This window comes from Felis catus, chromosome X (assembly GCF_018350175.1).
Source record: "Felis catus isolate Fca126 chromosome X, F.catus_Fca126_mat1.0, whole genome shotgun sequence".
Classification (NCBI taxonomy): domain Eukaryota; kingdom Metazoa; phylum Chordata; class Mammalia; order Carnivora; family Felidae; genus Felis; species Felis catus.
This window is the reverse complement of record NC_058386.1, coordinates 122,052,647-122,121,311: the sequence shown is the minus strand read 5'-3', so window position 1 is coordinate 122,121,311 and position 68,665 is coordinate 122,052,647. Positions and strand designations below refer to the sequence as shown.

Here is a 68,665-nt window from a genome sequence, read left to right as displayed (position 1 = left end):
AGCAGGAGTAATAGGGGGGCTGCCAACTGAGTCCCTACTCTGAGGACAACTTGTGTTGGGGACAAGGCAACAGGACTCTTTGCTGGGACATATCTGAGCATGACCAACACACCAGTGATTACAGTTGGAAGAGACCAAAGCAAGAAATGTGTGTGTGGGGGGTGGGGGTGCGGCAGGAATAAATGGGGGGGGCGCTACCAACTGCAACAGTACTCTGAGGACAACTTGACATGGGGTCAAGAAAATAGAACACTTTGATGGGGCCCTGTCGGAGCAGAACCAACCAACCAGCAAGAACAGCTAGAAGAGACCAAAGCAAGAAGAGAGGGGGGAGGAATAGAAGGGGGGCTACCAACTGAGACCCTCCTCTGAGGACAACTTGTCCTAGGAGCAAGAAAACAGGAGGCTTTGTTCAGGCCTATCTGAGCAGGACCAAGTAACCAGCAGGAACAGTTGGAAGAGAGAAAAGTCGGAAGTGTGTGTGGCGGGGCGGCAGGAATAATAGGGGGGACGGGCCCAGGCTCCTCTGCAGCAGGTGTCGGGACTTCATGGAGATCCGCAGGGCCCATCCCGCCCCGGGGAGAGGAGATCAGCCTGGGCCTCGGTGCCGGGGTACGTGTAGAGGGTGGCCGCAGGCCCCGTCCACTCAACTGTGCCTCGGGGATCTGAGGAAGCTGAGGACCTTGGGGTGAGGGACAGGATCCTAGGTCAGGAAAGGGCAGGGACACAGGACGGGGCCACGGTGTCCAGGTGGGGGTCAGAGGGAGGACTGAGGGACTCGGGTCCCCAGGACAGAGGGGACGTCCCAAAGTTCAAGACCTCAGGCCTTCTGAGAAGGGCCCTTGGGAGGCATGGGGACTCGCGGAGGAGAGTCGGGCCAGACTTCCGCAGCCGGGTCTCAGAGACACCGGAGGAGGCGCAGGGGGCGGGGGGTGGCTGGGATACCTCAGGTGGGCAGAGGGCAGGGCCCGTGTCCCGGGGCGATTCCTAATGAGGAACAGAGGGACCTGCAGGCAAAGGAGCCTGGACCCCACAACAGAGTCAGTCCGCGCAGGCCCCCGGGAGGGATGGGGACACTGGGCGAGGCTGGACTTGGGCATCCAGGTCTCGGATCACCTGGACGGGGGAGTGGGGGTCGGATGGGTGAGCTGGGGAGAACCGAGGACCCGCTGTCTGTCGGGAGCAGCCGCTCCGGTGGGCAGACGGGAGGAGGGCCCAGGTGCTGTCAGGAGACCAGGTCCACCCCAGCCCAGAGCTACGAAGTCAGTCCGTGCCGCAGGCCCAGGGAGCCCCTGCATCGGGTGGCAGGAGGTGGCGGGCGCCCCGTCACTGAGCCTGGGCGGTGCGTCCCAGAGACCTTCGGACCCCGGTCTGAGGGGCACGAGTTCCCATCGTCAGCGGCCACGCGCACAGGCCATCCCCGGGGTGCAGGAGGCCACGGAGGGAACACCGAGGGAGGGACTCTGGCCCCCCAGAACCCAGGCCCCGGCCCCGGCCCGGAAGGCGACCCCTAGCGGCAGCCTAGGGAAGCGCCTAGTGGGAATGAGGCCCCGCGGGGTGTCTGGACTTCCGCATCCGGGTCTCAAGAGACTGGCGGGGCGGGGCGTGGCGAGGGGGCCTCGGCGTCGGCGTGGGCGTCGGCGTGGGCGTCGGCGTCTTCCGGCCGCGCCTCGAATCCCGTCAGGCGCGGGAAGGGCGCAGAGCCTCGTGGGCTTCGAGGTGAGGCCCAGAGGGAGGAGCGAGGGAGCCGGGACCCAGAGGGGAATGAGTGCGGCGGTGGGGGCGGCGGTGGAGGCCGCAGGGTGGCGCGACCACGACGACTGTGACCAGGGCGTGCGGCGTGGGCGGACTCGGGCTCTGGGTCCCAGCCCGACTGAGAGCTGGTTGCGCGCGAGGAGCCGGCGTCAGGCGGCAGAGCCCGAGGCCCAGGCCGCCCAGGGAGTCCGGATGGGGACGAGAGGATAGGGCTGAGGGACCCCAAGGAAGCCACGTGAGCCCCCCGCCATCGGCCCCGGGCCTCCCCGGACTTGGTCGCCTCGTGCGACGCCAGCCGCCTTGGCCCGGACCTCGCCGGGCCGTGAGGGCTCTGGTGGGAGGCAGCGGGCCCGGGGCTCCCCGGGAGAGCCCTGCGGGAGGACGGCCGGAGGCCCCTTGGACCCCAGCCCCGGGGTCCGCCCTCGGAAAGCCGCCCCCGCGGTGGGTCTGGGCGAGGGGAGGGCCTTGGTGTGCGGGGCTGGACCCCGGTCAGCCGAGGCAGGATCCAGGGCCCTGGCCGGGGTGCAGGGGAGAGAGGAGGCGCTGCCTCCCAGCCCAGGACACCTGCGTAGGGCCCAGGCCTGCCCTGCCGCTCGGGTCCGCTCTGGCTGTCAGGGGAGGCCCGGAAGGGGCAGGCCCAGGCTGGATGGGGGGTGGGGGGTGGGGGCTCCCGGGGCGGGGCCGCCCAGAGTCCTGGCCAGAATCTCCTGGCCGCAGTGGGGGGTGGGGGCCCGGGGCGGTGCTCGCGGTCTGCACCCACCCTGAGACCCTGAGGCGCCCCCTCCTTCCCCCCCTCCCTCCCTCCATCCCTCCCTCTTCCAGGGGCTCTGCGAGCTCTGCAGTTGAGGCCTTGGTCTGAGGCAGGAGTCCTGAGGTCACAGAGCAGAGGAGGCGAGGCCGCGTGCCAGTCGGTTGTCCAGGCGAGGTGCGTGCTCCGCGCGTGGGGCCGGGGGCTCGCCCATCCCACCCCAGAGGGGACCCCTCGGCCCCCAACCCCCACGCGGCCCCGCTCTCAGGCCTGGGAGCTCGGGGTCTGGGTGGGCTGGGCCTCCCCCTGAGGAGCCACCCCTCTTCTGTCTTCAGGGTTTGGCGACCATCATGCCCCTGCGTCAGAGGAGTGAGCTCTGCAAGCTTAAGGAGGAGCCAAGAGAGGTCCCGCTGCCATGGGATGCACCGCTGCCAGAGCCTGAGGACACGGAGGTGGAGGAGGTGGAGTTGAAGAAGGAGGAGGTGGAGTTGAAGAAGGAGGAGGTGGAGTTGGAGGAGGTGGAGGAGGTGGATTTGGAGGAGGAGGAGGTGGAGGAGGTGGAGTTGAAGGAGGAGAAGGTGGAGGAGGAGGAGGAGGTGGAAGAAGTGGATTTGGAGGTGGAGGTTGAGGTGGAGGAGGTGGAGGTGGAGGTGGGGAGGTGGAGGTGGAGGAGGTGGAGTCCGAGGAAAAGGAGTTGGAAGAGGAGGAGTTGGAGGTGGAGTTGGAGGTGGAGTTGGAGGTGGAGGAGGTGGAGTCGGAGGAAGAGGAGGAGTTGGAAGAGGAGGTGGAGTTGGAGGAGGAGAAAGCAGAGGAGGAGGAGGGGGGGTACCCATCTCCCTCCTCCTCCTCCTCCTCCTCTTCCTCCCTGTCCTCCTCCTGCTCTGTCCTCATTCTGGTCCCCCTGGAGGAGGGGTCTGCTGCTGCCGGGTCCCCGAGTCCTCCCCAGAGCCCTCGGAGCTCCTGCCCCTCCCCCAGGGCCATGGCAGGCGCTTCGGGGAGCCAGTCCCACCAGGGCTCCAGCAGCCCCGATGAGGAGGGGTCGAGCACCTGGGGGGCCCCGGCAGGGGCCCAGGCCTCGCTCCCAGATGCTCTCCGCGTGAAGGTGGCCAGCCTGGTGCTGCTTCTGCTCCTCAAGTATCGCACCAAGCAGCCGACCACACGGGCGGAGATGCTGGCGGCGGTTAGCCAAGATGACCAGGACCGCTTCCCCGTGATCTTCCGCCGAGCCTGCGAGTATCTGCAGCTGGTCTTTGGAGTCGACGTGAAGGAAGTGGACCCCCGCGAGGGCTCCTACGTCCTGGTCAGCATCCTGGGCCTCAGCTGCGATGGGACGCCGAGTGGTAGGAACGGCATGCCCAAGACCAGCCTCCTGGTGCTGGTCCTGTGGGTGATCCTCCTGGAGGAGGACCGTGCCCCTGAGGAGGCGGTGTGGGAAGCGCTGGGGGTCATGGGGGTGTATGCCGGCAGGGAGCACGTATTCTATGGGGAGCCCAGGGAGCTGCTGACCGACGTCTGGGTGCAGGAAGGGTACCTGGAGTACCGGCAGGTGCCCGGCAGCGAGCCCGCACGCTACGAGTTCCTGTGGGGTCCCAGGGCCCACGCAGAAACCAGTGGCGTGCAAGTGCTGCAGCACTTCCTCGCGGTCAACAGCAGGCAGCCCGGGTCTCCGTGTCTGTCCGAAGAGGCTGTGAGCCATGAGGAAGAGCGGGCCTGAGCCCGAGGGGCAGCCGGGCCCGTTCCCACCTGGGGTCGAGCAGCTTCTCCTGCGGGGCACGAAGCCAGGCCACTTCTCCCCTGCGAGTGCGAGCAGAGCGGGCGCTGGGCGTTGTGAGTAGTGGAGGGCCAGGGCGGCTTGGGGGAAAGCGGGGCCAAGCGCGCGTTTGGGTGGGTTCTTGTTCTCTGTCTACGTGGCCTCGGAAATCGATCTTTGTTTCCTCGAGGAAGTTTTCCGATGTTGTTCCTTGTCATAGAAGGTTTCGTGAGCTTCGGGCTCAGTGTGGGAGTGGCACCCACGCCACAGGTGTTCAAGAGTCAGAGTTGTGCCGTTTGGTGCAACGAGCTGGGAACCCTTCCGTCCTCGTTCGGGATCCAGAAGGGAAACGCGGTGCCTGGGCTGGGCACAGACAGGGATGTCTTGCAAACGTGAAGACCTTGGCAGTAAACGGATGGTTTCAGGGCATGGAGCAATAAAAGATGTTCGTTCTTGCTTCTCGTCCCTTGTCGTCTGTCATTCTGGACGAGGGACATAGAGATGTGTGCCTGCCTTTGCTTGGGTCTCCAAGAAAGGAGGAGACACTCGATCTGAGCAGAGGTCCCCAGCTCACTGGGACATTTGTGGCCGGACATTCGCTGAGCTCTGCTCACTCTCGGAAGGGCCCTGTGTTGGCAGTGAGGACACTAGGAGAGGCGGGACACGTCCCACCCCTAGGTGACTGTCTAGCAGCGACAGTCCCAGTGGGAAGGCAGGGAAGGGTCCCCTAAGAGGAGCAGAACAAATCAAAGGAGGGTGAGGCAGTGTGGCTCCAGGGGGAGCCCTACAGTGGAGACATCCTGAGCCAGGCTGGCTTGGTGTCTCTGGTCAGTGTGATGCCTTCTGGGTAGCTGATCACAATGTAGCGGGGTGGGGACAGTGGCTGCGGTGTGCTCCCTGCCTCCGTCTCCAGGAAGTCAGGGAGTGAGAGCCTGGATCTGAGGCGCACAGACTCAGCTGTGTAGAGGGCGGGGGCACGGCCCGAGCCGGTCAGAGTCAAGGTGAGGATCCCGGAAAGGATGGTGACAGAGGTGGGAGCCTCAGTCTGGGATGCCTGGTTCGGGCCGGCAGAGAGAAGGGGCCCGGCCGGGCAGCAAGGCGTGCACGTCGACATGTGAGGGAGCACGGCCGGCCCCCCCATCCCGGAATCCAGGTCAGTCCAGCCGGCAGCCCGAGAGACCCCGGCAGGGTGGTCAGGCGGAGCCCTTCTCCCAGCGGGGCTAAGGGTGGTAGACTCGGGGCCCCAGAGGGACGGGCCCAGGCTCTTCCTGGAGCTGGTGTCTGGACCTGAGGGAGAGCGGTAGGGCCTACTACACCCACCCACCCTGGGTAGAGGCGCTCAGGCCCCGCTGAGGCCGGGGTTTCTGGAGAGGGCGGCCGCAGGCTGTGTCCACTCAACTGTACCTCGGGGGTTTGAGGGAGCCGAGGACCTTGGGGTGAGGGACAGGATCCCAGGTCAGAAAGGGCAGGGGCACGGGCCGGGCTAGGGAGTCCAGGTGGGGACATGGGGGGCGGACCGAAGGACTCAGGTCCCTAGGACACACAGAAGGAACCTGCCAGAGTTCGGGCACCCGCGTCCTTCTGTGAAGGGCCATGGGCAGGATGGGCATTTGGGTGGATGAGTCGGGCCAGACTTCCACAGTGGAGTCTCACAGACACGGGGTGTGTGTGTGTGTGTGTGGGCGGGGGGAGGCGGCTGGGACACCTCAAGTGGGCAGAGGGCAGGGCCTGGGCCCTGTGGCCATTCTTGGCGAGGATGCAGAAGGAGGACAGAGGGAGCCTGGGCCCCTCAACAGAGTCAGTCTGAGCCTTCCGAATGCCTGCCCCTCCCCCGCTGACATGGCAGGTGCTCCGTGGAGCCAGTCCGATGAGGACCCCAGCAGCCCCGATGAGGAGGGGTCCAGCACCAGAGGGGCCCCACAAGGAGCCCAGCCCTCGCTCCCAGATGCATTCGGCATGAGGCTGGCTGACCTGGTGGCATTCCTGCTCTCAAGTATCGCACTCAGCAGCCGACCGACCACACAGGCGGAGATGCTGGCGGCGGTCAGCCAAGATGACCAGGACCACGTCTCCGTGATCTTCCGCCAAGCCTGCGAGTATCTGCAGCTGGCCGTTGGAGTTGACGTGAAGGAAGCGGACGCCAGAGACCACTCCTTCTTCCTGGTCACCATCCTTGGCCTGATATGTGATGGGATGCTAAGCAGTAGGCAGGGCATGCCCACGGCCAGCTTCCTGGTGCTGGTCTTGGGGGTGGTCCTCCTGGAGAACAACTGTGCCCCTGAGGAGGAGGTGTGGAATGTGCGGGCTACGAACTGAGACCTACTCTGATGACAACGTGACCTAGGGGCAAGAAATCAGGACGTGTTATCAGGGCATTACGTGAGCAGCACCAACTAACCAGCAGGATCAGTTGGAAGAGACCAAAGTGGGAAGTGTGTGGCCACCATGAATAAAAGGGGAGCTAACAACGGAAAACCAACTCTGAGGACAACGTGACTTGGGGGCAAGAAAACAGGACTTTCTTTTGGGGCTTATCTGAGCAGGCCCAACTCACCAGATGGAACAGTTGGAAAAGACCAAAGCAGAAAGTGGGGGGGAGGGGCTACCAACTGGGATCCTACTCTGAGGACCACTTGATCTAGAGGACAAGAAAACAGGACTCTTTGCTCGGGCCTAAATGCGCAGGACCAACTAACCAGCAGGAATATTTGGTGGAGACCAAAGATGGGAGTGTGTGCTGGGGAGGGGTGGCTGGAATAAAATGGGGCTACCAACTGGAACCCTACTCTGAGGACAACTTGACCTGGGGGAAAGATAAAAGGACTCATTGTCGTGGCCTATTTGAAGAGGACCAACTAACCGGCAGGAGCACGTGGAGGAGACCGAGGCGGAACTTTGTTGGCGGTAGGAATAAACGGGGGGCTACCAACTGAGAAACTACTCTGAGGGCAACTTGAACTGGGGGCAAGAGAACAGGACTCTTTTTGGGGCCTATCTGAGCAGGAACACCTAATCAGCAGGACCAGTAGGAAGAGACCAAAGCAGAAACTGTGAGGGGGGCAGCAGGAATAAAAGGGGGGCAACCACCTGAAACCATTCTCTGAGTAGAACTTTACCTGGGGGCAAGAAAAAAGGACTCTTTGTTGGGGCCTATCTGTGCCGGAGCAACTAACGAGCATTAACATTTTGAAGAGACCAATGCAGGAAGTGGGGGAAACGAATAAAAGGGAAGGCAACCATCTGAGACCCTATCCTGAACACAATTTGACCCGGTGGCAAGAAACCAGGACTACCGGTGCGTGTCTATCTGAGCAGGACCAACTAAGAAGCAGGAACAGTTGGAGGAGACCACAGCGGGAAGAGTGGGGAAGGGAACAAAGGGGGACTAAAAACTGAAACCCTACTTTGAAGACACCTTGACCTGGGGCATCGAAATAGGACTCTTTCCTGGGGCCTATCTGAGCCGGACCATCCAACCAAAAGGAACAGTTGGAAGAGACCAAAGCAGCAAGTGGAAGCAATAAAGGGGGCCTACCAACTGAGACCCTACTCTGAGGACAACTTGACCTGGGGGCAAGTCAACAGGACTCTTTGCTGGGGCCTATCTGAGTAGGACCAACTAACCAGCAGGAACAGTTGCAAGAGACCAAAGCGGGAAGTGGGGAGGGGCAGGAATAAAAGGGGTGCTACCAAGTGAGACACTACTCTGAGGACAATTCGACATAGGGGGCAGGAAAACAGGACTCTTGGTGGTGCCTATCTGAGCAGAACCAACTCATCAGGAACATTTGGAGGAGACCAAACCAGGAATGTGTGTGTGTGTGTGTGTGTGTGTGTCTGTGTGTGTGTGCGCGTGCGTGCGTGTGTTGGGGGGTGGCAGGAATGAAAGTGGGGCTACAAACTGAAAACCAACTCTGAGGACAAATTGACCTGGGGGAAGAAAATCAGTCTTTGTCGGGGCCTATCAGAGCAGGACCAATTAACCAGAAGGAACTGTTGGAAGAGATCAAAGTGGGAATTGGGGGAGGACAAGAATAAAAGGAGGGTACAAACTCAGACACTACTCTGAGGATAACTTGACCTAGGGGGCATGAAAACATAACTCTTTGTTCGCCCTATCTGAGCAGGAACAATTAACCGGCAGGGACATTTGGAAGAGACCAAAGTGGGAAGTGAGGAGGCAGGAATAAAAGACGGGTACCCCGTGAAACCCTACTCTGAGGACTCCTTGACCAGAGAGCAAGAATATAGGACTTTTTGTTGGGGCCTATCTGAGCAGAACCAACTAACAAGCAGGAATACTTGGAAAAGACCAAAGCAAAATGTGTGGGGTGAGGCTGCGAGTATAAAGGGGGACTACCAACTGAGACCCTACCTTGGGGACAGCTTCATCTAGGCGGCAAGAAAATAGGACTTTTCGTTGGGGCCTAAGCAGAGCAAGGAACCAGCAGGGACATTTGGAGCAGACATAAGCAGGAAGTTGGGATGTGCAGGAATAAAGGCAGGGCTACTGCGTGCAATTCTATTCTGAGGACAACTTGACTTGGGGGCAAAAAAACCAGGACTCTGTGTTGGGGCCTATCTGAGCAGGATGTACTCATCAGCAGGAACAATTGGACGAGACCAAAGCAGGAAGTGCGGGGGGGGGGCAAGAGTGAGGAGGGGGGCTACCAACTGAGACCCTACTCTGAGGGCAACTGAACCTAGGGGGCAAGAAAACAGGAGTCTGTGTTGGGACATAGGTGAGCAGGACCAAGTAACTAGAAGGAACAGTTAGAAGAGACCAAATAGGGAAGTGTGTGGGGGGTGGGAATAAAAGGGGAGCAACCAACTGAGACCCGACTCTGAGGACAACTTGACTTATGGGACAAGAAATCAGGACTCTAAGTTGGGGCCTATGTGAGCAGGACCACCTAAGCAGCAGGAACATTTGGAAGAGACCAATGCAGGAAAAGTGGGGGGGGGGGTGCGGGAATAAAAGCAGGGCTACCAACTGAGACCTACTCTGATGACAACGTGACCTAGGGAGCAAGAAATCAGGACGTGTTATCAGGGCATTACGTGAGCAGCACCAACTAACCAGCAGGATCAGTTGGAAGAGACCAAAGTGGGAAGTGTGTGGCCACCATGAATAAAAGGGGAGCTAACAACGGAAAACCAACTCTGAGGACAACATGACTTGGGGGCAAGAAAACAGGACTTTCTTTTGGGGCTTATCTGAGCAAGCCCAACTCACCAGATGGAACAGTTGGAAAAGACCAAAGCAGAAAGTGGGGGGGAGGGGCTACCAACTGGATCCTACTCTGAGGACCACTTGATCTAGAGGACAAGAAAACAGGACTCTTTGCTCGGGCCTAAATGCGCAGGACCAACTAACCAGCAGGAATATTTGGTGGAGACCAAAGATGGGAGTGTGTGCTGGGAGGGGTGGCTGGAATAAAATGGGGGCTACCAACTGGAACCCTACTCTGAGGACAACTTGACCTGGGGGAAAGATAAAAGGACTCATTGTTGTGGCCTATTTGAAGAGGACCAACTAACCGGCAGGAGCACGTGGAGGAGACCGAGGCGGAACTTTGTTGGCGGTAGGAATAAAGGTGGGGCTACCAACTGAGAAACTACTCTGAGGGCAACTTGAACTGGGGGCAAGAGAACAGGACTCTTTTTGGGGCCTATCTGAGCAGGAACACTAATCAGCAGGACCAGTAGGAAGAGACCAAAGCAGAAACTGTGAGGGGGGCAGCAGGAATAAAAGGGGGGCAACCACCTGAAACCATTCTCTGAGTAGAACTTTACCTGGGGGCAAGAAAAAAGGACTCTTTGTTGGGGCCTATCTGTGCCGGAGCAACTAACGAGCATTAACATTTTGAAGAGACCAATGCAGGAAGTGGGGGAAACAAATAAAAGGGAAGGCAACCATCTGAGACCCTATCCTGAACACAATTTGACCCGGTGGCAAGAAACCAGGACTACCGGTGCGTGTCTACCTGAGCAGGACCAACTAACCAGCAGGACCAGCTGGAAGAGACCAAAGCGGGAAGCATGGGGGGAGAAAATAATAGGGGGGGCCACAAACTGAAACCCTACTCGGAGGAGAACTTGACCTGGGGCAAGAAGAAAACAGGACTCTTCTGGGGGCCTATCTGAGCAGGAGTAACCAACCAGCAGGAAATATTGGATTAAACCAAAGGAGGAAGCGGGGGGGGGGGGCAGGAATAAATGGGGAAGCTACAAACTGAGACCCTACTCTGCAGAAAACTTGACCTAGAGGGCAAGAAAATAGGACATTTTCTTGGGGCCTATCGGAAGACAACCAACTAACCAGCAGATACAGTTGGAACATACCAAAGCAGGCAGAGGGGGGTGGCATGAATAGAAGGGGTACAACCAACAGAGACCATACTCTGAGGATAACTTCATCTAGGGGTCATGAGAAATGGACTCTTTGTTGCGGCCCATCTGAGAAGAACCAACTAACCAGCAGATACAGTTGGAACAGACCAATGCGGCAGGTGTTTGGTGGAGGCAATCAAAGGGGGTCTACGAACTGAGGACCTACTGTGAGATCAACTTGACCTAGTGGGAAAAAAAAACAGGACTCTTTTTTTGGGCCCATCTGAGCAGGACCAACTAACCAGCAGGAACAGTTGGAAGAGACCAAAGCTGGAAGTGTGTGAGGGGGTGCAGGGATAAAAAGGGGCTCCCAGTTGAAACCCTACTCTGAGGACAAACTGACATGGGGGCAAGAAAACAAGACTCTTTGTTGGAGTCTATCTGAACAGGACCAACTAACCAGCAGGAACCTTTGGAGCAGATCAAAGCTGGAAGTGAGGGGAGGCATCAATAAAAGTGGGGCGACCAACTGAGACCCTACTCTGAGGACCATTTGACCTGGAGCAAGAAAACAGAACTCTTTGTTGGGGCTTACCTGACCAGGAACAACTAACCGGCAGGAGCAGTTGGAAGAGACCAGGAAGTGGGGAGGGCAGGTATACAAGAGGGCCTACCAACTGAGACCCTGCTCTGAGGATAACTTGATCTGGGGGCGTGAAAACAGGACTCTTTGTTGGGGCCTATCTTAGCAGGACCAATGAACCAATAGCAGCAGTTGTGAGAGACCAAAGCAGGATGTGGGGAGGCAGGAGAAAAAGGGAGGCAACCAACTGAGACCCTACTCTGAGGACAAATTGACCTAGGGGGCAAGAAAACAGGACTCTTGTTTCGGGCCTACATGAGCAGGACCAACTCACCAGCAGGAACCATTACGAGAGAAGAAATGAGGAAGTGTGTGTAAGGGGTTGGCAGGAACAAAAAGGGGGCTACCGACAGAAACCCTACTTTGAGGACAACATGACATAAGGACATGAAAATAGGACTGATTGTTGCGGCCTACCTGAGTTGGACCAACCTAGCAAGAACTGTTGGCCCAGGAAGAAAGGGGGGGGGGGCTAACAACTAAGACCTTACTCTGGGGACAACTTGACCTAGGGGGCAAGTAAAGAGGACTCTTTGTTGGGCCTTATCTGAGCAAGACCAACTAACCAGCAGGAATAGGTGGAAGAGACCAAAGCAGGAAGTGGGGGAGAGAGAATAAAAGGGGGGCTACAAACTGAAACGCTACTCTGAAGACAACTTGACATGGGGGTAAGAAAACGGGACTCTTTGTTGGGACTATCTGAGGAGGACCAGCTCACCAGTAGGAACAGTTGTTAGACAGCTAAGCAGAAAGTGTGCAGAGGAGGTAGGAATAAAAGGGGGCCTACAAACTGAGACCCTACTCTGAGGACAACTTGGCCTAGGGGGCAAGGAAACCGGACTCTTTGCTGCAGCCTATCTAACAAGGCCCAACTAATCAGCAGGAACAGTTGGAGAAGACAAGAGCTTGAAGCGGGGTGGCAGCATTAAAGTGGGGCTACCAACTAAGGCCCTACTCTGAGGACCATGTAACCTGGGGCCAAGAAAACAGGACTCTTTGTTGGGGCCTATCTGAGCAGGACCAAGTTACCAAAGTAGTTGGAAGAGACCAAAGGGGGAAGTGTGTGGGGGCAGGAATAAAAGGGGGACTACCAACGGAAACACACCTCTGAGGAAAACATGCCCTGGGGGCAAGGAAACAGGAATTTGGGGGGGGTGGGGGTTCTGAGTAGGACCAACTACCTAGAGGGAACAGTTGGAAGCGACCAAAGCAGGCATTGTGTGGGTGAGGCAGCAGGAATAAAAGTGGGGCTGCCAACTGAAACCCTACTTTGAGGACAAATTGACCAGGGGGCAAGAAAATAGGAGTCTTTATTGGGGTCTACCTGAGCAGGACCTAGTAAGCAGCATGAACTGTTGGAAGAGACCAAAGCAGGAAGTAGGGGGTGCAGGAATAAAAGGGGACGCCAACAACTAAGACCTTGCTCTGGGGACAATTTGACCTAGGGGGCAAGTAATTAGGACTCTCTGTTGGGCGTATCTGCGCAGGACCAACTAAGCAGCAGGAATAGTTGGAAGGGAGGGAAGCGGGAAGTGTGGGAGAGGGAATAAAAGAGGGCCTACCAACTGAAACCCTACTCCGAGGACAACTTGACTTGGGGGCAAGAAAATAGGACACTTTGTAGGGACCATCTGAGGAGGACCAACTCACCAGTAGGAACAGGTGTTAGACAGCTAAGCAGAAAGTGTGCGGAGGGGGTAGGAATAAAAAGGGGGCTACTTACTGATATGCTTCTCTGAAGACAGTGTGACCTAGGGGGCAAAAAACAGGGCTCCTTCCTGGGGCCTATCTTAGAAGGATCAACTAACTAGCTTGAGCAGTTGAAGAGACCACCTAGGGAAGTGTTGGGTGGAACAGGAATAAAACTGGGGCACCCAAAGGAAACCCTTCTCTGAGGGAAACTGGGCCTCAGGGGCAAGAAAAGAGGACTCTTTCTTGGGGCCCATCTGAGTAGGACCAACTAACCATCAGGAATAGTTGTAAGAGACCAAAGCAGAAAGTGGGAGAAGGCAGAAATAAAAGGGGGGCTATCATCTGAGACTCTACTCTGAGGACAACTTGACCTAGGGGGCAAAAAAAAGAGGAATCTTTGTTTGGGCCTACATGAGCAGGACCAACTAACCAAGAGGAACAGTTGGAAGAGACCAAAGCAGGAAGTGTGTGCTGGGCAGGAATGCAAAGGGGGCTTCCAACTGAAAATCCACTCTGAGAACAACTAGCCCTGGGGGCACAGAAACAGGACTTTTTCTTGGGGCCTATCTGATCAGGACTAACTAACAAGCAGGAACACTTGGAAAAGAACAAAGCATGAAGTGTGGGGGGGGCGGTAGGAACAAAAGGGGTACTTCCAACTGAAACCCTACTCTGAGGAGAGATTGATCTGGGACAAGAAAATAGGACTGCTTGTTGGGGCCTTTCTGAGCAGGACCAACTACCCATCAGGAACAGTTGTTAGAGACCAAAGCAGAATGTGGGGAGGCAGGAATAAAAGGGGGGGCTACCAACTGAGACCATACTCTGGGGAATACATGACCTAGGCGGGGGGGGGGGGGGAAGAAACAGGACTCTCTCTTTGGGGCTATCTGTGAAGGACCAACTAAATAGCAGGAACAGTTGGAAGAGACCAAAGCAGGAAGTGGGGAGGCAGGAACAAAAGTGGACACCAACTGAGATCCTACTCTATGGACAAGGTGATCTACGGGGCAAGAAACCAGGGCTCTTCCTTCTGGCCTGAGCGGTACTATCTAATAAGCAGGAAGAGTTGGAAAACAGCAAAGCAGGAAGTGTGGGGCAAAGGCAGCAGGAATAAAAGGGGGCTACCAACTGAAACCCTACTCTGAGGGCCACTTTACCTGTGGGCAAGAAAATAGGAGTCATTGTTGGGGACTATCTGAGCAGGACCAACTAACCAGCAGGAACAGTTGGAATAGACCAAACCAGGAAGTGTGTGTGTGTGTGTGTGTGTGTGTGTGTGTGTGTGTGTGGTGGGGGGGAGTGGTAGGAATAGAAAGGAGGCTACCATCTGAAATCCTACTCTGAGATCAGGTTGACCTAGGGGAATGAAAATAGGACTCACAGTTGGAGACTTTCTGAGCAGGACCAACCAACCAGCAGGAACAGTTCGAAAACACCAAAGCAGGAAGCGTGGGGTGGGTGGTAGGAACAAAAGGGGGTCCACCAACTGACTCCCAACTCTGATGACAACTTGACCTGGGAGAAAGAAAAGAGGACTCTTTGTTGGGCCCTATCTGAGCAGGACCAACTAACCAGCAGGAATAGTTGGAAGACACAAATTGGGAAGTGCGGGAGAGGGAATGAAAGGGGGGGGCTACAAACTGAAACCCTATTCTGAGGACAACTTGACCTGGGTGCACGGAAACAGGAGTCTTTCTTGGGGACTATCTGAGGAGGAACAACTCACCAGCAGGACCAGGTGTTAGCTAAGCAGAAAGTGTGGGGAGGGGTAGGAATAAAAGCGGAGGCTACCAACTGAGACCGTATTCTGAGGACAACTTGACTTAGGGGGAAGAAAATTGGACTATTTGTTGGGGCCTACCTAAGCAGGAGCAACTCACCAGCAGGAACAGTGGAGCAGACCAAAGCGGGAAGTGGGGGAGGGGCAGAAATAGAAGTGGGGCGACCAACTAGGAATGTACTCTGAGGACAATTTGACCTGGGGCAAGAAAACAGGACCCTTTGTTGGGGCCTATCTGAGCAGCACCAACTAACCAGTGGGACAGTTGGAAGAGACCAAAGCAGGAAGTTAGTTAATGGGTCCGGAATAAAAGGGTGGGCTAGCAACTGAGGCCCTACTCTGGGGACAATTTGACCTAGGGGACAAGACAAGAAAATGGGACCCTTTCTTGGGGCTTAGGTGAGCAGGAGCAACTAACCTGCAGGAGCAATTGGGGGAGACCAACGTGGGAAGTGTGGGGGTGCAGCAATAAAAGGGGGGCTACCAACTGAGACTCTACTCTGAGGACAACTTGACTTAGAGGGCAATTAAACAGGACTCTTTGTTGGGGCCTATCTGAGCAGGACCAACTAACCAGCAGGAACAGTGGAAGAGATCAAACCAAGAAGTGGTGGGGGGGCCAGGAATAAAATGGGGCTACCAACTGAGACCCTACTCTGAGGACAACTTATTGTAGGGGGCAAGAAAACAGGACTCTTTGTTGGGACCTGTCTGAGCAGTAACAACTAACCAGCAGGAATCTTTCGAGGAGACAAAAGCAGTAAGTTGTGGGAAGGGCGACAGGGATAAATGGGGGGCTACCGATTGAAACCCTATTCTGAGGACAACTTGACCTAGGGGCACGAAAACAGGACTCTTTGTTGGGGCCTATCTGAGCAGGAGCAACTAACAAGCCCGAACAATGGAAGAGATCAAACCATGAAGTGGGGGGGGGGGGTGACAGGAATAAAAGGGGAGGCTACCAACTGAGACCCTACTCTGGGGACAACCTGACCTAGGGGGCAAGAAAATCGGAGTCTCTTTTGGGGTCTATGCGCAGGAGCAACTAACCAGCAGGAACAGTTGGAAGAGACCAAAGCGGTGAGTGTGGGGGGGCATCAGGAATAAATGGGGGGCTACCAACTGAAACCCTGCCCTGAGGACAACTTGACCTGGAGGAAGAAAATAGGACTCTTTGCTGGGGCCTATATGCGTAGGAGCAACTAACCAGCAGGAATACGTGGAAGAGGCCAAAGCAGGAAGTGGGGGGGGGCAGGAATAAAAGGGGGGCTCATCAACTGAGACCCTACTCTGGGGACAACTTGAACCAGGGGACAAGAAAATAGGACCCTTTGTTGGGGCCTATCTGAGCAGGACCAACTAACTAGCAGGAACAGTTGGAAGAGACCAAAAAGGGAATTGTGTGGGGGCAGCATAAAAGGGGGCCTGAGACCCTACCCTGAGGACAACTTGACACAGGGGGCATGAAAACAGGACTTTTTGTTGGGGCCTTTCTGAGCAGTACCAAGTAACCAGCAGGAAATTTTGGAAGAGACCAAAGCAGTAAGTATGGGGGGGGGAGGGCAGGTAGGAATAAACGGGGGCTACCAAGTAAGACTAGGACAAGTCCTCTAGGGATTGCCATCTTCTGAGAGGTACCGACCCCAAGGGTCCATCTGACCCAGGCAGTCTTGGGGGCAGCCCAAGCCAGGACTAACCAGGGCCTGGCTCTTGACCAAATCTGAGAGACCAGCAACTTGTCTCCCCCATCCCTGGAGTGGGAGTGGACCTTGGATCATGGTTTCTCTTCCCATCCAGGGCCTGGTCCCATGAAACAATGTTCCTTCCTGGCTGCAGACAGGAGCCCTTCCTGGGAACTCAAACCAGATGTTTGCATATACTTTTGGAAAAGAGAGAAGCTGGGGGCCCTGTGCCCATCCCCTCCCCCACACTTGGCCAGTGCTGCCTTGCCAGATCAGCTGTGAGCCACCTTTGTGACATCACATGACAAATAAAGAGGCGATGACTTAGGTAGCTGGTTGCCTCACTACGAGATTCTAGAATTTTGTGGACGGGATATATTGGGCATCCCCATACTGACCGAAGGCATTTGCGACTTGAGAGGTCAGTGAGACATTCTCATGGCAAAAGTGCTCTTGGTCTAGACTAGCTCCATGGCTAGTCAGAGTGCTAAGGAGATACCCAAAGGGAAGCTGGCCCCATCTGATGATGGAGAGCCAGCACCAGAATTACCATCTAGTTCATCCCAGGATCCAAATTTGGATTCCGGGGAGATTTTGGTGATGAATAGGGACCAAGCAGTGATCCAAGATCCAGGCCCCCAAGACAACCCACAACCACAGGCCCCAAACCAAGGCGCCGCCAACGTGGGAGAAAACAACAGTATTCTTGGGCTCTCCTTCCCAAGAAAGCTTTGGATGATCCTGGAGGACAACACCTTCACGTCCGTGCGCTGGAACGATGCCGGGGACACCGTGATCATCGACGAAGACCTTTTCCAGAGGGAGGTTCTTCACCGCAGAGGCGCGGAGAGAATCTTTGAAACTGACAGCTTGAAGACTTTCATCCGCCTGCTGAACCTGTACGGCTTCAGCAAAATACGCGCAACCAACCCTCGGGGGACTCAGTCCCCAGGGAATAAGAGAATGCTGGTAAGTAGAAAGTCCTTGGTTTCCCATGTTTTCTGTCTTTTCAGCACCTTCCTAGTAGACCCGAGATGAATGATCTACTGAAAGGGTTTAATTTCCGAGGACAACTTTCTTTCTCGAGAGACATTATGGAGAGATGAGAAAGTCTAGGCTTTCCTATTAACCTACAACCCCCTTAGATGGAGTGTGCAGGTATGACTAAACATTCAGAGGCCAGGTAACGTCAAATAGGTATGTGAATCCCTTCAACTGGGCTTTATGTGTCTTTATTCAGTGAGTTTAGTTAGGTCCCAGGGCATAGTGAGCCTTGTAGACAACTTAAAAGGAACTTTTCTCCATAGTGGAACCAGACCATTATGACTGCTGTGGGAGGGGCCGGGGGCAGGGAGTGGTGGTGGGGGGATCCAGGGGCAGGGAGTGGGGGGGGGGGTAAGGGGGGAGGGGGAATGGGAGGAGGAGGGGGAGGGGGGAGAAGAAGAGGAAGGAGAGAGGTGGAAGGGGATTGTGGGGGGAAGAGGAGGGAGAGGGAGGCAAGGGGGAGGATGGGGGAGAAGGGGAGGAAGAAGGGGGAGGGGGAGGGGAGGGGGAGGGGAGGGAGAAGAGGGAAAGGAGGTGGCAGTCTCGGCGGCAGCAGACACAAATCTTCCCTCCCAGAATGACTAAAATGATGAATCTCGCATCTCGTTTCAGATTTACCGCAACGCCAACTTTCAGAGAGACAAGCCTTTCCTGCTCAGGAACATTCAGAGGAAAAGTGACCTGAGAGTCACCACCACCTGGCTAGGCACCAGTGCACCAACTCCAAAGAGAAAGAAGCCGGTGGCAGCAACAAGACAGTCCCCACGAATCCATCACGAGGAACCCGCCAACGACGACAAGACGGTCCTCGGCGCAGCCCCAAATGCTCAGGGTCCCAGCAGCAGCCAGCCCTTCGCCTTCTCTGGCATTTGGTCTCTGAGCAGCGCAGCCGGGTATGCCATGGCAACTCATGGCCCGAGTGAGCCAGGTGGCCTGAGTGGGGAGGGCACCTCCAGGAACATGATGTTTGTGCCCCTGGCTACTGCCAGAAGGGATGACACAGGGGAACTGCCCGTCAGCCCCCCAGTTTACCCCGACTATGGTACAGTGATGTCTCTGTATAACACCTGTTATTCCATCCTGCTGGCAGCCCTGTCAGTCATGTCCCCAAATGAGGCCCCCAGTGAGAACGAGGAGCAGGAGGGCTCCTCAGATTACAAGTGTGCCCTCTGTGAACATTTCAAGGAAAATCCAGGTCCCTAGGCTCACAGGCCACTGATGACAGCTAAAAAGTCACCACTGTAACCATCAATCTATTTTCGGCTTTAATGGAAACAAACACAACTCCGCGGGAGTAAATAAACAGTCTGACTAGAATGGCGAATCTGTGTTCTTTCTCACGTATGATGCTACACACACCTTATGCGATAAGCCCGGGGAGGCTGGGAATCCTGGCCTGAGACAGGTTCTGGCCCCCTACTGTCCTCTGTCCTTCGAAGCGGCAGCGTTTTTGCAGCCTCAGCCAAGGACCTGGCTAGGGAGCATGGAGGAGGCAAGCCCAGGAAGATCTGGTCCCCTGAGCCTCGCCCGCGGGTCAGGAGACAGAACCGCCTCACTCCTGACCTTGGGGGTGTCACCTCGTATCATTCGTGTGTTTGAAACAGGAGGGCTTTTCCTCACGGGTGCCCCTGTGATGCCGGGAAGTTTCTGATCAGCAGAAACTTCTGATCAGCGCTTCTGAGCGCCTCTAGCCCAAGAGCCAGGGGCCTGCCAAAGAGGCCCACCTAAAAGCAGGGCCACCCCATCTGCCAAGGGACGTGGGGCTACTTTCTTGTTGCTCAGAAGAGACGGGCCATTCTAGTCAATGCCTGGGGGTTGGGGGGAGGGACAGCCCATCTTCCCCATCGGTAAGGACCACCAGAAACTTTGCTAAGAAAGCACACAACGACAACAAAAGATTTCCCACAGAATACACAACACGACTTAATCATTTTCCCATCGGTGCTGTATTTAGGATCCTTCCTTTGGCCATGAAGTAGCTAGCTGTGGGATGTGTCAAACACGCATACTTCATGGGCCAAGGGACGCTTCGACAACAGAGCAAGAGTCATTTGTAAGAACAGACGGATGCTGTGTCTCAGTCTGATGCTGTCGCCATGGTGAACGGGGGCACCCGTGGCTGGCCACCCCTGCACACCCCTTTAGCGCCCGCTCCCAGCCTTCCCACAAGGTCCCCTGGATGCTGTTCAAACGTCCTATGAGTTCTGAGCAAAACAACGAGAGGAGGAAACACGAACCGGTCGTCTTCAGACCTATGTCTCTGTACGACCCGGAAGTCAGAAGGACTCAAGTAGTGGCGGCACCAAGACATTTACTGGCCGCTTCCCCTTTATCCCGAACGTCGAAGTCCTGGAGACTGCCGGCGAGCCCAGACAGGCATCTCAGGAGGAAAGTCCCGCTGCCCTGTCCCCTGCATCTGAGTGGAGAGACCTGTCTCCACGAACAGCACACAGTGGCAGGGCTGATTCAGACTGAACCTGGCTTGTAGGTCTGCGGCATGACGGTCAGTCGATGGGTCATGATTTAGCCGGTTTCTCGGTAACCTTCCGCACTCGCCAGGCGTCCTGCCCCAAGGGCATCAGGTGCTCTGGGATGTCTACCTGGAAGATATCCTTTCCGCCTTTCCTGGGTATGGGCTCCAGTAACCACCTGGGGTTTGAAAGCACGGTGAGGTACTTCTGCTTCAGGCTGGTCAGTACAGCTTGATTCTCCAGCGCCACAACCTCATCAGGAGCTAAGTCCTCTGGGCACTGCACGGTTTCCCCAATGTCAACAAGCCCTGAGCACAAAGAGAAGCACACGATGGTTTTTCCTTCCAGAAACCAAGGCCCGCCTGTGGGAGAACATGATTATTCAAAGTTACAACCACCAGAGACCAGGGGACACCGGGTACACTGGGCCCCTCGGACTGAGCATGCCCGACACGCCAAAGTCTGCTTAGGGAGTTCTGGGTGAGGCCGAGGGAGGGAGCGAAACGGAGTGGAGGGCCTCGTCCTCAACGACCACCCCCAAATAATGGGCTGGCCCCAGCCAGAGAGCTTAGGGCAACAGGCAGAGGTCAGACCAGAAGGGCCCCAGATGCTGGGCGGAACAGGCAGTCAGGTCCCCGAGCACTTCAGCAGGTGGCAGGTGCTCGTGTGGGACCTCCCCCACCGAGGGCTTAGGGGACTCACCCAGGATGCAGGGACAGTGGGGGTGGGGCATCGCACAGGAAGCCCGGCAACAGCCCGGGGTCTGGAGTCTGCCCCGACCCACTGTGTGCACCGTGCCGCCTCCACGGTCTCTGTCGCACGCACGCACGCGGGCACACGCGCAACCGTGAGCGAAGGTCACATGCACACTTGGAACCTGTCCCTGTCTCTCAGGTCAGAACCGGGCACTGAGGCCCAGAGCGGAAGCAGGGTTCACCTGAAGTCGTGGGACCTCAGCAACTCCCCCCATCCCCAGTCCCAGGGCCCCCTGCTGCCCCGCCGAAGGTGTGCTGCTTAAAGAAACCACGGCCCCCACACCAAGCAGCTCACACAAGGGAACAAGGCACAAAACTCCTGAGCAAGGTCCTGGGGAGTAGCCCTTGGGGGTGTCTCAGCAGCATGCGGCTTCTCATCACTTGCCAGCGATCACGCCACGGCCATACTTTTCCCCTTCCAGAAGCAAGGCCTGAATCTGAGCAGGGGTCATTCCAAGCCTCTCCGCCAGCAGCTCCCTCCATGCGGTGTCTTCCCAGTCCCTGTGAGCAATGTGGATGGCGATGGTACGGTTCCGGTGGCTGCTCAGCAGAGGACGCCAACGCGTCTCCAGGGTCTTGACCCCGTTTAAGACAAAACCTGCATAAGGCTGCCGGAAGGAGAGGCAGCCGAACTTCATCTCCCCAGAGCGCCTTGGGCCTCACCAGGCCTGCGGAGACACAGAACCACGAAGGTCAACAGGCATCGTGCCCAGCACTCCAAGCTCATGACCTGGGGGCAAGACCTCTCCCCAGGGTCCTCCGGGGGTGCCCTGACAGCCCACTGACCTGGACAGTGGGGGAACGGAGAGCCTTGGCTCCTCCCCCTCTGTCACTACACGGTCAGCTGACGGGCACAAAGGAAGGGGCCGGCGGTCAGGATGACGTGTCCATCACATGGAGTCGTTGGGGACCTCAGAGAGGAGGGCGGGGATAGCTAGAGAAAGGCATGGCCAGGACAGCCTGTGGTCAGTTCTACATCGGAGGTCACTGAGCCCCAGGAGAGCACAGATGGCGGGGGGCCCCTCGGCTGGACGGCTCAGTGAGCTGGCTCTACCCCTCTCCCAGCACAGACAGGGACATCCTGGGCTTCGCCACCCTGGGGCTGCTGAGCGCAAACCCTTGGTATCCGACCTCAGCTCAGCACTGGGGCGCCCTGTGATCGCACATGGTCCTGGCAGCTGTCTCCTCCCGACCCCTTTGGGCGCCACTCTCCTCTGACCCCTTCCTGCCCCACTGCTCTCCACCATCAACAGATACCCCCCGACCCTGACCCGGGCCTAGAGAAACCAGGAACCAGAGCAGGAACAACTGGTACCAGGGTGCACGCACCGTCTCCATGCCAGGCACTGGGGTGGGCACAATCAACACATCACAGGATTCGATCCTCACATAACCCAGTAAGGCAGCGCTTCGTCACCCCGCTCTATAGCTGAGAAGGAGGCGCCGAGGGATAGAGAGACAGCCCATGATTGCAGGGGACCTGAGTGCACCTACCCCTTGTCCTTGCACCTGGACGAGGGGGTCCCTCCTCCTCGCGCACGGCAGAGCTGTGCAGTGGGAGGAGCACGACCCCGGCGCGAGCCTCAGCTGGGTCCTGGCACCTCAAGGAGCCCCAGTCTCCATCGGGGCCGCGAGGACCGGGGACAAGGTGCAGGGGCACCTAGCCCGGCATGTGGCACCTAACAGGACAGCCACAAACAGTGGCCGCCCCTCATCATTATCATCATCCTCATCACAGGGCCTGGGGCACTGCGCTGCACTCAGGAGCACCCCGAATCTGGATCATCTCTCCTCCCAGTTCTCGAAGGACATAAACCTGGCCTCAACCCCTCCTCTCGTTTAAGAGAACACATCTACTCTCAAAGATAAGGCCCTGGGATCACCCCTTTCCCGACCCACCGTTCTGCCGCCCTGGCACCACACCCCCTGCGTTCCCTCTGTCTGGGGCTGAGCTGCGTGGCCACCTGCCCTCAGCTGTGCTCTCGGCCAAGCACAGTCCTTCACTGGAGGACCTCACCCCGTCTGCTCTTGCTCAGGCAGCCCTACTCCCCTCCCCTGTGAGTAGATGGTCTCCCTTTCAGAAAGCCACACCTGTACACCCCTCACTGCAGGAACAAAGACCCCCCCCCCCCGCCAGCCCCTGAGCCCGCACGTGTCTCCAGCACCTGCCAACTTGTCTAAACCTCTGCATAGCAGAGGTCCCAGGAGCAGCGGTCTACACTCACAGTCTCTACTTCTTCGCCTCGCACTGCCCGCCCCCCTCCATGAACACACCGGTTGCCGCAGGCACCAGCGACCTGCCCCCTGCCTGTTCCATCTTCATGGAACTCACGGCCGGACAGCCCTGACACGACTGACACCCCTCCTTCACTTCTCAGCCTTCCACGTTGCACCTCACTCACGGGTTGGTTCTGCTAACCACATAAGGCCCCAGCCGGCAGCAGAGAAAACCATTTCATGTAAGTGGCTCGTGTTCTCACAGCCTAGCAGACCCGTATCCAACAGGAGAAAGAGGACACCAGGCCCTCACACTGTCACACGGGAAGGATTTGGGGGCCCTACAGTCCAGTTCCCCTCAATCAAATCCTGGAAGCCTCCCCCCCTCCCCCCCCCCGGGAGGAGTGCCAGGGGCAACCGGCTGAATCCCGCACAGCCGGTGGCCTCGGTGAGGTCGCGGCCCTAAGGGCCCAGCGGGAGGCGGGGAGGGCCGGAATGACTGCGTGCGGACCGGTGCCCGTGCAAAGGTATGGTCGCGTTTCTCCGCGCACACGTACGTCGCGGGCATGTGACGGTGGAGGGAGAAGGGGACAGGGAAGGGTGTCCGCGGCCGCTCTGCGCTTGCTTCCAGACCTCTGGTCCGGGAACCCCCAGCCCAGAGGCACCGTCTGGCCGAGGGTCGAGCAGGCCGTAGCCGCACGGGCTTCCTGGCTCCCTTCACGCGTGGCGGGTCTCCCCGCCCCGGCCCCGCCCCCGCCCACCGCAGGCGCGCTCGGCCGATTCGGCTGCGGCCACCGGGCGGGACCGTCCGCTTCCCGTGACCCTGCGAGGCCACCAGCGCCGGGACGACCGCCTCCCACGCCCAGGCGAGGAGACGACGCGGCCCACCGAGAGAGGACAGAGCGCCCGGTCCGCGTCGTGGCTGTCCCGCCATCGCCGCGCCCGACACCAGGAACCGCTGACAGGTGCCGGGCGCCGGCGGCCCCTCACCTGACGCACCCGCACAGACGCTGCCGCTCCTTTTTTGCGGGGCATACGCCGGCTCGTACCCACGTAGTTACGTACGCACACGGAGGTACGCAGCACGCCAGGGCGAAAGCCCGTAGGCACGCAGACAAGCAGTTACGTGGACACGCACTTACGTACACACGCACATAGGCCCGCAGGCCCCGGTCGCTAGGAGACGTCGTTGGACTCAAGGGGCCGGGAGGCGCGCGGGACCATCAGGCTTGATAGGGAGCTGGCGCTGGCGGCTGGAGCGGAACCGGAAGGAGGATAGAAATGGGGGTGGGGCGTTGGGGGGAAAGGGGCGGGGCGAGTCGAGTCTGGGGGTGGGGCTGTGGGCGGGGCGGCGGGAGGCGGAGCTGGGGGAGGAGTAGGTGGGGGCGGACCTGTGGGTTAGGAGCTGGGGTAGGAGGAGCTGTGAGACAGGGCTGTGGAAGAAGCTGGCGCCAGTTGCGGGAAAGAGTTGGGGCAGGACCTAGGGCAATGAGCGGGAAGGAGCAGGACGGAGATGGGAAAGCTGCGGAGGAGTAGCTGTGGGAAGAGCAGGGTGGGCCTGGGGAGGTGTAACTGGGGGAGTTGCAGGGGGGAGCTTGGGGTGGAGCCAAAGGGGAAGCTGGGGGACCACTGGGGAGGAGGGCAGAGCTGACAGGAGGAGCTGGAGCAGGGGCAGGGTGGAGCTGGGGCAGTGGAGGCGGAGCTGGGAGAAACTGTGGGGGATAGAGTCAGAGGAGCTGGGGACCCCTGGGGGGAGGGCCCTGGGAGGAGCTGAGCGGAGTTGAGAAGCGGAGCTGGAGAGGGGCGGGGTGGAACTGAGGAGGTTGGGTAGGCGGAGCTGGGGCAGGAGGGGGCGGAGCTGAGAGAAAGCTGTGGGTGGGGGGGGTTCAGGGGAGGAGCCAGGGAACCCATGGGTGTGGGGGTGGGGAGGAGCAGAGCGGAGCTGAGAAGGGGAGCTGGAGAGGGGCGGGGTGGAACTGGGGAGGTTGGGAAGGTGGAGGTGGGGGTGGAGATGGGCGGAGCTGGAAGAAAGCTTTGGCGGGTGGTGGAATCACAGGAGGAGTGGGGGAACCACCGGGTAGAAGGAGGTAGGGTGGAGCAGGATGGAACTAAGGGGAGCAGGCGGGGAGGAGCGGGGCGGAGCTGGCGGACGAGTGGGATGAAATTTAGGAGACGGAGGTGGAGCCATGGGAAGAGCTGGGGAAGCACAATGGATGAGCACCTGGGGAGTAGCAGGGCCGGGCTGGGGGACCCTCCAAAGGCAGAAGTGGGGGACTAGGAGGGCGTGGCTGGTGGCAAGTTAGGAGAGAGAGGTGAGGATGAGCCGGGCCGGTCTGGGGGAAAGGTCGGAGAAGTAGTAGCTAGCGCCGGGGGTGGGGAGGGTGGCACGGGGATGGGCAAAAGCTGGGAGAAGGTGGGGAGGTGACAAGCGGGGCTGGGGTTGAGTAGAACGACGTGGGCGGGGGAAGCTCGGAGCAGAAAATGGGGAGGAGTGGGGCGGGGCTTTCGAGGCTCGAAGTGGACTGGTGAGATAGCTGGGAGGGGGGAACAGGGCGGGGCTGTAGAGAGGCTGGGCGGGACTGCTAGGATAGTTCGGAGGAGGAGCTGCGGAGGGGCTGGTGTGGAGAGTAGCAAGGTTGGACTGGTAGGGTATCTGGAAGGTGAAGCTGGGGTGGAGCAGGGTGGGACTGGTGGAATAACTCGGGGGAGGAGCTGGGGTGGAGCAGGGTGTGGTAGGGGAGGAGCGGAGCGGGACTAGTGGAAGAGCTGGCGGGGAGGGGCTGGGGTTGAGCAAGGCTGTGCTGGTGTAGTGGCTGGGAGGAGGAGCTGGGGTGTCGCGGGGCGTGGCTGGGGTGGAGCTACGGTGGAGGAGGGCGGAGCTGGCAAGGCCGGAATGTTGGACTTTGGGAACCGCGCGGGGCTTAGCAAAGGTGTGCCAGTGGCGCAGACCAGGCAGTGCCCTTTATAAGCGTCCAGTCCGCGCCGCACTCGTAGGCAACAAAGTGGCAGCCCCAGGGTCCTCAGCGACCTGAGGTGACCCTTAAAATGGACCCCGGAGAGCACGGAGGCGGGAAGAGGGTGGTACCCGCAGGTTGAATCCCGCACCTCCGGGCTGAACGCCCGGGCACCCTGGGATGGCCAGTGGGGTCCTGAGGGACGGACTTTATATGAACGTATTTTGCAGGTGAGAAGAAAAATTCCTACTCTGTTTCCTGCTGCCCCTCAGACCTGACATGTGCCAGACAGAGTCAACCGCCCTGTCAGAGCTGTTTCCTGCCCTCTACCTCTCAGTCAGGGACCCAACACACTCCCTGTCGCCCTGCTTTGTTCCTGGGGTTCCCTTACCCTCACCCTCCTTCCGCATTTGCTTGGTGACCAAATCCGGTGTCCCTGCCTCCCAAATGCCTGATCAGAATAGATGCTCCTCTTCTTGTCCCCACTGCTACTTCCTGAGTTCAGGTCTGAGGTCTGGGGCTTTTTACCTGAGCCTCCACACCGGCCTGGATGCCTCCTGTCTTTCCTCCTCCAGTGGGTCCTACACAAGCCATCAGTTCACTTCGGTTTCTTAGCTGCACATCTGTCGTCATCAACCCCATACTGAAAACACCGGTGAGCTCTATCCTCTTTACGCCCCACCACCTGGGAGCTCTGGGAGGGCCATCCAGTGGCACCAGCTCTCTCCCTCCTTACAGCCCAACCCTGTCGGTCACTGTGCTGTGGAGTCCCTGTGCCCTGAGCGCACATACCCTACCAAGACAACCTGAAGCGTGGAATGTTCACCTCTTCTGGCCAGGTCCTGTCCTCCTTCCAGGCACAAATTCATCATCCCGTATACTTCTTCATGCCCAAGCATCAGTCACTCTTCTCTGCTAGTTCAGGTAGCACTCTATACCTCCCTCCCTCCCTTCTTTCACTGGGCTCTTATTTCCCAGTGTTGTAACTGCTCTCCCAGAGTCTGTGGTCCTCTCAGGGGCACTGAGTTCCTTGAAGGCCAGGACTGTGTCTTACTCATTTCTGTAGCCCAGGTACTTGGGATACAGTAGTTGCTTAGTAAATATTAAATCAACAGAGAGGGCTGCTGTGGTGCTTGGGTGGCTCAGTCGGTTGCGTATGACTCTTGATCTCTGTTCAGGTCTTGATCTCACGGTTCGTGAGATTGAGCCCTGTGTAGGGCTCTGTGCTGAGAGCACAGAATCCACTTGGGTTTTTTTTTCTCTCCCTCTCTCTCTGCTCCTCCCCCACTTGTGCTCAGGCTCTCTCTCTCTCTCTCTCTCTCTCTCTCTCTCTCTCTCAAAATAAATGAAAAAACATTTACAAGAAACAGGAGGACTGCTTTCTCTTCCGGTAGCAGCACCATGTCTTTTCCTGGCAGAAGCGGGAGGAAACAGGAATGCTGGTCATGAGGTGAGGGACAGAGGGTACCTTCCCGGGATTTTGGCCTCAGGGCTGTGGAGACTATTTTTCAGACCACGGTTCTGTCCCCATAATACACCCCATCTTCCTTTTATTTTATTTTATTTTATTTTATTTTTTATTTTTTATTTATTTCCTCCCATCTTCCTTTTAGGAAGTCCTTGCCGTTTTCACCATTGCCCTTTGCAGGGCCTGCAACCCCAGGACATCACCCCTTTGGAGCCCATGGCACCTGCTCAGTGTAGAACTCCCTGTCCCCCATGGCCAGTCTGAGCACTTGTCTTTGCTGTTTCTCATCCTTTTCTCCAGTGACCTCTGTCCACCCAGCTCCCTGGCTTCAGCTGTCCCTTAGGAACTGGCCACCACTGTTACTCTTGGTGCTAATCACTCTGGCTCTGCCATCCTCTTTGGCCCAAACGTTCCCCTGCCTAGCTGATCCTTTGTGCTCAGTGTGATCCCTATACACCTCCTCCCTTCCTCTCCTTCTCTGACCCTGTCACCCATTCTTTCACTTGCCAAGAGGTGCAAACTGCACTGTGGAGAATGTTGCCTCCTCCCCACCCCATGTGCTTCTTTGCCTTTGAGGCCCAGAGAGGCTTCCAGTTTGCTCCTGCTGTGTGTTTTGTGGCACCACTGGTCTGGGACCAGCTTTAGCCAAACCCCTGGCTCCCCTCACATACTTCTTGTCAGGTCTGGTTCCTCCTCTCTGAAGTGCCTTTTGCCCATCTTTATATTGAGTTGCTTGTGTTTTTTGTAGTGAGTTAGGGGAGCTCTTTTTTCGTGAAAAATTTTTAAGTTTATTTGAAAGAGTGAGAGAAAGTGAGAAAGCATGAGCCCGGGAGGGGCAGAGAGAGAGAGAGAATCCCAAGCAGGCTCTGTGCTGTCAGCACTGAGCCTGAGGCGGGCCTTGATGTCACGAACCGTGAGATGACCTGAGCCAAAATCATAAGAGTCAGACGCTTAACTGACTGAGCCACGCAGGTGCCCCCGGGAGCTTCTTTTTATTTTTATTTATTTTTTTTTTAAATATTTAACATTTATTTATTATTCAGAGACAGACACAGAGCATGAACATGGGAGGGGCAGAGAGAGGAGGAGACACAGAATCCGAAGCAGGCTCCAGGCTCTGAGCTGTCAGCACAGAGCCCAACGCGGGTCTCGAACTCACAAACTGCAAGATCATGACCTGAGCCGAAGTCGGACGCTTAACCGACTGAACCACCCAGGTGCCCCTGGGAGCTTCTTTTTAAATAAAATCTTTTTAAGTAGGCTCCACACCCAACCTGGGGCTTGAATTCCCAACCCTGAGATCAAGAGTCACATTGGGAGCCCTTTTTGAAGTCTGGATACTAAATTGGGCCTTGGTTGTTTGTGTTTCAGATTCTTCCTGCTACCCCTCGGGCTTTTTTCCTCCTCTCTTTGCGGACCTGCTTTGGGCTCAGTATTCGCATGGACACTTTGTAAGTGACCCCAAAGTTCAGGGAGCGCCCAGGGTGCTTCCTGCTGGGGGCTGCCATCCACCCCCAGCCCTGCCACCTGAGATAAGCAGCCCCCAAGAGGAGGCGCCAGTGTGCCCAGCACTCTGCCCATGAGAAAAGGCTCCTTCTATTCTTGCCTCTGTAGTTCTCTTGGTTACTGCTTGGCTTTAGTTCCGTGCCCTGGACTCACACATGACGAGCGCTAGGGCAGCTGTGTGGCTGTGGAAAGATAGCGAGCCTTGTTTCTTCTGCTCCAGCACTCCCTTTTTATCTCCAGATCTTCATCTGTCCTGTTTCCAAGATGCACACTCCCCTAGCCCCCCTTCCCCTCTGCCCCTGGGCAACTCTTGTTGGTGGTGTCCCTCTCAACGTGGCCCAGGTCAAGTGGTCCAGCCTGAGAACCACTTACTTCTGGTTTTGTTTAAATGGCCCTCTAAGTCCATGGGAAGAAGCTGCACCGTGGGGTACCTGCGGACACGGGTGGGCTACTTTGACGTCGCTGGTTAGGTCTCGGGCCTGCACACAGAATGTGGCACAGCCCAGTTGGAACCTTGGGAGTTGCTGTGAACTTCTGGAATTCTACACCCTTGTATTTATGTTACAGCTTATTATATCAACTTTAATGGGGGGTGGGGAGATGCTCATTTCCATGTTTCCATCACTCCTGAGCTCTTCGACATTACCCGGAGGCAAGAAGGCTCATAATTTGGGCATACTTCCCTAGACCTTTCTCTGTGTTTTTTCTTTACTCCTTTGAGTTCATTCTGTATTACCATCTTGTCTTGTATTTTTTCACTTAACATTAAGTATTCTTCCATGTTCGGAAAGGTTCCTCAGAAGACATTTCACTAAGCTCTGCACCTCATCCTGGAGTATATCGGATTCCAGACTTGCCCCACTCAAGGCCAACTGACAGATGCTCAGGGATAGCCCAGCATACCTTGGACCCAATGACATTCTCTTTTCAGAAGGTCCGGCATAGGGGGTCCTCCTGAAGCAGATTTGGAGACACAGTTTATTGAGTCTCTCATATCAGTGTCAACTTGGACACTGTGCCCAACAGCCTTGAACTGTGGTTATCCTGTTTCCTAGTGTTCATTCACCCAGAGGTCCCTTTGGGAAGGGCTGGGGGATCATTCCAGTATCTATTTGCCATGGTGCTGTGGTGTCCTTCTACCTGGGGACCTGGCTACTTCCCTAGTCCATGGTTTTGATGCCAGCAGGCTAATTCTGAGGACCCAGAGGGTTCCTGCAGGACTAGCCAGGAGTGTCTCTGGCTGCACGCAGAATAGAAATCAAACGTGAGCTAGCAGGAGGTGAATGCAGAGTGTATTGAAGATATAGGGAAAGTGCAAGGACAGAGTATTCAGGTGACTCTGGAAGGAAAGAAAGGAGGGAGTCTCGTCTTTGTCTGGGGTCTGGGGTTTTTATTGAGGCCTGGTGTATGTGTCCCCTCAGGAATCCAGGAACCCTTAGAACAAAGGCGGGGGCCCAGGTGTCATTCCTTAGAGCCAGGGGCCTTGGCATCAAGATGTCTAGCACCAGTGGTCTGGAATAGGCATATGGCAGCTTCGTCTGGTCATTGTCACCTGGTACTTCCTTGGATGTCATCTACTCTAGAGAAATCATTATTTGCATTATGAGATGTGTAAAGTAGGGGTGCAGGTCCTACCAAGAATAAAAGCAGGAAAAGGAGCAAAAAACCCGATTTTTATGGAGTCCTTCAGTTTCCCTGTCTCAGCTGTAGGTCTCAGAACTGGCTCAGGGGCAGAAGTGGGGCAAGGGATCATGACTTGTTTATTGGGGTGGCTGCACTCAGCTTCTTACTGTGTGTTCTTGCTCTTTTGAATATCCACTTGAGGCTGTACCTTGGCTGGTTGCCTGTCCATTACATCGCTAGGAAGGCCTCCACTTCCACCACGCTGTGGGTCAGACCTCCTGGTCAGTGATGTCTGTGATCATGAGCCCCTGGCTTCTGGCCATTCGGTGCTACCCCAGGGCCTCTACTGCAGTCGTGGTGGGGGAGGGGTGGGAGAATTACCTCTCCCGCCTTTCTTCCCTGACCAGGCCTGGTATGCCCTGCCTGTGCTGGGCATGGTGACTTCACTCTGGTTGAGGACCTGGCAGTAGGCTGCCCATCTCTTCCTGCTTTCCCTGGAACTCTTCTGGCTGGAGCAGGGTGAGTTCTGTAGCAAATCAAGATGGTTGGCCACCCTGCCTCCTGGGACGGAGGGCACCTCTGGGGAAAGACTTGGGTAATGTGTTGCTCCCTCGGAGCTATGGTGGACGTACTAGCACTTTACTATGGGAAGGGGTGGGCTGCTGCCACAGACTCAAGTTTCAGAGACCTCTGGGGAGTCCAGCTCTTCCCCTACACGTCCCTCCCTGTTCCTTGTGTCAGGGATGCAGGTGTTCCCAAGTGGGCTTCTGATGTTGGCATGACAGGCCTGCCTTAGCTGAGCGTTCAGCCATTTTTGAAGTTCAGCCATTCCTATCAAATCCTGAGCTTGACCTTTGGCCACTGCCTGAAGTGGGGCTACTTTGTAAGCTACCAAGGAAACTCTGGGGCTCCCCCTTCATTTTCAGCTTGTTAATCACCCGCAGCTTCTCATCCCCTTGTAAGCCACTAGTGCAGAGAAGTCACCTCCATCCATTCCCTTCGTCCTTAGAGTTGTCATTCTCATACATTCCACATACCTGGATCTTCTCACCTGCCAGGAAATTACTCTCCACCTGCCAGCTCAGCAAAAAGTTCTAGTGTGAAAGTTTTAGTGGCTCGACTGTCTCCTTGTGCCTGGGGTTATCTGCACACCACCCGTCCTCCAGGATGGGTCGTCATTGCCAGTAGGGTAGGAGAAGAGTAATCCCATACTAGACCCCATCTTGCCACCTGCTTTTTGGACCACTCTGGAACCAACGATGTCAGATTAAGTCCTTCAGGGAGCTGACCCCAAGAGGGAGTTAGGAATGCCAAAGACTGATTGGGGTCTAACCCCCACTGAAGGAGAGGGAGGAAGCAGAGTTGGGCAGGGTGTTCCTTCAAACCGGATGCCCACCTGACAGTCTACCAGTCCACCAGGGAGCTGCAGAGCAAGAATTATCATTCTAGGGTCAGCATCCCGCTGGTGTGGTCAGGCTCTCGCAGTGCCTGAGGCTATGCAACCCACACTGACTGAATGGATAAATCTACACCTAGTATTCCTGAGGAGTGGGTGTAAGCTAAGCAATGTAGGGCACCAGCTGCCTTTGCTCAGGCGCAGCCACGCTCTACCCTGCGGCTGGCTTGGTCGGAGGTGCTTTGGCCTCTTGTACATCAGATACCTGCTGAGGAGGAAGGGCCTTTGATAACCACGTGTCTGTTAGCACTGGTGTAAACATAGGCTGATGGGAGAAGGCAGATCTGGGGACAGAACATCGGGAGGCAAAGCACATTTAAGCCAGTAGACACCCACCTTGCGAGAGGTTCCTTGAAGGCGTGCACTGTGTGTTCCTCAGAGCTGAGAGGAGGCAACTTCCAGGCAGACCTGTATGCTGTTGAGCCTGAAACGAGGCAGAATGAGAGGCAGTCAATGTGAATAGGAAGGAACTACCGACTTAGGATGAGGGGCTGGGGCTTGAAGGCAGATAGGGGCTTCTTAGGTTGGAAGTGGGGGAAGGGCTGCTGGGAAGGGCCAGATACCTGCAGGGAACTGAAGGAAGGTTCTTGGCTGGAGCAGATGCATTTGTGGAGCACCTCCAACCTGGCACCATCAATTCAGGTCTACTGTACAATTTTTGGCTTAGGAGTTTGAGAGATTTTGATATGCTGTGAAGTGGCATTCATTGCCTGTAGAGGGAAGTGTGTGTTTGTGTGTGTGTGTGTGTGTGTGCGCGCGTGCCCGTGCGTGTGTAAAGCAACCTAGATGTAGCTGCTCAGGCTCCTGTCCTCCATAGGGGGATCATAGCAGGAAGTCCAATGTCTATTCTATGGTTATGAACCTGGGATTGATCTGTGGCACCCCCACTACTACAGTGTGAGCCCAAGCAAATCACTTTACCTCTCTGAACCTCAATTTCCTCATCTGAAAGACAGGTCTAATATAAAAATCTACCCGAAGGAGTGATAATATTTTCCAGGTTAACTCCTGAGGGTGAGGATCACACGAGGTAATTCATGTGAGCGCAATCTGTAAACCATAAAGCATTCTACTACTAATAGTGGTTGAAGAGGCGTCTCTTCCCAAGTAGGCTTTGCTAAGTAAGAAAGGATGTGGGGGGTACTGCTGGCCTGTATCTTGAAGCCTACTGATGGGAGATGGGCAGATACTGAAAAGTCTGTAACAGGATGTGGCCTGGTTGGGGTCTTGGGTGCCGTGCATGCATTTTGACCAAAGATGTATGGCGGCCCCTGGGACCAATGGAGAGGCTTTGTGAACCTACGCGAACTGACAGGGTTTGAGAATTGAGGGCTATGTCAGTGCTGGCAATGCATAAATCTGGGAGCTTCTTCCCAGCTGTGTGGGAGTCGATGTCAGCCTGCCGCCTCAGGTAATACAGGTCCAAGATCTGCCACCCACGATTCTGTCATCCATAAAGCTTTGGTAACCAGAAGTGTTTCTGTAAGCTTGACCTAAACGCTTCTGGTGGTAAAACCAAAAATGGATGGCATGAAGCTATTTAGAGAATCCTGAATTTTCTTTATTTTTTTTTCTTTATGTGCCTTATTATTAACACTTGGGGTTAATAGTCACTTTTTTTTAATTCTTTATTTGCCTCATTATTAACACTTGGTGTTAATAGTCACATGTTTCCGTGAAGTGATGTCCATGTGTTTGCTAGACCCTGCAAGGGTGTCACTGATACGTGGCCCTTGGCTCTGTCACCTTTCTGAATTCTGAAATTCATCTGGCCCAAGGTTTTGGATGAGGCATGGTGCACATGTGATACTAACACCAGTAAGAGGCAACATTTGTTGGATTTATAGAGGCCTAGAGTTCCTGGATGTTTGTCCTTCCTCCAGCCTTCGGCCGCCAGGGACGCCCTTCCCAGGACTGAGGCCCTCCCTGCGTCAACCTGGATGGGTGGATACCTCACCTCCTGCCATACCGCACCATGATGGGAAATCTCATTTGATACCCAGCACAGTTTTCCGTGGTGGAAATGGGATGGACGCAGAGCTCAACATAGGAAGGCCCCTTGGCAAAAGCATGTACGTACACTAGTCGTTTATGTTACACATGGTCTGCCCGCAGTCTTGCTTCAGGTGAGTCTCACGGTGCAGCCACCTGGAGCCTGGGCCCACTCACATGACTCAGGTAGTGTGATCTGGGGTCTGATTTTGAGAGAAAGGTGATGACGAAAGCAGCTTGGCAGCCTCAGACGCCCAAGTGCTGCTTCTACAGCTCTTTGCCAGCATCGATAGGGAAGCATGGCTGGAGGAGAGGGGTAGAGAGGACGCCACACAGCCTGTGCTGGTTACTCTTGCACAGGCCTCTGCCTGGGGAGCCTGTCAGTTCTCTCTGGACAGGATGAAAAGATGCCAGAGAGCAGCTTGTTGAGGCTGGTCTGCAGTGGTCTTGTTTTCGTTCATCGTCTCCATTTTTTTCTCGAAGGATTTTGGATATTTTCCCCTCACCCGGGGGTGTCTTGACTAGTGATCTCATGTCTTGCAGCTGACACAGGTGAACATTAAGGAGGCAAGGAGGTTAGGTGAGGCCAGGCAGCCTGGAGGCTGAGGCAGGCAGCACGGGGCCTGGCGCGCTGTGAGTGCTTCCTGCAGGGGAGTGCCTTGCGGTCACACATTTGTTCATTGTCTTCCTCTTCACCAAAGCAGTAAGTGAGAGAGCGGGTCTGGAGTCCTGTCTTTGTCAGTCTTTGTCACTGACAAACTGTGTGACCTTTCCTCACCTCCATTTCCTCCTCATGTAAAATGAGGGTACTAGAACCCACACCCTGGTTGGGATATAAACTTCAGGTAGTGCCACATAGTTCTCACTCACTGCATACTCGGCGACTAATGATATTATCATTAGAATTCATTTGGGCCCCGAATTCCCAAGTGAATGTTTTCCTTGAGCAAAATTAGGGTTTTCTACCAGCCCAAGATCTAGAAGCTCTCTCTTACCTGCCCATCCAGCTTCTGTGCCTCAGTGACCCTCCATGTACCCTGGTTGCCTGGGAGGACATACGGTGATCACCCTCATAGTACAAGGCTCATTCAGCAGCCCAGACAAGGCCCTGGCCTGGGTCAGTCTGTGGCAGTGTGGCATTGTGGCTAAGAGGTCAGGGTTTAAGTTCCAACCCTTTTGGCTGTGAGACCTTGAGCCAGTGATGCCCCTTCTCCAAACCTCTGTCTGACCATCTGTGTACTGGAGCTAATACAGAGCGCACAGTCCCTGGGGCCGCAGTGAGGACTTAATGAGTTGAAAAGGCTGGAATGGATTTGGTGCACAAAGATGTTACAGGAAAGAGAAGCAAGACAGTGGTGCTGTCATCTTTCGTTTGACTTGACCCCCCGCCAGCTGACAATGGCATGAGAAATGCTGATGCCACCCCACCGCCATCCCACCGTCGCATCCCTCTGGGAACTTACTCTTTAAGCAGCTTGTTGATGTAGAAGACCAGTTACACAGGAAATGGAAAACCAGGTTCCCCCTGATCTTAGTACCGTGAAAGGCATACTTGGGAAACGCCACATGTGCTCCCTGGAGCCTATCTGGCATCCGGACAGGCATCACTTGAGTGAAGACTGAAGCCCCCCCACCCCATGCCACAGGCTGTGGCTTTGTAACTGGAAATGTTTCGCTGGCCCTGCTAGCATCTCTGTGAAGTTCACGAGCCACGGTGTGAGGCTCAGGTGAGCCGGTGATCACTGCAGCTGTGCCCCCGTGGGGCTGGAGCCGGAGGAGGCGGGGATCTGGGACTCCATGGGCTACACACAACCCCTGTTCACTGAGTGCCTACTGGAGGCCGGGGAGGGGCACCAGCTGGTCTCTGTGGGGTTCTTACTTCCAGGAGACCCAGGGAAGGTTAGCAGTAGGCGACGTCCACGCTGCAGACCTGGGATTGAAAGCAGCTCTGTCTGATGGCAGAGCCCATGCTCTTTCAACTGTCCCATCTTATGGCCACTCAACACACTGTCACTCAAGGGGGAGGACTGGGACTTATGAGGCTTTGCTCCTGCCCAGGATTCAAAGGCTGCCCTTGGACTCCAAGACTCAATGGAGAGACATCCCAACTTTGAGGACTTTTGAAAACTTTAAATGTGAACGGCACATGCCATTTAACAAGAACCCCCTTTGGTATGCCTTCCACCCCTCAGTGTTTTTATTGGTCCCTTACAGGCCCTTAGAGAAGTTTTCATATTGACAGGCTTTGCAATGATGTTACAGACATATCACATCACACCAGTTCCACAAGTGATAACAGCCACTGCTTCCCAAATGGCACGTTTCTTCAAGTAAAAAGCAGATGGCTGCATGTAGCATAGAGGGACGTCATGTCTTGGTAAAGACAGAATTGAAATTCTTGGCAAAGCAGGACACCCCTTTTAGTACTGGGCTTGTGTCATAGCAAACGAAGGCCAGTTTTCCTCATCAAACCAGCAAGATAGCTCTTACTACCTTTTTCAGTGTCAGCTACTAACTTCATGAGGGCATCTGTCTAACAAGGCATATGGTAATTGGGTGCAACTCCGAAGATTCCTTGTATGCTCCTGTTTTTATCCCTTGATGGTGGCATATTTTAAGCCGTCTTTAGCTGTTCCTTCTTTCGATGCATCTATTCACGCCTGAGGTGTGTTTCATAAGGGCACCAGCAGAAGGGCCCCTGGAAGAATAGCACCAAACCTTACAGTGTTTCCCACTCTGACTCGTCCTCCGGCTTTTGCTTCAGAAGTGCAGGGGGTGATGGGAGCTGCCTTGGCAACCTGGCTGTGGACTCCCCTTTGCAAGAAGCATCTGCTTGTCAGAGCCTGAGTGTGCAAGCTGGCAACGCCTGGTGACATCTGGGCTTTGCCTGCAGACCCAGCGACCAGAAGTGCCTCTCCTGGCTCAGAAAGCATTCTACCAAGAGTCCTTTTTTTTTTATTCCAAGAGAGCTGTCATTGTTTCTGTTCCCTGAGGTTCTTTGTCAAACTGGATCTGAGGGAATAAGCAGAAATCCTCCCTAAATCCAAGAGGAACGGGGAAAAGGGAGGAAGGGGAGTGACCAAATGTAAACTCATCCCGATGAATGCAACGCAAACGGAAAAAGAACCGGTCATACCTCAACTCAGTGACAAAGCAATGCTTACAAAGGTCTGATTCAGCATTTCTGTTTTACTTATTTTGTTTTAAGCTCATGCTCTACGAAAAATGCATACTTGTGAGGAAATGAATCACCTAGGAAGCGTTGCTAGCAAACACTGGCGCTCGGGAGACACCTGGTGGAAGATTTTAGAAATGCTCTGCTTCCTGGCTCTGACAACAGGAGGTTTGCTTGTTCCAAGCCCGACCTGTCCACGCAACCCCCGCTGAGCTGGCGGGATCAGTGAATAACAAGATGGAAAAGTCTGGGCTTTAAAAGAAACAGGAGAGGGAAGGGGGAGAGGAGGGGAGCAAAGATGAGGGAAGGGAAAGCTTGCTTGCAAGATGTCCAGAGGCACATGGGACTGTGACTAACCCCTTCCATATGAGAGAATCCGCTCACCTTATGGTCCTTGGCACAGAGCGTGACCCAGGGTAGGAGCTCAGCAACTGTCAAGGCTGCCGTGATGCCTAGTCCTTCTACCCCGCATGCTCCAAGGGGCTTCTACTTCAACAGAATCAGATGCCGGTTGTGATCCAATTCACTTTCACCGCCTTGAGCCCCCAGCCAGGAGCCAGGATGTTGCCACTGCATCACAGACCTCAGGGCAGCCCAGGCCATTGGAGAGCAGACCCCCAGAACTGCCTCACACGAGAGCAACTTCCAGGAACGGGGTCCTCGGTGCCCAGCATATTTGGTGGCAGTCAAAGCCCACATCAGGCTCCTCAGAACCATTTCACCTGCCCCCGGAGACCAGGGCCCTGCCCGCCACTCTGTGTGGGCTTGAGACAGCCCCTCTTCGCGGTGGGCTGAGTACAGCCTGGGCCGCTCTGCTTTCTCATCCAGGTAATTCTGATCATGGCTCTCATCCCAGTCATCCTCTGAAACCCAATGAGCAGTGCTAGTCCCGGGGACACAGCAGCAAGTAGAAGGGGCGGGGCCTGTCCTCAAAGAGGGCTCACCTGAGGGTCCTGGCTCCAGAATGAAAGCTAAGCCTTGAACTCTCCCCTGAATCCTCACCCTTGGGCTGTGGTGAGGTATCATGTAGTATTTACCAACTTACCGATGTGTGCTGCCCTCAGCCCTGAGTTAGGGTCAAAGGTGGGAATGCAGTAGAAGTCCAAGGGCAAGGGACTTGTGTTCTCTTGCTGGACTATGGAAAGTGCACTGAGTCTTAGAATTCCCCTCACACTGGATCAGCATGGCCTAGCTGCATTAGTGCCTGAGGCAGCACCCGCCACCCCCCCTCACCGACCTTCCTGTGGCCCTAAAGTGGCATGGAAAAGCAGCTGAATATACCTGTTCCCTAAGAAGGGCACGGAAATTGTGTGTGTGTGTGTGTGTGTGTGTGTGTGTGTGTGTGTATGTGAGAGAGAGAGAGAGAGAGAGAGAGAGAGAGAGAGAGAGAGAGAGAAGCACCCTCCAACGAATGTCACAGTGGAAAATGGTGTGGACTGCATACCAGGTTAGGCTGATGCCTCATTGAAAGCTGGCATGAAGGCGTGCTATCTCAGGGCTGGGTGGGATTGCACATCACAGTGCAGTGGAGGCTGGCATGGACCAATGACAAGGATCAAATGTGCTTGCTCACTGTCTCTCCAAATGTCGTGAAACTCTGCCTCACAGGATTTAGGTGGTAGCCTAGGCATAAGAAGGAGAAAATCCTGAATTGCCTGATAATGATATTTGGTAATTAGTAAGAAAATCCCAAAGTAACTGGAAAAATGTGGAATTGACTAGATTAATATTTCTGATATGGACTTAAGGCTCAAGAAAGACAGGGTTCCTCTGTGGTAGCCACAGGTCTATATAGCCCTTATTATATAGCTTCCTACTTCTGTAGTGTACCTGTCCTTGTATAATCCCCTCCCTTGGTCCTTGTATGGGCAGAATTCACTACTTATAAACAATAGAATATAGCAAAGCTGAAAGGATTTTGCAGATATAATTAAGACCCCTAATCAGTTGCTGTGAGTTAATCAGAAGGGAGATTATCCTGGGTGGATCTGACCTAACCAGATGAGCCTCTCAAAAGAGGGCCAGGCCTCCCCTGAAATTAGAGCAATTCCCTGCCGGCCTCAAAGAAGTAGACAACCATGTTGTGAGAGCACCTATGAGAGGGTCATCTGGCAAGGAACTGTGAGTAGTCTCTAGGATCTGAGAGTGGCCCAGGGCTGATGGCCAGCTAGCAAACAGGACCTCAGTCCTACATCCACAAGGAACTTAATTCTGGCAACAGCCAGAGCCAGAAGGGAAGGGAAGCCAGAGCCTCAGATGAGAACACAGCCCCAGCCAGCATGTTGACTGCAGCCCTGTGAAACTCTGAGCAAAAGGCCCAGCTAAGCTGCACCTGGACTTCTAACCTATAGAAACTACAAGGTAATAGATGGGTGCTGTTTACAGCCACTAAGCTTGTGGTACAGATAATGCTACCGGGAATTGTACGTGTCTTTTGGTGGCCATGAGTACACTCACACGTTTTGAATATATGCACTGGCATGGCATTGCTGCTTCCTAGGGCAGGCACACGTTCAGCTTTAGCCTTAGGAAATACTTCCACCAGGTTTTCCAAAGCAGTTGTAGCAATTAGCACTGCTACAAGCAAGTAGGAGAATTTGAAGTGCTCCATGTTCTTGGTAGCACTTGGTATCGTCCTTTCCTGTACTTCTGTTCTCTATTTTTTAATGTTTATTGATTTTTGAGACAGAGAGAGAGAGAGAGAGAGAGAGAGAGAGAGAAAGCACAAGCAGGGGAGGGGTAGACAAAGAGGGGGACACAGAATCCGAAGCAGGCTCCAGGCTCTGAGCTGTCAGCGCAGAGCTCGACGTGGGGCTCGAACTCACAGACGGCAAGATCATGACCTGAGCCAAAGTCGGAAGCTTAACTGACTGAGCCACCCAGGTGCCCCTGTTCTATATATTTTAAGTTCCTCTCAACTTGGTTCTTTTACTGAATTTTTAATTTTGCAATTGTAGTTTTAATTTCAAGTGATCCTTCACATTTTATAGTACTGTTTTTATACCAATCTGTTTTTGTTCTATATATTCAATATCAAGTCTCTCTGAGGATATTAATAAAAGGTATTTTTTAAAGTTTTTTAAATGTTTTTTTTGTTCTTGAGAGAGAGTGAGCAAGCGAGCAAGCAGGGGAGGGGCAGAGAGAGAGGGAGACACAGAATCTGAAATAAGCTCCAGGCACTGAGCTGTCAGCACAGAGCCCAGAGCGGGGCTCGAACTCATGAACCGTGAGATCATGACCTGAGCCAAAGTCAGACGCTTAACCGACTGAGCCACCCAGGCGCCCCTAAGTTTTTGTGTTTTGGGGCTTTTTTTTTTTAGGTAATTTATACACCCAGCATGGGGCTCAAACTCATGATCCTGAGATCAAGAGTCTCATGCTCCACCAACTGAGCAAGCCGTGTGCCCCAATAAAAGGTCTTTTTGTTTTTCCTTTTTAACTTGTTCTTCCCTGTCCCTTAGTCATCTCTTTCCTATAGGGCCAGCTTTGCTATTTCTTTTTCATGATACTTCTCTGTCATCGTGTACACCATCCTCAAATATTTAGCTTTTCTTTGTTGTCTGGTTATGCTTAAGAATGAGGTTGACTCGCAGCTCTGTGGCCCCAGGACTTATTCAGTGGCATTTAGTGTGTTCACAGTGTTGTACAATCAGCGCCTTTGTCTAGTTCCAGAACATTTTCAGCACTCTCAAAGGAGATCCTGTACATGTTCAGCACTTGCTCTCCATCCCCTCCTCTAACACCTGGCAACCATCAGTTGGTGTTCTCTCTGTAGATGTACCTATTCGAATACTTTCTCTAAATGGAATTATGCCATATGTGACCTTTTGTGTCTGGCTTCTTTCCATTGGCATGATGCTTTCAAGAGTCCTCCATACTGCAGCATGCATCAGGACTCCCTTTCTTCTTTATGGATGCATAATAGCCCATCGTGTAGCTAGACCACAATCCCTTTATCTGGCGATGGACATTTCAGCCAGTTTGGCTATTGTGAATAGTGCTGTGATGAACACGCATGTACAAACACTTGTTGGAGCACCAGTGTTCAAATCTTCTGGGTATATATGTAAGAGTAGAACTGCCGAGTCACATGATACTTCTATTTTCAACTTCTTACAGAACTGCAAAACTATTTTCACAGCAGCTGACTCATTTTACATTGCCACCAACGATGTCCAGGTTTTCCGATTTTTCTCCACATCTTCACCAACGCTTGTGATTTTAAAAGTTTTTGATAATGGTCATCTTAGTGGGTGTGGAGTGCTACTTCTTTGTGGTTTCGATTTACGTTTCTGTAATAACTAATGAATTTGAGCATCCTTTTCCATTCTTTATTGCCGTCAGGCTATATTGTTTTTGTTCCTTCATGATTATTTTAAAGGGAGGAAGAGGTGTGGTGAACAGAGGGATGTGTCACCTAAACCCCCTTTCAGTGATGGCCTTCTTGCCCCAGTTGCTGAGAGGGCACCTCCTTTGGGGCTGTCCACCCCTTCGGGGCCTGCCTCAGCTGCACAGGGCCACCTTGCCCAAGTTCGGACCCCTCCCAGGGTATATCTGCATTCAATGACTTATCAAGGTGATGTAGAAATATCTGGCCATATTGGCCTAACCCCCATGGGGTTAGCTGGGGCCTGAATCACAGCTCAGCTGCTGCCTCTTTCCACTCTTGCTCCCTTCTCATCCTTTCCACAGGTATGTCTCCCAAAGGCACTCACTGCGCACTTCACTCTGTTTTAGAGTTGGCTTTTGGATGAACACAACCCATAAAAGACGATAAACGTATGTGTCTGGTTCATTAACTTAAACTGCAGGTGGAACCAATCATGTTTTCTTTAACATTCCAGAAACTTAGGGCACCCAGGTGGCTTAGTCGGTTAAGCGTCTGACTCTTGATTTCAGCTCAGGTCATGATTTCATGGGTTCATGGGTTCGAGCCCTGCATCGGGCTCTGTGCTGATGGCCTGGAGCCTGCTTGGGATTTTCTCTCTTCCACTTTCTCTCAGGCCCTCCCTCACTCGTGCTCTCTCTCTCAGAAATAAATAAATAAACTTAAAAAATTAAAAAAAAATATTCCAGAAACGTAATACTTGCTTATGTATATACTGTATGTAGAAAGATTGGGGCTGTTTTCTTTGGATGCCTCTATTAAATCTCATGCAGGCACTGAGCTACAAAGTGGCGCCTGTCTTGAGACATTGGAGGCCTGTTTTTATGATGCTCTCAGCTGAATATTTTAGTCTTTAGTGAAACCAGGCTACTCCCCTAAATACCTCTCAGTGAGCTGAAGCTACTGTGTGAATGTCCTTGATATTTAGGAGGGCATTTCATATTCTGGTCTGCTGGGGTGTGTAAGTACTTTGGAAAAATATCTGCTTTGTGTTCCTTAAATTGGACTTTGTGGCCAAAACCTCAGTCTTCGGCTTTGCTCTCACTTCTCATCCATCATCATCTCACTCTACTTCTGCATTTCATCCTTCACACCGCTCCATTTGCCCTGCAAGTTCAATCTCAGCCGTGTCTGTGACCTCTTGGGCTTTGTTGGAACATTGAAGGGACCCCCTTCTCCATTGGTCTTTTCTTTGCTTATGTCCATAGCTAGATTGAGGACAGAGAGGCCATCTTTCTGCAGAGAATTGGGTAGCCATCACATACCCTGGCTGCAGTCCCTTCTGGAATTCAGAGTCCTTGATCAGGCTCATGTGGTTGTTGGCCGAATCCATTTCTTTGTGGTTCTAGGGCCAAGTTTTCAGCTTCTTACTAGCTGTTGGCTGGAGGCCACCATTAGGTCCTAAAGCCATCCAGAGTTCCCTGCCACGTGGCCCTCTCCAGGGACAGTTACAATATGGCTTTTCCACGACCAGTGGGAGAATGCCTCTAAGTGTGTGCTAACAAGATGGACTCATAGATACATCCTAATGTAGTCACACATGTGAAATGCTATCTCACCTTCACCATATTCTACTGGTTAGAAGCACAGGTTCTACCCACGCCCAAAGGGAGGGGATTATACAAGGGCACGACCTAGTGGGGGTCACCTTAGGGTGTGTCCACCGCAGCTGTCAATGAATACTAATGAGGCTTTGCCTGACCACCCTATCAACAATAACATGCAAATCCACCTGGCCTTATATTTGTCCAGACCCTGTGTGCCCACTGGCGTTCTTTGTTTATTTGGTTATTTAAGGTCTGCAAGCCCCACCAGGGCAGGCACTTTGAACTCCCGAGCCGCCAACAGTGCTTGGTATACGTATCTGCGATACTTAGTAAGTATCTGTCGAACAAATGCATAAACGGGGGGACCTTTCAGATGGAGGAAGGCAGCTTCTCAAAGAGCTGCATTGAAGGAGAATGTCATTGGGCTGGTCTGCAAGGAAGTGTGACTTTTATGGAGTGACGACGGAAGGGAAGGGCTTCCAGGTGGAAGGCATAACAGGAGCAAAGGCAAAGAGGCAGAAAACTGCTGGTTAAGGACAGGGGTTGCATCGCAAAACTTTGGACACACCTGGAAAGATTCCAGCATAGCTCCCCAACAAGGGAGTAACCCGCGGCTTGGCTGGTCTGCCAAGCGGGCGGGGCAGCTGGGCGGTGCTGGCGCTGCGCTCGAACCACGGCCCCGCCCCCTATGGCCGGGATCACGCGCAGGGGCCTCGCGCAGCACTAAGCCCCGCCCCCGAGGGGCGGGGCGGGATACGAGGTGCGCAGGCGCACTAGCATCCGGGCCGGCTCCAGGGCCTGTGGGGCCGGCCGCGGCCACTTCGCGCAGATCGCTCAGGTGACGCTGGGCTAGCGGCGGGCCCATCCGCCGCAGCCTGTCACCATCGGCCCGGAGTGGCCGCGCCGGGACAGAAATGCCGCCGGCCGGCCAGTGTCTGCTTTGGCTTGGCCTGGTCCTGGCCTCCGTCTGCGCCTCCCTTGAGTCTGCGGCGCCCAGCAACTCGACCACAGGTGCAGCCTTGGCTCTCGCTCAGATTTCGGGTTCCGTATCTCCTTTCCTGCCTACACCGATCCTTAACTTCCTGTCTCCGTCCCATCTGCTATTCTTTCTAACATCCAAACTTACTTTCCTCCCTCTCTCTGTCCCTCCCTCCATCCATCCTTTCCTCCCTCCATCCATCCTTCCCTCCCTCCCTAAATTCTTTCCTTTCGTCTATCCTTCCCTCCCTCTCTCCCTTCCTCCCTTTCTCTCCCGACTTCGTCCAGGCTTGAGGCCATGCCCAGAGCCTAATCTTGCCACCCAGGACTGGGGCTGCTTCTGTGCACCCACTCCCACCCTCCCTGAGACACAACCCTCATCGCCCCCTCCCTGTCTTGGTTGGCTGGGCTGTCCAGGGTGCAGGGGCCAGCCTAGGACCATTCAGTACCCTAGCACCCCCCATGGGTGGGGGTTCACTGTCAGTGCAGGTGATCTCACTGAAGCTTCTCTCTCCCATGCAGGTCCTCTGAATGTCCTTCTAATCATCGTGGATGACCTGCGCCCCTCCCTGGGCTGTTATGGGGACAAGGCCATAAGGTCCCCAAACATTGACCAACTGGCATCCCGCAGCCTCCTCTTCCAGAATGCCTTTGCCCAGGTATGTCTAGGGACCTCTAGGTGTGGATGTGTACCTTGTGCACTGAGGGTTGGGGGATGGGGTCCTCTCAGCTATGCTTAGGTGACACTGATGGTGCCAGGCATGTGTTTTTTAGAGCGAAGCATAGTCTGGAAAATGGCAAAAGAGAAAACCTGGTTGTGCACTGGCAAAGAAATTTGTGCCTTCAAGCTTGGCAGAGGGTGACCATCCCCTAACATGCTCAGGATGGTCCTGCCCAGCTTGCTTGCCCAAAGAGGATTGTCTGGTGCTGAGAAGGAAGGGGCATTGCAGAATGCCACTCTCCGGTCTGCTGACCAAACTTGGGCAAGCACCATGCAGCTTGCCTTGGTGGCATTCCTCCCTGAGCCCCCTCATGGGTCTGCCCTCAAGACCCTTTCCTGCTCTGTGTACCTGTAAGACTCCATCACACAAAAGGACACAATAATCTGCTGGTTTGAGGGATTGAGTCCTCCCCTGCCTCTTCCTGGGAAGACATTCCTGGCATCTGGGTGAGGCCCAGATCCCACTGGTTGGCTTTGAGATCTGCATGACTCAGCTGCCAAGCTGTTTACTGAGGACTCTTGAGGTTGCCTGGTTACCTTTTAGCATCCAGACTGTTTTCCTCTGAGGACATTTTCCTCTGCTTCTGCTCCCTTACAGCAAGCAGTGTGTGCTCCGAGCCGTGTATCCTTCCTCACTGGGAGGAGACCAGACACCACCCGCCTGTATGACTTCAATTCCTACTGGAGGATACATGCTGGAAACTTCTCTACCATCCCCCAGTACTTCAAGGAGAATGGCTACGTGACCATGTCGGTTGGAAAAGTCTTTCACCCTGGTACTGCCTGCCGTCCAAAGTCTGGGTTCTCTTGTGTTCTGTGCCTGAGGGCCAGAATCCCCTGCTGGGGCTGGGGCTATCTTTGCAGAGGGCTGTATGGGTTGGGTGGACCCCTCATTAGTCACCACTGTCTTTGTACAAACTCCTACTTCTCACCTTAGCTTCCTGTCCTCACCACACATGAAAAAGGGTAGTGGGACTTTCTTCTTTCAGAAACGAGTCATGATGCTGTTTGGTTCCTTCGACTTCTCACGCAGAAGGAAGGGCACTGGCTGGGGAGGTGCCAGTGCTGGGTGTGAGTCCAGCTCTGTGCCTGACCCTCTGAACCCCAGGATCCCTGTCAGTAAAGTGAGACCAGGGCAGCTATGCTGATTTGTCCAGTGAAGAGGCTGCGCTTTGGTGGGGCTGCTGCTCCCCGCCTGTAAGGTCAGAAGGGAGAATGTAAGCTGGTGCCCTTAGCCTAAAGAGTGCCAGGGGCCACCAGCGCTAACTTTCAAGACTGCCTGATAAACTGGCTCTCTTGAATGCCAAAAGGGGAATGCTGAAGCACAAACTTTAAAACGGTTTTTAAACTTACTGAAGCTAACACATGATTATTTGACGGAAAGTTGGGGGGGGGGAGGAAAGCAGGAAGTAAAGGATATGAATTACTTGTAATTGCACCACACTGAGGAGGACTATATTTTGAGGTTCCCTTGTTGCAGACATACTATTTTTCTGATTTGAGATTTTTCCTGTACAGACAGCTTTATGTTGTGAATGTTTTAAACATAAACTCTTCCCCACATAGCTGCCCTTCGTGCAAAGTCACTGTTAACGACAGCGTGGTAGTCTCACGTGCAGATATGCTGTGCTTTCATCCAGGTTGATTTCAGGTTTTCTGTGTCACACGGAACCCTGGGTTGAACATCTCTGCAGGCAGGGTGAACTGATGGGCAGCAGCACCAGGGATCCGGGCTCCCGCATTCCAGTCTCAGCTCTGCCACTTCTGAGCTGTGCAGTTAACCTTGGGCAAATTGTTCTTCCCCCTTGAGCCTCAGATTCCTTCCCTGGCAAATGAGTTGTAGCTGCCTTGATCACCTCCCAGGGTAGCGACCCAATCCAGGTAGTTCAGGAGCATGAAAGGGTGTTGAAAGCCCCCTTTATACGACAGTGGTGCTTCTTGCTAGGGACTACGACTAATGTTTTCAGGAGCTTTCCCTTTGCTCACTGGTTACACGGGCAGGCTCAAGAGCCTTCTGGAGCCCAGCTGGCCGGTGCAGGTTAAGGATAACGTGTGGCTTGGCTGAGTCGGGCCTGGTTTTAGAAAGCAAGTGTATCAGGAATGACGTTGTGTAGCCAAAGGCCCACCATCAGGGACTTCCTCTGCTTGGTGCTTACCTCATACTACCCCTTGCCTGAGCACAGCTGGAGGGGAGAGACGAGCCTGGGGAACAGAGGGACTAGAGCAGAGGGGAGGTTGTGCTTCAGGAAGGGAGGCTAAAGAAGGCCCGAGTGGCGTTGTTTGGCTTCATTCCTCCTGGTAATTAGATTGTGGAATCAGTCTGTAAGCACCACGTCTTAGCCAGAGAGTGAGAGCTTTGCCTGCGGTACTTGTGGAAATCCATTTTTCAACTGGGTCTTTGTTCTTAAGACCTTGTTCCATGAGGCAAAGACCTGTTCAGGGAAGACAGCAGCCACCATTGATTGATGGCCAGGCCCGTGCCAGTTCTTGTGCTGGCCACTCCTGTAATCCTCTCCTCAACAGCAAGCACAGTGGGTTTTTATCATCGTCATCATCTTCTGAGAAGGAAATTGAGGCTAATGGAAGTCAAGTGGCTTGCCCAAGGTTGCATGGGTGATAAGGAGCAGTGCTGACATTTGAACCCAGCCTCCTCTGGGTCCAGCGGCTTCCTCTGCTCCCTCCACTGTGCATTCTGTGTCAATGAGCCCTCCACCCACTGCCCCCTTTCCCTCCAGTCCTGCCTTGCCCGGTGCTCCCTGCTGGAGCCCTGGGTCACTGTGCTGGGGATGCTCTTTCTCCTGTGGTTCTGCCTACATTACCCTCCCTGCCCCCTCCTATCTCATCCCGCTGGGCAGCACTTTCTGTCGGGTCCCACACACGCCCCACTGCCCGCTGTCACTCGACCCATCGCGTCTGTGGCTTCCCTACTTACACAGCACTTCTACTGTCTAGACAGGGGGCTGTCCTTCCATGGTTTTGCTGTTATTTTGTCTTCCCAAATAGACGAAGGCTGCTGAGCTTAGGGGTGGGTTTCTGCTTCGTGAATGAGCACTGAACCAGGTGTCCTAGGGCATGGATTTGAGTCCCAGCTCACTCCTCTATATCTGGTTGGCATCAGCTAAGGCACCGACCTTCCCTGAGCCTCCCCTTCCCCACCTGGCCCGTGGTGGTGCTGCTGCCTCTGCTCCTCCATTGTAGGACAGGGTAGAGGCTCCAGCGAGGGCTCTGTGGGGCTCTGTTGCTGCAGCTGGCTGGCTGACCTGAGGGGGCCTTCCTCAGGGCCTAGCATGAATAGCCAGGGCTTAAGGGACTACGGGGTCGGATGCTTACTACTCAAATAGAAACCTAGTGAGTTAGCTTTAAGGTACATTTTTTAAATGTTTATTTATCTTTGAGAGACCACAAGTGGGGGAGGGGCAGAGAGAGGGGGACAGAGGGTCTGAAGTGGGCTCTGCACTGACAGCAGAGAGCCCGATGCAGGGCTCGAACTCATGAACTGCGAGATCATGACTTGAGCCAAAGTCGGACGCTTGACTGACTCAGCCACCCAGGTGCCCCAGAAACCTAGTGAGTTGGCTTTAATGGGGACTTCTCATCATCTGCCTAAGCTCTTGATTTTATAGATGAGGAAACTGAAGTCCAAAGAAGGAAGATGATACTTCCCTCGTTCACAAAGTTTTAATTTGGAGTGGGGAGGGCATTGGAGGACCCTTCAGATTTTATTTAATGACTTTCTTTTTTCCCCTCTCAAGGAATATCTTCCAATTATAGTGATGATTCTCCATATAGCTGGTCATTTCCACCTTATCATCCCTCCTCTGAAAAGTATGAAAACACCAAGGTAAGGATGTGAAAGAGGTGGTATTCTGTAGAGGAACTGCTTTTTTTTCCTGTTTAGCAAATTAAGGTTAACTGCTGTATATGTCACATGTTCTTTCAGGTTGGTTATACAGTGAAGTCTGTGATCGTGACGTGGCAGAGACAGATGTCAGGATCTTTAGCATTAGATCCGCTGGGAGAGGTGGCTTCGTTTTAGAAGCACATGGATATGGCTTGTTCTAGAACCTTATGCTCTAGTGTGTAAGGCTCATTTAATGGCTGCCGGGTGCTTACTCTGGGTAGGGAGAAGAGTGGCTTGTCCTCCAGGGGCCTTGGCCCAAGTTGGGAGAAAGGCATATGTACATATATATGTCTGTCTCTCTGTCTCAGGCCTAACGGATAGGATCAGGTGCTGAGACCTTTGACGGGGGTTTTGAAATTTTAGAGCATTACAGAAAAAAAAGGAGTCTGCAGAGAACTTTAATCTTAGTGTAGAGGAACCTGCAATGTAGAAATGAAACTAAACACCACATTTAAAACATTCAGAAAAGCAGCTGGAGAACTGAGATAGGACATAACTCCTCTGAGGTTTTTAAAGACCTCATATGGAGGAGGATGTGGATTTGGGGGAGGCGGTTGGTCAGGGGAGAGGAGTATTCTAAATTTTTGACAACCTTCCATTTCAGAATACACAGCAAGAGCTCAGGGCTCTGGCCTTTGGCCTGTGCCTTGAGTACTACCAGAGTGACACTGGGAAGACATGTCTCAATGCTTTCATCCCCTGAAGCCGTTTTGAGAGTTTTTTAGTGACCTCACTTATAAATGCTGGCTTCTGTCCTCACTCCCCACATTCATCCTCAAAGCATTGGGTCTGACTGTCCCAGACCCCCGTGAGTGCTGCAGCTCATGTGTAGCTATAGGGTGAGCAGGTGCTGGGCTGTCTTGCCTGGGGGCGGTGTGGCCAAGATTGGCCTGTGAAAGAATGCTGCTTTTTGGGATGGGGCAGCAGCAGCTGGGTGTTTGTGAGGCCAAAATCATGGTCAGAACTGACCTTGGCCTTGTGGGCACTATGACCACTTTGGGCAATGAAGCAATAGGTTCCATTCTGTGCATGGCATCGTTGAAGATGTGGAAATTCCATGGATTGTGACCTTATCCAGTTGACTGGGACTTTGTCACTCATAAGTCTTAGTCTGTCTTTGAAATTGAAGACAGGGGTTTTTTTGTTGTTAAAAAAATGTTTTGAGATATAATCGATACACCATAAAAGTCACCCTTTTAATGTGTGCAATTCAGTGATTTTTAGTATGCTCAGGGTTGTGCAACCATCAACAAATCCATTTAAGAGCATTTCCATTACTCTGGAAAGTATGTGGGTACCCGTTACCATTCATTCCCCATTTTCTCTGAACCCTTGGCCTATGGCAACAACTGATCTACTTTCTTTCTCTATGGATTTGCCTATTCTGGACATTTTGTGTAAATGGAATCATACAGTATATGGCGTTTTGTGTTTGGCTTCATTCATAGTGTTCCTGAGGCTCATCCACGTTGTAGCATGTATCAGAACTTCATTACCTTTTTTTTTTTTTTTAAAGATTTTATTTTTAAGTCCTCTCCACCCAGTATGGAGCTGGAACCCACAAACTTGAGATCGAGAGTTGCATGCCTACTGACCGAGCCAGCTAAGCTCCCCAAAGCTTCATTACTTTTTATAGCCAAATGGTATTCCATTGTATGGAGGAGATAACACGTTTTATTTATCTGTTCATCAGCTGATGGACATTTGGGTTTCCACTCTTTGGCTACTATCAGTAATACTGCTATTCACGTACAGGTGTTCGTGTGGCTTAACTTTTCATTTCTCTTAGGTGGAACTGCCAGGTCAAGTATCTGTGTGGACGTAGGTTTTAATTTTTTCCCGGTATCCACCTAGGTGTAGAATTGCTGGGTTACACACTAACTCTATGTTTCACTGTTTGAGGAACCCCCTGAGTGTTTTCCACAGTGACTGTAGCATTTCACATCCCCAGCAGCATGTATGAGGGCTCTGGTTTCTGCCCATCCTTGCCAGCACTTGTTAATGTCCAGTTTAAAAAATTCTAGCCATCCTAGTATTATTGTCTGTCCAGTTTTAAAAATTCTAGCCATTGTAGTGGGTGGGAAGTGGTATCTCATTTTGGGTTTCACTTGTGTTTCCATGACGACTAATGACATGAAGCATCTTTACATGTGCTTTTTGGCCACTTATCTGTCTTGTCTGGAGAAATCTCTGTTCAAGTACCTTGTCCATTTTTTAATTCGCTTATTTTTTTTTTATTGAGCTGGAGACAAATTTGTTTTGGTCATTCATTTACATGGGCTTCCTTTAATTAATTAAGGCCTGGAGACAGAAGATGAACAGCAAGAAGCTAAGTGCTGGTGGATTTCTGGCCCAGGCCAGAAAAGACGAAACGTTTCTCTGTTTTAGTTCTAGTTGAATGATGAAGATTTACAGGCTAGTGATATGAATGTTAAATCCTCTGTGTGTGCAGCCTTCATGACTCCTGTTTCTTGCATTTCAAGAGCTGACAGCGTTACATGTTTTGTTTTCAAAGACATGCAGGGGGCCGGACGGACAGCTCCATGCCAACCTGCTTTGCCCTGTGGATGTGGCGGATGTGCCGGAGGGCACCTTGCCTGACAAACAGAGCACCGAGCAAGCTATACGGTTGTTGGAAAAGATGAAAACATCAGCCAGTCCTTTCTTCCTGGCTGTTGGGTATCATAAGCCGCACATCCCCTTCAGATACCCCAAGGTGAAGATCTGGCTGAGGGTTGATCCAGCACAGCTGTGACAGCTCTGTCCTTTCTCGAAGGAGAGATTAGTGTAGTGAGGGCGGCCACATCCTGCCGGCCCTGTCGCTGGGGTGCCCGATGGCACTATTGTACTCAGTGGTGTGGAGATGGGATGCAGAGGTCAAGGCTAAGAAGTAGACTTGGGGTGTGTAAGAATCTTGTTGGAAATGCTTGGTTTCCTGCCTCCCCCACTGGAGGGTTTTAGTTTTTTTCTCTTGGACTCCGTGAGCATGTGCTGGGTTGGATGGTAAAATCACCAGAGATAAGGGAGTCAGAGCCGGCTGCCAAGGCCCTCGGTAAGGGATGGTCCTTGGGGGCACAGTTCCAAGGAACGTGAAGCCGTGTTCAGTAGTTGGCACTCCCCCTGAGCCTGGTGGGTCAGATCCCTTCAACACAGAGCACTGCTTGCATGTCCGTCATTCAGAGCATGTAGTCTCTGCTGTTTAAAAATCCTTTTCAGTTTTTCCCTGTCGTGTCTTCCCCAGGCCTAAGCAGCCCATTCTTTTGACTTTGTAAAGAATGCCCCTCACTAGTGATGGATGTAGAGAGCAAAAGACATGTTCTTTGATGCTCTGACTGGCGCAGGGGATCTGGCCCTCCCAGCCGGGGTTAACCTGGCAGGCCTGGCTGCTCTCCTTAGAAAGGTCTGCTTGCGAGGCTGGGCTTTGGCTGGCCTCTGGGAAGCTGGAGTTGGCACCGCTCCCAGAGCGATGAGTGGCTTTCTGTGCCCAAACTGTTGACGCAAACTCCCACTCTCCTGCCTGGAGTCTGCAGTTTGGGTATGTGAGGGCAGAGGGTGCCCGGGGGAGTGACCCCAGGAAGCAGCCAGGGTGCTGAGGCTTTAACGAGCTTCCGTGCCGGCAGCATTTCACACATGTTGGCACACCGCTCCCTGCTGGGAGGATTAAGTACATCCTGTGTGACCTCACTGGGAGAGGATTCTGGAAACTTGTGCCTGGTCTCCCTTGGGCATTGCCCACGTGGCTTTGCTGATTGTGTCTGCTGCCCTTGCACTGTCATCAGGCACAACCACGGGCGTGCCTGAGCACGTTCTGTGAGCAACTCCCAGGGTGTTGCCAAACCGGAGGGAGGTTTTGGGAACTGGAAACACCCTTCCACGCCTTTTCCACTTGGAGGGGAGGTGGGAAGTGGGGATGGGAATAGGAGGGTATTGATATATAGGAGAAAAGAGAGCCGTTGCTGCTTGGTTCATAGAAAACGAGTGGCGATATCATTACCATTGGCATCTTGTGAGTGTGACCTCAAGTCTGACTTTGTAGTGTCAGTGAGCTGCCGTGTAAGTGCATCACAGGCTTAAAAAGGCAGTATAAATATCTGTAGAGTCCCAGCCTTGTGCCTCTGCCAGAAAAGAATGACAACCTGGTGTCTTTGTGTGCTTTTCCCCCAAGGAATTTCAGAAGCTGTATCCCTTGGAGAACATCACCCTGGCTCCCGATCCCCAGGTGCCTGCTGGCCTCCCTCCTGTGGCCTACAACCCTTGGATGGACATCAGGCAGCGGGAGGACGTCCAAGCCTTGAACCTCAGTGTGCCCTATGGCCCAATTCCTGTGGATTTTCAGGTACCAAGGACATATTTGAGGGAATTATTGGGCACTTCTGGTGTGATGTCATTGGTGACACCACTTTTCTCTATAGACACCACTCTACCCATCGTGTCTTCCTAAGAATCTTCTCTGTGCTAGGTGTCTTGTGAGGTGCTGAGGGTGGGGTGGTCTGGAGGAATTTCGGATGTAGGGGGTGCTGAGTAGATGTAGTCTCCCAATCAGTGTCTCCACTTCCAAAGAAGGAGGCATCTGGAGATTTGGTGATTCACAGGACGTAGGCACCGGGGTAGGGAGGAGGCCTGGACGACCATCACTAACTCATGGGGGTGCTGTTCAATCCAGGTGACAGCTCATCAGCTGTGGGACGGCGGGCAGCTCCTGTGTAGCCCAGAATGTTTGTTTTGCTGGCACTGGCAGGTCCTCTCTGTGGGGAAACCTGCACAGGTGCCCATCACTCTCAGGCGGTGGTGTGGTGGGCAGGGCCTTGACACAGAGGGAGCTGGGGCACCAACGTGGCTGTCCCGCTGCGACATCTGATGTCCCTTTGCCATCGCGTGGGGGTGGAGCAGCCAGAGTTAGAATCCTCATGCTGACTCATCAGTCACCCTCCCCCTGGAGTACAGAAACCGTGCTGACCAATGCTCTTTCTGGACTATTCCACACGCAGCCCTGCCCTTCTGTTACTATGTGAATACACCAATAGGCAATCTACCATGGAAGGTAGACGGCAGTGTTTTTAAAGGCTGCTTCCTGGACCGCCTGCATCAGAATCCCCACAGGGGCTTCTTATAAGCACAGAGTCCTGGCGTCACTCAGACTTAGGGAGTTGGGAGCTTGAAGTGGGTCCTGAGAACTTGCATTTGCAAAAGCACACCTGGCGATTCTGATGCACTCAGAGGTTTGGAAATACTGCTACAGGGCACAGTTCCAAACACCACAAAAGGGTGAGGGATGTGCGCCCCTCGTATCTGTTGGACTCCTGAGGTTCGGAGGGCAGTGGTAAGAGTTTGGAGAGGAGTAGATTCACCACTTGGTCCCATTCCTAACTTCCCAATGCCAGGGTTCTGAGAGCAAGGCTGCGCGAATTGCAGCTCTGAGGCCACACCTGGATGTTAGTGACGGCCACTTAAAATGTTCTTGAAATGGGACTGTGTCCCAGGAAGGGTGCCCAGTGTTTTATGTTGCTATCTCGCTTGGTCTGCATGGGAAGCTAGTGAGGTACCTGCCGTTGCTGTTGTCCAGGCTTCTCAATGGTCTGGGTTCAAATTCCCGTTCTGCCCCATACCAGCTGCACAACCCATGGCAAGTCATTTTACGTCTCTGAGCCTCAGCTTCCTTCTCTGTAAAATGGAAACGAGGTGGAGAAAGGTTTTCAGCAGGGAGCACAGAGCACATACGAAAGCGTCTAAGTGCGAGCTGCGTGTGAGGGCTCCTTCAGGTGCTCTCCTCCCCTCCCCACACCCCTCCTCACGGGTGGTGCAGCCGCCCAGAGGACCTCCCTGGTGTGCTTGTGTGCTCCTGCCTCTGCACACTCACCTTGAACTTGGGCCCTGCTCACTGTCCTCTTGCAGCTTTGGGTGTCTGTGCCCAGGCCGCATCTCACTCCACTCTTGAGTGTCTCAATTCTGCCCTCTCTAGCCTCTGGCCCTCTTCCTCAGCTCCACATGAGCCAGTGACCTCAGGGGCCACACTCGGGGTTTGCCACCTCCCGGGTCCACTCCTGCTCGCTCATCACCCCGACTGACCGCAGTCTCTTCTTCTCACAGCTCCCTCGCTCCATGTCTCCGTTCTCCACATGCCTCATGGGGATTGTGAGTGTGGCCCTCTCCTCTCCCCCTGGGTCCTGTCCCCTCTGGAGTCTCCTCCTGGGCAGGTCGCTTATTGTTCTTGCCAGCTCCTCAGTACACTTGTGCTCCGATCCTTGCCTCACCTGCAGTGCTCCGATCACACAATGGTCCCGCCACCTACTGTGCTCTGAAACCCAAGTCCTGAGGCTGCTGGAGTGAATCCAGGCAGCCATGAGGTGGAGACATGCTCATGGGCCCAGCCTCCAGCCCCAGCAGCCCATCCCTGGGGGCTCTCTGCTCAGCACTCCCTTGACCTGTGCGGCCGCTCAGAACCCGTGCCACTCTCCTCCTGCCCCTTCTACCCCTCTGCCCCATCTCTCGGCAGATGATGCCACTTGGGATTTCAGAAATGGAAGCTGGTGGACAGTCCTGGGGAGGGGACACCCAGGATGTGTGTGGGTACTGACCTGGGCCATGTCCCCCTGGCCAGCTGTGTGTCTCCAGGCAAGTTAATCCACCTCTCCGAGCCCTGGAATCTTCCCGTGTCATATGGGAATGTTAATGCTCACCTTAAAGGGTGGCTCCGAGGATCGGGTGGCACCCGGCAAATATTTGGTAAACAGCGCTGTTGGTAATGCCCCTTACCGGTCACCAGAATCGTGCATGCTCGTGTGCTGGGCTGTGGCCATCTCCCTCATCTCGGAAGAAGAACAGCAGGGACCACCCCCACCCCACCCCCTCGTCCCATCGCCATGAGCTCCTCCTTCCTCAGAATGGAACCTTGTTTGGAATCAGGGTCATTGCAGATGTCATTAGTTAAAATGAGGTCATACTGGAGGGGCACCTGGGTGGCTTAGTTGGTTAAGCATCTGATTTTGGCCCGGGTGATGATTTTGCGGTTTCACGAGTTCAAGCCCCATGTCAGGCTCTACGATACAGCACAGAGCCTGCTTGGGATTCTCTTTCTCCCTCTCCCTCTCTCTGTCTCTCTGCACTTCCCCCGCTTGTGTGCATTTTCTCTCTCTTCTCTCTCTCTCAAAAATAAACATTTTTTTAAAAAAAAGATGAGGTCATACTGGAGTCGTATGACCTGTGTTCTTGTACACAGGAAGAAGGCCATGTGAGGAGGGAGGCAGAGATTGGGATGATGTGGCCACAAGCCCATGGGCACCAAGGATGCCAGGAACCAGCATAAGCTGGAAGAGGCAGCCCCCTCCCTCAGAGCTGGCAGAGAGAACCTGGCTCTGCCGACACCTGGATCTCGGACTCTGGCCACCGGAACTGGGAGATAGAACATTTCTATTGTTCTAAGCCCCCCAGTTTCTGGTCCTTTGGGAGTGAATAGAGCTTTGGTGGGGTCTTTGGTGCCACCCTCAGTGGGAGTTTGGAGTGCCTGGGGGATGAGTTTCAGTGTACGGGGCCATTTCCTGGGACCCGTAAGATTATGTGAAGGAGACAGAAGGGGATAGTAAGTGGCACATCCATCTGCTGTGATCTGTGCCCTAAAGTGAAATCTGATTCACTTAGAAAATAATCTTCCTTTTGGATCTGCTGCGGACCCAGATTTCGCCGGGACCATGTGGGCGAGGGGCTATGGATAGTGGGGAAACACACGTTATGTTTTGGCTGGGAGGGTTAAGGGCGTCAGTGGCGGAATGCTCAGGTGACACTCTTCTGTGCGCCACTGCAATTCCAATTGCACTCACTCTCTATTTTTTAATGTGCAGCGGAAAATCCGCCAGAGCTACTTTGCCTCTGTTTCGTATTTGGATACACAGGTTGGCCACCTTTTGAGTGCTTTGGATGATCTCCAGCTGACCAATAGCACAATCATTGCATTTGCCTCAGATCATGGTAAGCATTTTCAAATACCTTGGTGAGTCACGCAAAACATAGGAACTTTTCTGTGAAATGTGCTTTTCTAGATTGCCTTAAACATAGGCGTGTTCTCTTTTGAGAATCAGCAGTGCCCCAAGTCTGGGGTCTCAGGGTGCTTTTATGATTGTCCTATTAGTCCTGGGACCTCTCTCCGTGGGGGCGGGGCCTCTTGGGTACTAGGAGCGTCTTGGATGCTTGGGAGGGGACCTGATAGCAACCTTTTTTTTTTTTATTGATGAACTCAGCAGGAACCCTCCATTTGTGTCGGGAGCCCTTTTAACCCATGCTGCTCATCTAGACTGTTGGAGGATTTCAGTTTTTCTTAGGAGGATCCAGAAGAAGCCTGGCAGGGCCCCACAAGGCCCTCAGACCTGACTGCACCCCTCTACTCCCAGCCCCGATGTTCTCTCTGCCAAGAGCCTGGGGCTCGCAGTGCTTTCTCTCTTTTAATTAAGGCAGTTTCCTACTTTTCCAAAAATGGAAACAGTTTATTTAAAACTTTTTTTCTTAATTTGAAATTTTTATCAAGCTCAAGAATAGAGGCTAAACAACACCCCCCAGTCCCCATCACCCTGCTCCCACGTGCCCGAGGCTAACTGGTGCTGACAGATCTGGGATCCGTTTGGCAGCCTTTGGTTGTACATATACATGTGACGGTGGAGTGTGTGTGTGTGTGTGTGTGTGTCATATATGGTCATGGAACAAGGCAGAATCGATTGTGCTTATAAACTGTTTTGTTCCCTAGTTTGCTTTTTCCACCTAATGTCACAGACAGTTCTCCATGTGATTTCTCACAGGCCTGCCTTAAGCCTTGTAAAGTCCCACATCATTTTGTCTTCTGTGGAGGCATCCTAAGTTTTCGCTGTTTCCTGATGGTTTGCCATCCCCTCTGGCCCCTCTTTCCCGTGCCCAGTTCCTCTTCCAGTGCTCACACAGTCTGGTGCACCCATGAAGGCCAGGCCCACACGGAAGCTCTCTTTGCTCTGAGGCAGCTGCACTGATGACAGATGGTCCTCCTGAGACTTCCCACCTCCCAACCACAAAAGCCTTCTCCAATCCATACATGGCAGCTTGATGTGGCTTTGGTTATTTTGTAACACGAACTACTCAATGTGCAATCTCTTTCATCTTTTTTATGTCAAAACGGGTGCTCCGATGCAGACATTAGAAATTTCCAGCCTGGGGTATTCAAGCTGTCTTTTGCAAGGGATGGATGTTTTAAGTCAGGGTTAAGAGTTTTTTTTTTTTTTTTTTTTTAATCAAGGTTAAGGATCTCAAATCAAGTTATTTTTGTTTGGTCTGTGGTATATTTTAAAAATTGAATAAGCTATCCTTGTCTTTTTAAAATGTGAGTGATAGTGCCACAGTGTCACAGCTCATTGTTCGGCGGCATGCCATCAGGTGCAGACCTGAGCCTGCGGGACTTGTGTCAAGGGAGGCCAGCCCAGGGCTGGGCAGTGGCAGCGCTGGCTGTTGGAGCCCCCGTCCAGGCAAGGGGAGCCCCTCTCAGCAGGGGCGGCACGTATGTGCGGGGCCATGGGTCCCTCAGCACCCAGCCTGGGTGCAATTGCTAGTTGTTTGCTAAAAGAAGATAGTTTCATTTGAGAATTTAGTATTTTTTTTTTTCCTTTTAGAGTTTCCTCATTCAGGACAAAGGTCTAACTTCAAATAAAGCAATACTTAGATTTAGGGGAAGTCCCCTTTTTGTGGTCATTATAGAGGAATTTCTTCTGATGAGTGTTTGTTTCCTCTGGTTTTTACAACAGGAAATGAAACGGTATCTAAAGTGGGCAATGAATAATATCATTATTCGTTTTCTGTCATTCTGTGCTTTTTATGACCCAGGGTGGGCTCTAGGTGAACATGGAGAATGGGCCAAATACAGCAATTTTGACGTCGCTACCCGTGTGCCCCTGATGTTCTATGTTCCCGGGAGGACGGCTCCGCTTCCAGAGGCAGGAGAGGAGCTTTTCCCTTACATCGACCCTTTCGATTCTGTGTTGGAATCGATGGAGCCAGGTATAAAATACACCGGAGTGATGTTGCTTGATAGTAAGCTTTCTTTAGTTTACATGTAAATCACCTTACCAGTTCAGAGCCCAGGGCTTACCTGGTCCGTCTTCCTGCCCGGTGTTGGCATTCCTGAGTACCTCCGGGTCAGGGAGGGGTGGCAGGGCCAGAGCCACCAAGTACGGCCCTCGTCCACGAGGAGCATGGAAGATGGGGAGTGAGGAAGGAGTAGGTGGCACCCCCAGGATGAGGAGGACTATCGTGGTGGTGACAATAGTGCGCTCCAAAGCTGGGAGGCAGGGGTGACAGACTCCACCAGGGCTGGGGCTGTCCCCCTACAGATGAGCATGACTCTTGCCTGCACACTTCTACGGGGACTCGGCCCTTTGTGAGGAAGACATTTGCCGTTTTGGCAGCTTACCGGTCTAGTGAGCCGCTGGATCTATCAAGTAGGCCAGCTGACCTGCTTCTGCACTCCGCAACAATGAGCAAGTTTACTTTGACTTCCACGTGCCAGTCCATCCCAGCCTTGAAAATGACACCAATACCTCTCTTCTCTAGGCTGAGATCCCCTGGCCTGCAGCCGTTCTTTCAGGCCCACAGTTATTGTGGCTTCTGTCTTCCAGAAACTCCAGTTTAAGAAAAAGATTTCCAGAAATGTCCCTTGAACAAGATACCCCTTGCTACAGCATGGGGCAATCTGTGCAGGTTCTTTGTGAATTACTTCCTAAGTTGATCTGCTCAGTGCAGAGATGAGTCATGTACTTCAGATGACATTTGCTTTTTTAGGGGTACGTTTTCCATGAACTCTCAGAAGCCAGGTTGTTCCCTTTCTGGACTTCTTTCTTTATTTATTCCATCTAAATCCATTTAACATCTAAATCTTGCCCTTTATATTGATTTCTATTAAACATTTTTTTCCTTGGTTCTGGCCTATCATCCTGGCCTTTCTGGATCTTTCTCAGTTTGCTTTAAACAGCCCAATTTTATTTTCTCTACACGTGATTTTCGTGTGCTTCATGCTTTGCCTTCTTTCAAGTCATTGATAAGGTTAAACCTTTTCAAGGCATGATTATAGCCCTTTGTTTCCTTGGAGAAATCCGACCGGTTGAGAATGTTTTGTGCGTTTTTTTTGAAACTTTTTGGGGGAGGTGTTCAGCAAGTTGTAAATTCACATAACTGCACTGTTCCCAGTTTATGCCCCAATTTTATCTCCAGCCTCTGTCTCTTCCCTGAACTTTGGGATTGGGTTTCCAACAGCTTGTCCCACTTGGCCAGCCTGATGTGCCCAAGCTGGGCTTCTGGCCTTTCACTGTAAGACCTTCTTGGCCCTCTTTTCCCTCTCAGGGAATGGCTGTGCTGACTCAGGCCAAAAAATCGTGGAGTCCTCCTGACCCCTGCCTCTCTTCTGTCCTCCATATGTAATACGTAGTCCTCGTCAGCAAGCCTGTTGCTGTCCATTCAGTCTGTCTGTACTGCTTCTCACTGAGTCATGCTGCCACCCTGGGCCACACCGCCACCATCTCCTGCTGGATTCCTGCAGTGGCTTGCTGAAGTCTCCCTGGTTGTGCTCGTGGTCCCCTGGAGTTCCTCCTCCTCGCAGTGGCTGAAGTGATCCTGTTAAAACCCGAGTCAGGTGGTGTCACAGCCCTGCTCTGGAGCCTCCTGCATACTTCACTGAGTGGAAGTCCTTATAGCAGCTGACAAGTCCTGATGGGATCTGGGCCCCCATTTCTCCCTGACCTCACCTTTTTACAGGCATCTGGGGTACCTGTCTTGGGCAGCAGCCCACAGTCTGGATTTGTGTCATTGCTTCCTCATGACTAGATTCAGGGTAAACATTTTTGACACACACACTAGACATGAGGTTGTGTGCTTCCTTGGTGTCACAGTGGGGGCACTCGGTGGTGGCATGTGCCATTGTTAGTGATGCCAGATTTGGTCCTGATTAAGGTGGCCATGTCGGCCAGTCTTGCCATTTTATAAAAGTATCTTTCTTTAAGCTTCTTTTCTTTTTATTTAACTTACAAATTAAATATGTTGAAATAAAATTGGGCAGTATAAAACGAATTCTTAAAGATCCAGAAAGGCCAGAATGATGGTCCAAAGCCCAGACCGGTTTTAATAGGAATCAACAGAAAGTACAGGATTGAGACTTTAAAGGTGGATCCACCACAATGAGATGCCATTTCCTATCCATTATCAAAATCAACAGAAAACTCCAGCACTGGGATGGTGTGGAGAAACTGGAACCCTCACACTGCTGGTGGGGATGTAAAATGGTGTAGCCACTGTGGAAAATGGTTTAGCCATTCTTCAAAAAGTTAAAGGTAGAGTTAACGTGTGACTGGGCAATTCCACTCCTAGGTATATAGCCCACAGAATTAAAAACAGGTATTCAAACAAAAACTTGTATCTGAATGTTCATAGTATTATTCATAATCACCAGAAGGCTCAAGCACCCCAAGTATCCACTGCCAGATGAATAGATAGGCAAAATGTCATCTCCCCACATAGCGGAATGTTACTCAGCCTTCAAGAAGGCAGGACATTCTGACACCTGCTACAACATGGATGAGCCTTGAGGACATGATGCTCAGTGAAGTAAGCAGTCCTAAAAGGACAAATACTATGTGATGCCACTTACACGAGGTCTCTAGAGCAGCCAATGTCATAGAGACAGAAAGTAGGACAGTGGGTGCCAGGGGCTGGGGAGCAGGGGAGATGCGGAAGGTAGTGTTTAATGAGGAGAGACTCTGGTTCAGGAAGATGGAAACAGTTCTGGGCATGGATGGTGGTGATGGCTGCGGAACAGGGTGAATGTTTGTGATGCTGCTGAAGTGGACGCTACAACATGGGTCAGGTGGTAAGTTTGATGTTGTTCGTGTTCTCCCACAATCTAAAGGAGATGTGCTGACATCCAGGAAGGAGTCATCTGCAGGGTGACACTGTTGAGATTCTGAATATCCTGTCCCACAACAGATTTTTACCTGGTGGCTTGGGCTTCCGTGGGTGATCCTTGCCTGAATCAGTTATTACACTGATGGCTCCAAAATTCACATCATTTTTAAAAGTGCCAGCTGGTTGCGGGCACCTTCAATTTTGTGTCCTCTAACTGGGTGAGGTGCCGAGTTGGCATTGTTCCTAAACTCTTGGGCCAAAAATACATGTAAAAAAACAAAAGACAACGCATGGTGCCCAGATGGGCTCCTGTCCTCATCCTGTTGGCTGTGCAGGCTTCCGTAAAGTAGTCCATTCAGCAGGATCGCTTCCTGTTTCAGGCCGGCGAGTCATGGACCTGGTGGAACTTCTCTCTCTCTCTCCTACGCTCGCGGGACTTGCTGGCCTGCACGTCCCACCTCGCTGTCCTGTTCCCTCGTTTCATGTGCAGCTGTGCCGAGAAGGCCAGAACCTTGGGAAGCATTTTCAACTCCAGGACCTGGGAGAGGACCCGCACCTTCGTGGTAATCCCCGTGAGTCTATTGCCTATAGCCAGTACCCCCGGCCCGCAGACTATCCTCAGTGGAATTCTGACAAGCCGAGCTTAAAAGATATAAAGGTCATGGGCTATTCCATACGCACGATAGACTATAGGTACACTGTGTGGGTTGGCTTTGATCCCCGTGAATTTCTGGCTAATTTTTCTGACGTCCATGCAGGGGAACTGTATTTTGTTGATTCCGACCCTCTGCAGGACCACAACATGTATAATGACTCCCAGGGCAGAGACCTTCTCCAGTCATTGATGCCTTGAGTCTTGCCAAGCACTGAGGAGGGCGTACGTAATGTGCTCCCTTCCAGCTGGGGAGAGGAGGAGTTAGAGCTGGTTATTTGGCGATTACCCACAATATTGGAAGCAACCCGGGGGTAGGCAATCAAAGCGTGCATCAACAGTTTGGCCTAAGAATATGTAATAGCCCAGCCCTTTGATTCTTTATTGAGTCTTCATTTCTACTTGGTGATCAGACTGAACCATTCTTTCCCATTGTGAACAATCATAGCTTATTTATCGAATGGATAAGTGTAAAGTGAGCAAATGAAAATTGTCATTCTTTTAGACATCAAGACCATAATAACCTAACATAACGCTATAGTCAAGAAATACTGGAATTATTTGCAGAATTTAGTGCATTTCAAAAAGTAACCGTATGTCACATGCTGTTTAACACTAAGTTCCTGGTTGTTTTGTTTATAATTTAATTATTTAGCCCAATATATTCAAAATATTATGTCAGTATTTCAGGTTTCTTTTTAAAATGTTAAATAATAATGCCAGATGCATTTAAGTCTTATCTTCAATTTTTGTTCTTAAGATTGCAAATTTTCAAAATCCAAAGGTAAAATAGGCATGAAGTGATTAATGTGGAATCTAGGCATGAAGTGATTAGTGTGGAATCTCTATATCAAATGGTACGTAATGCTCAGTAAACCAGAGGCATGAAATGTATGGGAAATTCAGTTAAAAATGTTCAAAAAAAATGTTCAGAGATGTCTGGCCCAAGTAATAATTTGTTAGCAAGTAATATGACCCTTGACCTCAGAGATCACCTCTTGAAAGGCACTGTTATGTGTTACGTTATACCTGTATCCATGAATTGAGTCACTCAAAACTGTTAAGTGTTTTCCTTCTTCAGGAATAGTTGGTTGCAGATATCCACTTATCCAGGAGGCCAGAAATATTTGACTTTTAATTGCTGATTAAAGACAACACTAATTTTATTAAATTCTAAATTATTTTGAGAATTGTTAAAACTTCATTAGTATAATATTAGGTGATTTCTAATCCCCTGGAATGTAGTTCCGTGTTCCCCAAACATGAAAGTAACCAGAAGGCAGGTGGTAGTAATAAGCTTAGCCTATTAAAGAGGGTGGGATCGTCACAACTCCTGTTAATAACAGTGGAAGCTGATCAGCTATCAGTAGTCATCAGAGGAGTCAACCGCATTCTAAATCAATATCATGTGTAGTCCTGTATCAAAGTGAGTCATTTCTAGTAATTGTGTCTTTTAAGTGCATCAGTGCTTAATGGTAAATGCTTGTGAAACAAACTTCAGCAAATTAGGTTAAGTTACTTCTGTGTATTAAATTGTAACAAAAAAGGCAAGATATCATGTTAAGAGATTACTTCAAATCAGTAGTTTCGACGGTTTTTTGTTTTTGTTGTTTTTTTTACTAATTAGCCTACAGTAGAGGTGCATATGGTAACACAATGCTCTTCTAATTGATTGTGACTTAGTGTCCCGGCAACAACGGTTTCTAGTTGAAGAGTGAAGGGCCCTATTCATCTCTCCTGATCCTGAGGCTCATCTTTCTTCTGGATGCCTACGCTTTACTTGTCGGTGGGTTCCCTGGGCCTTTTATTTCTCCTTCTTTGTCCTTTTTACCGCTCTCATCACTTCCATGAAGATTTTTACAATCCAGTCTGCAAATTCCTCGTGACATATGTTCAATGTGTTTAGCTTTATCTCCTCCTCCACAGTTACAATGATAAGTTTGAACACAGGCCTTTATCTCACATCCGTGTGCTGTGCCTGTTGGCTGCAGTATGTACACTTCCTCATTTTTTCTCGCTCTATTTCTTGAGGCACAGCTTTAGTGTCAAAAATCGCCACGTTCTGCTTTCGCCGAAGTTGTTAGCTGAACTGCGCCAGAAAAGAGTGAAGTGGCAGATACATTGGGTGTGCAGCTGCTGTTTTGGCCCGTAATTCGCCAGGGTGACCAAAGCCATATCGGAGCCGGGTCCACGTGGGGGCGCTTTTGTGTGTGGATCCGCCTCTACCGGAAGTGCTTCTGTCTCGTCTCTCCTACTTGAGCACGCGGCGTCAGAGTGCTCCTTGGCTTTTAGTTTTTCTTGGCCTTCCCTTTACAGATCTCTCCCTTTAGAAGTTAAGGCTGCGTTTCACATTCGATGGGATGCACATACTCTCACAGGTTGTGGGGGGGCTTTCTATTTTTGACACCGAACCCAATTTAGAGCCACTGTTTGTTTCCTTTTGCACGTCTCTGGCACACGTTGGGATGACTAGCCGCTTTCTGGGTTTCCGATGTCCAAGCTGACCACGTTCCTTATCTTGACTCGGCCTAGAGTAAGCATATCTTTGTGGCTCCATGTGACCTTTCTCTGATCTCACTGAGCTCGACGTGTTTTATTAATGGTTCCACAGTCACTTTATTTGTAGAAAGCCCCATATCACCTGAGCAGGGGTTCTTTGATACAGTTCAGTTGAAACCAGACTAGTGACCCAAGAAAGGTTGAGTGGACCTGTCTCCATGGCTCACAAACATGAGGGTACGCCAGAACCACCCGAAGCCTTGCTAAAATCCAGCGTGCCAGACCCTGCCTGCCGAGGTTCTGATTCATTGCATCTGGGGTGGGGCCTGAGAATGTGCATTTCTTACAAATTACGCTGCTCCCCCGAAGGCCACACTTTGAGAATCACTGCCCCTAGTTGTGTGCTGTCCAGTGGCAACTAGGCACATGCGACTGTTTACATTAATTAAAATGAAATAAACATTTCCGAAGCAGAATCGAAGTTGCACTTGCCTATTTCAAGTGCTCATCAGCCCTGTATGATTAGTGGGCACCATATTGGATAGCACAGATCTAGAACCTTTCCATCGTGGCAGAAAGTGGAACAGAGCTGCCCAAGACTAACTGCGTGAGCTGGGTCCACCTAGCTGTTGGCAAGTCCCTCCTGTGAGTCGATTCTGCACCCTAGGTTTGCATGCAAAGACTTGTCTGGAGGCGAGCCAGGGATGTCAGGTTGAAGCGTGGCGCCGGGAGCGCCCTCTGGCAATCGGCTCTTTCCTCCCCCACCGCTAGTGCCATCACCATCTCCCCAGCCCTTCTCACCTCCTTCCGAGTAGCTTACCTCCCCCTCCTCTTTCCTCCCTTGCCCCTGAAGAATCCACGTGTCTTCCTGAACTCCCTCTTTGATCCTGCCCTTTGAGAACACCGTCAGTGCCTACTACTGGGTCTCCTCAGACCTTCGTTGAGCAGTCAGAGTCTTCCCTGACTCCACAAAGCCCCTTTCCTCGGCTGACCAGTTTTCATACTGGTCCCTGACTCTCCCTGGCCAATCCCTACCTCCTTGCCCACCCCTAGGTTGTCCTACCCCCCCCCCCCCGTCCATTCATGACCATTCTTCACAGCCACTCACCTGCTCCCATCTCCAAGAAGCTGAGGCTTTGTGACTCTAGAGTGTGTCATGGCATGAAATGAACAGGAACATCACTAAAGAATCTTATGGCTGCTTTGGAAAAAGGTATCTTTTTCTGAACGCAAAATTAATGTGTTAATTACAGAAAAATTGGAAAACAAATACAGTAAAAGGTAAGAATATGCATCAGTATTTTGCCCCAAGATGGTCACTGAATATCGTGTCTTCTCTGGGGTATGAATGTTTTACATTGCTGTGATCATGCTCTGTGTTTTATCGTGCAGTTTTATATTATTTTTTTCACTAAGTATTATGTGTGGTTACTGCAAATTTCTGCAGATACTTTATGATGGTGGTAATATACTTTGTTGTGTACTTTTACCATAATTTACTTAACCTTCTTTCAAATTATTGAAAATTTAGCTTATTTCCCGATTTCCAGTATTGTAAATAATGCTGTGATGAACAACTTTGTGAATAAAATGTTTTTATGTACATCAAATGACTCCCTTAGGCTGGTCTCTCAGTGCCAAATTGTCAAAAGCTTCTCGATTTGGCCCCTCTCCCCACTCTCCTGCTACCTTAGGGTAGTAAAACTAAAAATAAAGCAAACAAGCATACAATAATAAAAAACATAAAACCAAACCCCGCAGCAGACCCCACCCCTAATGATAACAGGTGAAAGTGGCATCCTGTTTTACCTTCTAACTCTTTGCTTATTACCATCCTTAAACATTGCTCTCTCTGTAAAATTGTTGGGCATTTGGGGTGCCTGGGTGGCGCAGTCGGTTGAGCATCCGACTTCAGCCAGGTCACGATCTCACGGCCCGTGAGTTCGAGCCCCGCGTCAGGCTCTGGGCTGATGGCTCGGAGCCTGGAGCCTGTTTCCGATTCTGTGTCTCCCTCTCTCTCTGCCCCTCCCCCGTTCATGCTCTGTCTCTCTCTGTCCCAACAATAAAATAAAAACGTTGAAAAAAAAATTTTTAAAAAAATAAAAAAAAAATAAAATAATCAAACAAATTACTCTTTCCCTGCGCGATTTTTTTCCCCCGGTAAACACAGGGATCCTTCCAAATCTGGAGATTGAATAAATATTCATTTTCCTTTCCTGATTTTGTGGTTGCTTTTATACTTAAGTTACCCTGTCTCTTCACCCTGTTATCAGAATAATGTATGCTCATTGTATAAAATTTGGAAGACATACGTGCCAGATGGTGAGGATGACCACCATGTCCAGAACATAGCCACTGTAGACATGTGTGCATTTCTCTTGGCTCTTTTTCCTACCCACATACATATGCACAGATGAAGACGTTTTTATCTGTACACAGATGAAATCCACATCCAATCCTGTATCCCACCTCTGTGATCTGAAATAACGTTGGCATTTTTTTTAACATCATTAATGGCTTTTGGCAAGAAGTCATGATGAGTGTGCCACCCTTCCTACATTAATCCTTTTTTACTGAAATTTTCAAATTTTTGTATGCAGTAAAAAAATTGTGGTAAAGTGCGTATAACATAAGATTTACCATTATGTGTGCAGTTCGGTAGGTAGCATTAAGTCCCTTCACGATGTTGTGCCATTGGAACCTCATCCACAGAACTTTTTTCCTCTTGCACAACTGAAACTCTGTCCCCATGAAACACCCAACTCCCCATCTCCCCCTCTCCCCAGTCCCAGGAACCACCATTCTCCTTTCTGTTCCTACGAATTTGACTACTCTAGGAACCCCATGGAAGCCGAATCATAGAATATTTGTCATTTTGTGTCTGGCTTCTTTTACTTAGAATATCTTCAAGGTCCATCCATGTTGTGGCATATATCAGAGTTTCCTTCCTCTCTAAGGCTGAATAATACTCCATTGTATGGATAGATGACACTTTGTGTCTCCATTTGTCCCCTGATGGACACGTCAGTTGTTTCTACCGTTGGACTATTGTGAATAATGCTGCTGTGAACATGGGTATACGGTTATCTGTTCAAATCTCTCCTTTTAAGTACTTTTGAGTATATATCTAGTCTGCATTCATCTTTAATCACTTAAAACTGTTGGAGTGTATGCTGAGAGATGAGCAAGCTGGTTGGCGGAGCCTCACCCTGGCTACAGTGGGTAAGGTTTCTCTGAATGATGGCAGCAGGCCGACCTCACTGATGCCTGCTGGGGTTACCAAGCCATCATTCCTCACTGTGTGAGGGGGGCTTTGGGTATCAGTTCCAAAATGGAGCTCAGCCCCTTCTCCTTGCGCAAGTCCAGCCTGCAGATTACAGCTCCTTTGCAGAGTCTCTTGAATTTGGCCTGGGATTGGGAATTAAACTAGAACCCAGGTGCCCCCTTTGGCTCCGCCCATTATCTCTTTTGGCCTTAGGTAGAGCCCATTGTGGTTGAGCCTGCTGTCAGCCTAGCCCCCTTCTGCCCCAGTGCACTTGGTGTCCCCTCACCTCTCCCAGGCAGTCTCTCCTCTATACACGAGAACTTGTAGCTGAGAGGGTTGTCACTAGCCAGTGCCCTGGGATCGCCTACAATGTTACGATGATGGGTAAGAGCCCTCACCGCTCTCAGGACTTGCCTCCCGCGTGCATCTGAAGTTCCTGCTGGTGTCCCGCCCATTTGCCTACCTAGTGGGGCAGATGTTGCTTTCCTCTCAAGTGTCTGCTGAAATACAATCCGATGTGGTGGAAAGCCCATCCTTGAGGGCTTTCCTTGGGGATCCGAGTTTCCTGGCTGTTACTCCATATCCCACCAAGATCGCTGGCAGGCACTGCTGATAATCATGAAAGGATGTTTGACTCCGGATTCTGGACCGTGGTCCTAGGCCTCTGATGGGGGCGATTCCAGGCTGGAGAAAACAGACATGGCTTCGGTTGGCTCTGGGTGCGGTGTCTGGGAGGCCACCTGCAGGTGCATGCAGAGGGCAATGTGGCAC

The 68,665-nt window shown here is 52.6% G+C and overlaps 4 protein-coding genes across 21 annotated transcripts; 3 read left to right on the top strand and 1 right to left on the bottom strand.

Moving 5' to 3' along the window:
- The first annotated feature begins 3,278 nt into the window (after positions 1-3,278).
- Positions 3,279-4,710, top strand: LOC123383271 (melanoma-associated antigen 9-like). Its single transcript, XM_045050360.1, has 2 exons — positions 3,279-4,330; positions 4,474-4,710. Exon 1 carries the CDS (start codon positions 3,483-3,485, stop codon positions 4,215-4,217), a length of 735 nt encoding a protein of 244 aa, XP_044906295.1. The 5' UTR covers positions 3,279-3,482; the 3' UTR covers positions 4,218-4,330; positions 4,474-4,710.
- Positions 4,711-16,750: 12,040 nt separating this feature from the next.
- On the top strand, positions 16,751-18,747 carry LOC123383270 (heat shock transcription factor, X-linked member 3-like). Its single transcript, XM_045050359.1, has 2 exons — positions 16,751-17,355; positions 18,043-18,747. The coding sequence occupies exons 1-2, from the start codon at positions 16,858-16,860 to the stop codon at positions 18,631-18,633; spliced, it is 1,089 nt and encodes a 362-aa protein (XP_044906294.1). The 5' UTR covers positions 16,751-16,857; the 3' UTR covers positions 18,634-18,747.
- Positions 18,748-19,357: 610 nt separating this feature from the next.
- Positions 19,358-24,174, bottom strand: EOLA1 (endothelium and lymphocyte associated ASCH domain 1). Of its 11 annotated transcripts, none has more exons than XM_045050368.1 (4): positions 24,020-24,136; positions 21,443-21,590; positions 21,042-21,324; positions 19,358-20,263 (listed from the first exon to the last, which is right to left on the bottom strand). In XM_045050368.1, the coding sequence occupies exons 3-4, from the start codon at positions 21,292-21,294 to the stop codon at positions 19,947-19,949; spliced, it is 570 nt and encodes a 189-aa protein (XP_044906303.1). In that variant the 5' UTR covers positions 21,295-21,324; positions 21,443-21,590; positions 24,020-24,136; the 3' UTR covers positions 19,358-19,946. The 11 variants fall into 11 exon arrangements, with proteins under 11 accessions (XP_044906303.1, XP_044906302.1, XP_044906305.1 ...); XM_045050367.1 differs by having other exon boundaries at positions 24,016-24,133; XM_045050370.1 differs by lacking the exon at positions 24,020-24,136 and adding an exon at positions 23,762-23,849.
- Positions 24,175-25,739: 1,565 nt separating this feature from the next.
- IDS (iduronate 2-sulfatase) lies at positions 25,740-66,239 on the top strand. 8 transcript variants are annotated; one of them, XM_045050358.1, is made up of 11 exons: positions 25,752-26,057; positions 28,667-28,746; positions 44,482-44,618; positions 45,279-45,456; positions 48,433-48,521; positions 51,097-51,297; positions 52,747-52,917; positions 56,417-56,543; positions 58,413-58,586; positions 61,859-62,041; positions 63,814-66,239. In XM_045050358.1, exons 1-11 carry the CDS (start codon positions 26,008-26,010, stop codon positions 63,846-63,848), a joined length of 1,425 nt encoding a protein of 474 aa, XP_044906293.1. In that variant the 5' UTR covers positions 25,752-26,007; the 3' UTR covers positions 63,849-66,239. The 8 variants fall into 8 exon arrangements, with proteins under 8 accessions (XP_044906291.1, XP_044906290.1, XP_044906289.1 ...); XM_045050357.1 differs by having other exon boundaries at positions 61,859-62,050; XM_045050354.1 differs by having other exon boundaries at positions 25,746-26,057; positions 56,468-56,543; positions 61,859-66,239.
- Positions 66,240-68,665: the final 2,426 nt, after the last annotated feature.

What these genes read in the sequence shown, in the direction of transcription:
- LOC123383270 (XM_045050359.1), top strand. Translation starts at nt 16,858, where the DNA reads ATGGCTAGTCAGAGTGCTAAGGAGATACCCAAAGGGAAGCTGGCCCCA. An exon ending in CAGGGAATAAGAGAATGCTG is followed by an intron (nt 17,356 to 18,042) that starts GTAAGTAGAAAG and finishes ATCTCGTTTCAG; the next exon opens with ATTTACCGCAACGCCAACTT.
- IDS (XM_006944057.5), top strand. Translation starts at nt 26,008, where the DNA reads ATGGCCAGTGGGGTCCTGAGGGACGGACTTTATATGAACGTATTTTGC. An exon ending in AGTATTCGCATGGACACTTT is followed by an intron (nt 28,747 to 44,481) that starts GTAAGTGACCCC and finishes TCTCCCATGCAG; the next exon opens with GTCCTCTGAATGTCCTTCTA. An exon ending in GTTGGAATCGATGGAGCCAG is followed by an intron (nt 58,587 to 61,858) that starts GTATAAAATACA and finishes TTCCTGTTTCAG; the next exon opens with GCCGGCGAGTCATGGACCTG.
- LOC123383271 (XM_045050360.1), top strand. Translation starts at nt 3,483, where the DNA reads ATGGCAGGCGCTTCGGGGAGCCAGTCCCACCAGGGCTCCAGCAGCCCC.
- EOLA1 (XM_045050363.1), bottom strand. Translation starts at nt 21,294, where the DNA reads ATGAAGTTCGGCTGCCTCTCCTTCCGGCAGCCTTATGCAGGTTTTGTC. An exon ending in TGGCCGTGGCGTGATCGCTG is followed by an intron (nt 20,264 to 21,041) that starts GCAAGTGATGAG and finishes GTTCTCCCACAG; the next exon opens with GCGGGCCTTGGTTTCTGGAA.